Below are 72,089 nucleotides of genomic sequence, written 5' to 3' on the forward strand. Positions count from 1 at the left end.
TGCAAATTTACAATCCTATCCCCATCCGCTACACACCATTTCCAACCATCCCAACACACCATATAGGGTAATAAATACCCATCCAGCCAGTATGACATTTTTTAGAATAATTACAGCTTAGCTGCCAGTTTATTAGGTGATTTATCGTCGTTTACAGAAATATGTGTGGTTGTGCCACCAAATACGACAGAGTATCTCTGCTCACACTTCCTCCATATACACATATCTCACCCCAATGCAAATATAGAATTTATCAGATATTAGAATACACATGCTCTCATAACAGTTACAAATCATACACAACAATTTTCAGATCATACATAGTATATTACAAAATTTACTTATCACATATCATTCCAAACATGCGTACATATATCTAAATTTACGCTATCAGATAATCAAAATTCATGTTTTATAGTTTAATTCATAACATACCGACCATACGAAAGGCCTACATTCGACTCGAATAACTTATAAAACCCTAGGAAAATTTTTATATTTTTGGGCTCACACAGCCTACTTGGCCAATCCGTGTGGCCCACACAGCTTCACACATGGCCCAATTGGTCCAAATCGTGTGGCTTAACATTTTTGCATACCACACAGCCTCACACATAACCTAGCCATCGGCCTACCACATGGCCTTGTGGTGTCGATAGTACAGATTTGACCTTTATTGATTTTTGGGTTTTTCATTACACATCTAGTTCGATTACGATACAGAAGCACCCATGACACCTGTAGCACCTAAAAACAAGATTCAACCGACTAATTTAGCGACGATTCACGAATTTAAATCAAGATTGAACACAAACGTCCTTAATCGACCCCTAAAAGCATGTTTGAACACTTACAGATAACTGAACAACAACCACGCCATACTTAAATAATTGGAAAAACACCAAACATCACATGATTCTCCCTAATTGAGCATTAAAAATATCAAACACAACCAACAATCTCTTCCATTACAACGAATAATGAAAACCCCAACTTACTCATCAACTATCAAAAATAAAAACTTCACCTACCTCGAGTACGTACCGAATCAAAATAGCAAGAATGGATTTGAAAGACAGAGGAGTTACGAACATAATAGAATTGGTGAAGAGAAGGAATAAAAAATCAAGATTTAACTTAAGTTTGATTGGGGGAAATTAGCAGAAAGGAACCGCAAGAAACAAAACAAAAAGAAATAAAAAAAGTGGGGAAAAAACAAAAGAATGTGTATAATGGGAGCAGATTTTTGGGGAAACAAAATTAGAAAAAAATAATAATAATATTTTAATAATATAGCACAATTTTATTTTAAAACAAAATCAAAATCCTAACCAACCTCCCACCTGATAAGTTATCATCTTTTCAAGAGTTTTAATTCAAATCAAACACCACTATTTGGGCGGCACCCAAAGGTTAACAAAAATAAATTCAATTTTGCTCACGAAGGGACTCAAACACAGAACCAAAAGTACGCTAACACCTTACACAAGCTCATTTTGTCCTAAGTTGACCGAAAATAATACTTAAGTCAAATGAAAAAAGATAGGCTTAAGAATAAAAATAACAAAATTTTTTTTAAAAGTGATATTTGAACCAAAGACCCGCGACACACAACCAAAGCACTTAACCATTGAAGCAAATACTAACTAAGGACAGAATTTAGCACATGATAAATTCAAATTTTTGGGGTGTTACAACTCTCCCCCTAAAAGAAATTTTGGCCTCAAAATTTATCTAGTTCAAATAGATGCAGATATTATTGTAGAATCGAGTCTTCAAGTTCACTAGTGGCTTCCTCAGTGTCATGATTCTGCCGCAAAACCTTAACTAGGGGTATGCTTTTCCTCCTTAAGATCTTAATGTCTCGATCCAAAATCTGAATCGACTTCTCCTTGAAGGTTAAATTTGATCTAACATCAATCTCTTTAACATATATAATATGATATGGGTCGGATCAATACCGCCTCAACATGGAGATGTAGAACACATCATTAATACGTCCAATTCTGAAGGTAGTTAGAACTACTAAGTGATCGGTCCCACACGTTTCAAGATTCAATATGACCCAATGAACCTAGGCTCAACTTGCCATTACATTTAAACCGAATGACCTCTTTCATGAAAATACCTTAAAAAAAAGACTCGGTCACCCACAGAATACTCGATATCTCTCCTTTCAGATCCAAATAAGACTTCTGTCTATCAGAAACTGCCTTTAGACAAGCTCGAATCAGTCTAACCTTATCCTCAGTCTCAGAAACCAACTCAGGACCTAAAACCTGTCGCTCACCCAACTTAGTCTAACACAACGGGGTACGACACTTATAACCATACAGAGCCTCATAAGGTGCCATCTGAATAGTGGACTAAAAGTTGTTATTATACGCAAACTCAGCCAGTGGCAGAAACTTCTCCCAACTACCTCAAAAATTAATCACACAACTCCGTAGCATATCCTCCAATATCTGAATCACCCTATTAAATTGTTCATCTATTTAAGGATAGAACACAGTACTGAAGTTTAATCTAGTACCCAAAGCCATATGAAGTTTTTTTCAGAATTGAGAAGTGAATCAAGGATCCCTATCAGAAATAATCGAGAACAGAACCCCTATGAAGTCTAACAATCTCGAAAATATACAACTTAGCCAGTTTTTGCAAAGAATAATCAGTCTTGACCGAAAGGAATTGAGCAAACTTGGTCAAATGATCTACAATGACCCAAACAAAATCCTTCTTAGTGGGTGTTAAGGGCAACCCACTAACAAAGTCCATAGTTACTCGTTCCCATTTCCAAAAGGGAATATTAACGGGTTGGAGCAAACTTGAAGGCAGTTGGTGTTTAGCTTTAACTTGTTGGCACGTTAGAAAATGAAAGTCGAAGTCAATTACCTCTCGTTTCAAACTCGACCACCAGTATAACTCTCGAAGGTCTCAATACATCTTATTTTTGTCAGGATGTATAACATAAGGGCTACTAAGCGCTTCCTGCAAAATAGATTATCTCAAATCAGAGTCATTAGACACATAAACCCGGCCTCGGAAACACAAAACTCCATCACAGTTCAACCCAAAATCAGAAGTACCACATTTCTCAACCTGATAAAACCACAGAATCAAAGAGTCATCCCCAATCGGCTTAACCTAAATTTGATCAATCCAAGTCAGCTTAACTTGTAACTCTTCTAATTGAGTCCCATCATCAAACAAACTTAGGCGAGTAAACATCGCCCTCAAATCAAACATTGCTCTACGACTAAGAGCATCGGCTACAATATTGGCCTTATCAGGATGATACTCAATAGTGTAGTCATAGTCCTTAAGCAACTCAATCCATCTACGTTGCCTAAAGTTCAACTCCTTCTGAGTAAGGAGATACTTGAGGCTTTTGTGATCAGTGTAAATGATATATATCTCACCATACAGATAATTCCTCCTTATTTTTAAGGTGAAGACAATCGCAACCAATTCAAAATCATGCATAGGATTTTTGTTTTCATGTGACTTAAGCTGTCGGGACGCATAAGCCACTACCTTACCTTCTTGCATCAAAATACAGTCCAATCCAACATATGGTGTAGCATTGTAAACCACGAACTCTTTACGATATTCAGGCGTATCAGAATGACAGTTTGAGTAAAAACAGATTTAAACTTTTTGAAGTTCGATTCTTGCTTATCAGTCTAGACAAATGGTGCATTCTTACGCAATAACTTAGTTAGAAGAGCTGTTATAAGTGAAAATCCCTAAACAAATCTTCGGTAATGGCTTGCTAAACCAAGGAAGTTGCAAATCTAAGATACATTCCTAGGCTGTTTCCACTCTAGCACAGCCTCAATTTTCTTATGATAAACTCAGATCCCCTCAGCAAAAACCACATGACCTAGAAAAGTTCCTCTCTTAACTAGAACTCCCGTTTGCTGAACTTAGCATAAAACTTTTTCAGACGGTGTATCTGAAGAACTACTCTAAGATGCTTATTATGATCATCCTCAGTCTTAGAGTATACCAGAATGTTGTCGATGAAAACCACGATGAACTAATCCTAATATGACTAGAAAACTCGATTGTAAGGTCCATGAATGCAACCAAAATATTTGTCAAACCAAATGGCATGACTAGGAACTCGTAGTGCTCATAATAAGTTCTAAAAGCAGTCTTATGAATGTCAGCTTCCTTAACCTTAAGGTAATGGTACCCAGAACAGAGATCTATCTTAGAGAATAAAGAGGCCCTATGAAACTAATCGAAAAAATCATCGATCCTCGGAAGTGGGTACTTATTCTTTACTGTCAATTTATTCAGTTGACGGTAATCCACACACATCCTTATTGTACCATCTTTTTTCTCTACAAATAGAACTAGTGCTCCCCATGAAAACACACTAAGCCAGATGAACCTTCAATCGAGAATTCCTAAAGTTGAACTTTTAGTTCCATAAGCTCTTTCGGTGCTATGCGATAAGGAGCAATAGACACTGAAGCTGTACCCAGTAGTACCTCGATACGAAACTCGATCTCTCTATCCGGAGGTAACCCCGATAATTCTTTGGGAAAGACATCCAGAAAATCTCTAACTGTCCAAATATCCCAACAGACAAATCTATAAAACTCGAATTATGTACAAAGGCTAGAAATGCATCACATCCTTTTCACACTAACTTTTCAGCCACTAGAGCGGAGATCACATTGGAAAGGTAATATTGATGCTTGTCGATCCTAACAACCTCTAAATCATCCATAGATCTCAGAGTTACCTCTTAGTCGCACAGTCCAAGCTGACTCAATGCTCCACGAGCTAATTCATTCTTAGTATCAGATCAAATTCTCCAAACCGTAACTCCATCAAATTAGTCGAAAACACAACACCTTGTATCTCAAGTGGTATTCTCTTATAAACCCTCTCAATTCAAATTGACTAACCTAGGGGACTAATCACAGAAACCTCACTAGAAGTGCTCTCAATAGGAATACCCAAGCTCACAGAAACAGAGCTAGCTATATAAGAGTGTGTTGAACATATATCTATCAGTGCAAAGTACAATACAAAATTAATAAAAAATGTACTAACGATAAAGTCTTCGGTGTCTCTGTCGTTACGATGCCTAACCGCATATACCAAAGCAGATTGCCTAGCCTTAGTCAGATTAGCACCTCTGCCTAGTGTACTTTGACCCTTACCCAGTCCATTACCACCTCTGGCCTGACTACGGCCCCTAGGTGGCTGTTGTACTTTCTTTTGGGGATGAACTTGTACCTGATCAGAATGAAATGGACAATCATTGATGCAGTGTTTCATTAACCCACATCGCAAACAACCTCTCAACATCCTCTAACATTCGCCCGTATGACACCTACCACAATCTTCACATACTCATGTCTTAGTAATTGCAACTTGCCCTTCAACCCTCAGAGGCCCATCAAACTTGGCCTATTTCTTAGGCTGTTGAACAGAACTAGAGGGCTCTAAATCCCTCTTAGTTTTACCTCTCTCTCGATCTCTCTTTTTGCGCTTAGTGCACTTAACCTCTTCATCGATGTCCACCTTATCTACCAGACGAAAAAAAACCCACTCCCTCTATGGGGCTATCAAACCTTGAGGTCATACCTCAGCCCTTCCTCAAACTGAATGCTCTTATCGTAGTCAATCGATATAAGCCTACTAGCATATCTGCTCAATCTCATAAACTCAGCCTCATACTTAGCCACAGTCATATCCCCCTGAGTAAGGCCCATAAACTCACGTCTACGAGACTCCACATACTTGCACTAGAAGTTGTTCTTAAAATACTCTCAAGAAATCTAATTTGGCTAAGCACCCTCCTCAATGGTTAGCCACCACTAGCGAAACAAAGACACTGCACCCTTCAATTTTTGCTCAAGGGTGTAGTCTATACCATTCATGATCCTCTCAGTGGCCTCCAACCAATGTTCGGCTATTTTTGGGGCAACTCTAGTGACGCCACTAAACAACTCAACACCATTGGACCGGAGTCATTTAGTTACTGATCAACGGCTCCCAGATCCAGTATAGGTCCCAGCGACCATCTCTAAAACTCTTAACATGGCTTGGGACAATGCCTTTAAAGGTTAAGGTCTTTAGCGACGTTTGTGGAAAAAGCTAAAAAACATTGTGTATAAATAAATAAAAAAGAACAGGTAGCAAACAAGCTATTTGTTACTTTTTGTTTTGCTTCTAAGGCTTCCTCAACTGCCTTCATCTTGGCAACAAAATCATCTTCATCATCCCTGCTTAAGAAAAAAAAAATTTATGTTAATTTGACTAACCCATATTAAAAATCTTAATGCAAATGATAACTGTTAAATTTATTAACTAATCTTTTTTTGTGAGTAATATATAAAAATAACAAACAAACATAACATTAATTTAATACTTATCATTTAGTTAGGATTAAAAATTTTCAAATTCTAAAAATACAGGACTGAAAATGACCAAATTAAAATAGAGGTACTAAAGTAGAAGTCTAATAGCAGATCACTTATGTCAAATACAAGAGTTATCTGTTTGAGGTGATTGAATGTTATGATTTTCAAATTTCCTATTAAATAAAGAAAAGTAATGCATGTTTGGGTATTAACCCACAAATCAACATCATCTCCCTAAAACATCAACTTCAAGGATGAAATGGATGATGAGTTAAGAAAGGTATATCAAGTTGCCGTCCTTTAACTAAAATATGGACATATTAAAATATGTTTATCCTTCTTATAAAGAATGGATTAGAAAGAGATTAAGGAAAATCTAGGCAGGAAATAAAAATTTTGAATATCAAACTTAAAAATTCAATTGAATGATAATTTCATGCAGTATCTCAAACAATATACGGGTATAGGTGTAATCAATTATGCAACATGTAATGATATTAAATTTTTTTAATTTGGTATTTAAATTTTTATCTAATTTATTATTAAAATTTAATATTTTTTGATTTGGTATTTAAGTTTTTTTTTTAATTTGGTATCCAAACTTATCAAATATTTACAAATACTCCAATATACTAACATGAAATTTATTTTGTATTTTAAATGTTTCATTACTTTTAGTTTAATTTATTTTAATTTAACATAATGAATTTATTAAAATTATTATTTTCTTCAATTTTCTTTTCATTAAGCAAATTTTGAACATAAGAAAACTTCAAATAAATGTAACCATTATTGTCATTAAATTTCATGTCTTCTACCGCATGTTCATACACTAGATATTTTTGTCACCTTATAAAAAACCTAACGCCGTTAGTGTTCTAGGATAATTTGTATAGCATCTAACAAATATAAGTATTAAATTGGACAAAAAATGCTTAGGTACCAAATTAAGAATATGTACTAAAATGAACCCAAAAACTTAAGTACTAAATTAAAAAATTTTAATAACAAATTAGAAAAATAAAATAATTAAGAGTACGAAAATGAAAGAAACATATTATATATGTAATAGAAGCATAAAATAATTATTTTCTAGTACAAATAATAATTTTTATCAGAAATAAACATAAAATCTATCTATTAGTTTTATATTTAAGATTGTAATAGAAGCACTATTAATAAGATAATTATTTTTATATTATATTATATTATATTATATTGATTGGTTTTATAGATTTAAAAATATATAATTAACACAAAATACTAATTCTTAATTGATATTTTTAAAAAAATATATAATTATTTTATGCTTCTATTACATATATAATATGTTTCTTTCATTTTTGTACTCTTAATCATCTTCATCATGATTAAATGCATCTGATTTAACTGCATTATTATACATCATTAGAAACAAGGCAAAGCTATAAAGGGAAGACCTATTAATTTCATTTAAGTAAAAAGGTTTCATGTTTCACTGATAAAGCCCAAAACCGTACCTGTAATACGTGGACTACCTCTTTTACACTGAACATGGAGTTTGAAAACAATGGTGTTCTTTTCATTTGCCTGATCATTTTCTACAATTGAAAGAGACAAAAGTAAAGAATTACCAAGTGCCCCAAGGGTAAACTCCATAAATTCAGATAAACCATCAACCAAAAAGAATGAATTGAACCTGAAAGATAATCAAAAAGCCTTGGGTCAACACGGATTGGAACGAGGCCCAACCTATGAGCAAGAACTTCATCTTGGATTATTGATGTTTTGTTTGCAATGAGAACTTTTTCAATTGCCATTGTAGGAAGCTGCAAGCATAATCAGTTCTATCAGTACCAGCACAGACATTATGCTGCAAGCTAACATAGCTAGCATATGATAGCATGCAATAATGTCATTAACATAGCATATGTTAGCACTGAAAAGAGGTAGACCAAAAAGTCACAGACCTCAGCTATAAGGATCCTCCTGAATGAATTGGCAATAGCTGCATCAATAACGATCATATCAAACTCCATGTCATCTTCATTGAGTCGAACCACTTCAACTCTAAAGTTGTTAGAGAATCGATCAAGTCGTGAACTATTATCAATTCCCATCGATGCATAAGCGCCAGAATATTGAATACTCTCAGTCTACAAGCAACAAAAGCCCCCAAAACATACGACGTTTAATTATAATACAAAAAAAGAGACCCACAAATTTCAGAACCTTAAGAACAGAACAAGACAGATGATACAAAGAAACTAACCCAAACCCCAAATAAGGAAAAAGGCTCCATTTTTTTTAATTACCCAATTAAACAACCCCAAGAAACCACTGTTTCTTAACACTCCATATACGAATAAAAAGGGTGTTCATGAAAAATTTCAACTGAAGATGTGTGCTTTGGGGGATAAAAAAAAAGGGGGTAAGAGAGAAATACATGGATAGGGGCGTCCTTATTGCATGAAACACGACTTCGTTGGAGTTCAAGATGCGGTGGAAGTTGACCCATTGGCACATCTGGCAAATCCCAGATTGAAAATTTCTTCTTTTCTTCTCCTGCCCCCTCTGCCATTGCTTTGTTGCTTAGATTTTGCTGTTAGGAATTTAGGGTTTAAATGGGAACAGAAAATAAAGGGGTTTTAGCTATCTAGACGGCTGAGGAGAAACGCTTATGTTTAGGGATTTTGTTCTTTTCTCCTTGGGGTTGAGTGAGCAAAGAACAAATGAAACAGAACCAATTAACAACTAAATGAGCAGCGCAAAATTCCCCAGGAATACTTCCAGTAAATCCCGATCCCACTCACACAAATTCATCATGAAATTAAATCCTTAACCCATAACTTACTTGTTAAGAGTACTGCTAAACTTACCAAACACATTATCTTTTTTTTCCCTGCAAATACCGAACAGAACAGAAGTTTTTTTTGACAAAGGGAAAGCACAAAAGGAATTTTAAAAACTTTATCTGCTTTAGTAGCGGAACTCCTTTAATTTGGAGATTTTAGGCGGAGAAATTTAGAAATAAAACGCGCCTTTTTTTAAATGATTTTTGAACAAAATGACACAAAAAATTATGTTATTTTGAACAAAATGACACTGTTTTGTTCTATTAATAAAATTTTATTTTGTATATTAAATAATAACTATTTTAATATTTTAAGTAATCAAATTTGAAATTTTTTGAGGAAAGTAAAATTCAAATTAAACTACTTTTTTATAAATTATATAAAAATGAGATAAATTGAAATATAAATATGTAAATATTTGGATAAAATTTAAATTTAAATTTACATTTAAAAACAAAATAATAATAATAATAATAATAAAAGAAAAAACAAAATCAAGGAGACCAATAATATTGTATGTTGTTAAACAAATACACCCATCAAACTTTCTTTTTATAGTATAAGCTAAAGCTTAGATAATTAAATTATCAAATATGCACATGAAGCATTCTTTTTCTTGTTTACATTCCTTAATTAATTTTCTTGTTTACATTCCCTTAATTAATTTCAACATGTAAGCTTTAATTTGTTGACTTAAAAGCATCTTAAATCTTAATTAATACTTTGGATTGACCCAAATTGAGTCGAGATCAATTTTTATGTCTAAACTCGACTCTTGAAAAGGATTACTAAAATTTTCATATTTGAATTTAAATGGAAAATTCTTATTAAATAAAAGATAATTATAATTTCATAGTTCAAATTTAAAACTCAATATATTTATTTATCAATTTTTTAAATCTAATATTTAAATATATCAAATGGTTTAAACCATTTAATCTAAATTTAGAATAAATATTTTAAAATAAAAATATTAATTAATTGTATAAATTTTCATCATTTAATAAATCTAAAGTAAACCTTAAATCCTAAACCATTTAATATATATAAAATTGATCTATTATCTCTTAAATAATTTAAACTATCTCCTAAACCCTATCTCCTAAATCATAAATCATAAAATATAAACCCTAAACCCTAACCCCTCTTTTATAATTATATAAAACTTAACTAATATATAAATTAAAAAATACTAATTAATCTAAACCTTAAACCCTAATCTGACCTTAAATCTCTAAACCTTAAATCACTAACTCTTAACCTCTAACCCCTAACCCCTAACCCCAAACCTCTAACCCCAAACCCCTAACCCGTAACTACTAACCCCTAAACCTTATTTAATATATAAATTTAAAAACACTAATTAATCTAAACCCTAAACCCTAAACCCTAACCCAAATCCCTAACCCCTAACCCTTAACCCCTAAATCACAACCCTTAAACTAGAATCCCTAATTCCATAATCTATAAACCTTAAAATTGTAAATCCTAAACCGACCTTAAATCCTAAATTAACCATATACCCTAAACCATATATATTAAACCCTAAACTATAATGATAATTAATTAAATATTTTAAAATTAATACTATCGTATCTTTAACAATTATATATGAAATTATTTAATATATAAATTAAAAATCAATTAGTCATGTACCCTAAAAATATTTAAATTATTTTAAATAATAGTATTTTAATTTTTCATTTTAACAAATATTTTTCTATGTTTTTTATTTGAAATTATTTCTACGTGTCATTATTTCAAATTTAACCATTTTAAAAATATTCATTAAAATAAATTGAATTTTAATTAATATAAATAAACAAAATAAATAGTAAATAGACAGATAAAATGTTTTTGCGGCGCTTTTTCAAAAACGCCGCTAAAAGCCTGAGCATTAAAGGCGCTTTTTCAAAAACGCCGCTAAAAGCCTGAGCATTAGCGGCGCTTTCTCTAAAACGCCGCTAAAGCTCCAAGCATTAGCAGCGCTTTTTAAAAAATGCCGCTAAAAGCCCCGAAAGGTCGAAAACGATGTCGTTGGGCTTAGGTTTTTAGCGGCATTTTTCGAAAAAACGCCGCTAATTATTATTTTTGGCAGCGTTTTCCTGAAAGCGCCGCTAATGCTCGGTCTTTAGCGGCGTTTTATTTAAAGCACCGCTAATGCTTGATTTTTAGCGGCGTTTTTTGTCCAAACGCCGCTAAAAGTCTGTTTTGGTGTAGTGATAGTATATTACAGAATTTACTTATCTCATATCATTCCTAACATGCATACATATATCTAATTTTATGCTATCAGATAATCAAAATTCATGTTTTATAGCTTAATTCATAACATACCGACTCTATGGAAAGCCTACGTTTGACCCGAACGACTTATAAAGCCCTAGGGAAATTTTTAGATTTTTTGCCCCACATGCCCGTGTGGCCCATACGACCCAATTGGTCCAGACTGTGTGGCTTAACAGTTTCGCACAGAGCCTATTACACAACCATGTGTCACACATGGCCTACCACACATCCGTGTAGCATCGATAGTACAGATTTTTGGTTTTCGTTACACGCCTAATTCGATTACGTTACAGAAGCACCCATGACACTCGTAGAACCTAAAAGCAAGATTAAATCGACTAATTTAACGATGATTCACGAATTTAAATTAAGAATTGAACATAAACATCCTTAATCGACCCCCAAAAGCAAGTTCAAACATTTATCGATAACTGAACATCAACCACGCGATACTTAAATCATTGGAGAAATACCAAACGTCTCACGATTCTCCCCTAGTTGAGCATAAAAAAGATCAAACACAATCAATAATCTCATCCATTACAATGAATAATGAAAACCCTAACTTACTCATCAACTATCAAAAACAAAAAAACTTCACCTACCCTGAGTTCATACTGAATCGAAACAACAAGAATGGATTTGAAAGATAGCAGAGTTACAAACATAATAGAATTAGTGAATGGAAGAAAGAAAAAATTAATATTTAACTTTAGTTTGATTGGGGGAAAATAACATAAAGGAATTGCAAGAAAAAACCAAAAAGAAATAAAAAATAATGGGGAAAAAAAAAGAACGTGTATAATAGGAATAGATTTTTTGGGAAAAATTAAAATAAAATTAAAATAAAATAATATTATTTTAATAATATAACACTATTTTACTTTAAAACAAAATCAAAATCCTAACCAACCTCCAACCTGATAAGTTATCATCTTTTCAAGGATTTTAATTAAAATCAAACACCACCATTTGGGTGGCACCCAAAGGTTGACAAAATTAAAATAAAATAATATTATTTTAATAATATAACACTATTTTACTTTAAAACAAAATCAAAATCCTAACCAACCTCCAACCTGATAAGTTATCATCTTTTCAAGGATTTTAATTAAAATCAAACACCACCATTTGGGTGGCACCCAAAGGTTGACAATAATAAATTCAATTTTGCTCACGAAAAGACTCGAACACAAAACTAAATATATGCTAACACCTTACCACTGAACCAACAAACTCATTTTGTCCTAAGTTGATCAAAAATAATACTTAAGTCAAATGAAAGAGGATAGGCTTAATAACAAAAATAACAGAATTTTCCAAAAAGTGAGATTTGAACCCAAGACCCCTAACATACAATCAAAACACTTAACCATTGAAGCAGATACTGACTCATGATAAAATTTAGCAAATCATAAATTTAAATTTTTGGGGTGTTACATTTATATTGTTCGATATTTTCATTTGAGCCTTGTTTGTTTTAAAATCCATTTACATACAACTTGTTTTGGTCCTTTTGAAAATTCAACAATGTCCCAAACTTGTTTTTGTTCTATAGATTTGATCTTATCGTCTATGGAATTTAGCTATTTATCAGAGTCATCATTATTTATGGCTTGTGAAAACAAAACTGAATCTTTATTGATTCCAATATCAAAATTTGACTCTTGCAAATAAGCCACATAAATGTTAACAATTACCAATTAACAATTGTCTCTTTCTTTGAGATCTTTATAATGGCATTACTTGTAGTTCTTTTTCATCAGACCTTTGTGAGTTAGTGATGTGATTCCTGTCACATCATGTGACTCAACAAAAAACACTCGGGATTGGCCCAAGCGTAAGGGGCCCAGAACTAAAATGAAATCCTTCAAATGAGTGTTTAGTTTAATATTTTCATGTTTTGTTGTTTTAACGTGTTAGGTGTCAAGTTATTTGTTGTTTAAATTATTCCACAGGTTTGAATGTGTTCATTTGTTTTATTATTTCTAAGTTGTTAAGTTAGTTTTCATGCAAGTGTTATTTTACCATGTTTGAATCATTTGTTCTTAAATATTGCTTATGTGCGTGATTGTGTGAGTGTCATGGTATGAATATGTGTATATGGGTGTGAGTCAAAGTATAGTTTCTAAATTCTTGGCTGAATTTTGAGTGAAGAAATTGTGTTTAAGTGTTCCCTATTTATACCTAATGTAAGTGACCATTCATTGTCGTAATGCATGCACAAAGGAACCTTCCAGAATATTCATGAATGAAGCTTTCAATAAAGTTCATGTGGTTGTTCATATGGTGTGCAAGCTACATGTCAACATGCATTCCTTAAAGGTAAAAGATTCATGACAATAATGCAAGTGCATGGACGATAGCAATATGGGAGATGAATTCATCAAACTCAAGTTGTCCATTCAAGTATTCAAGACGCATTAAATCCTAAAATTAAAGTGTGCATGAGCCATGCAATGTACTTTCGTCCCAGGGGGATTTTTGGAAATTAAAGGGCTGCACCTACATTGAATTGGAAAAATACTTCCTAGCTAAGCATGCATGAATGCCCAAGTGAAGAGACATCGCATTTATTTGGCCAAGCATGCACCAAACATCAAGCATGAACTGAATTTACTTCATGGAGTGTGGACACATTGATGTTTTAATGTGAACAACTTAACTGTTAGGTGTGAATGTGTTTGTGTTAGTGTGAATTCATTTTATGCCAAATTTGAATGGCCATTTTAGGTGCTATATAAACCGTGTAAAAGGACATTTCATAGGTAGGCCATTTTAATACAAAGACTTTTATTTGTGAGAATTTCTCTCCAAGGTTCTAAACCAAACATATTTGAAATCAAACTTTCTTAGAGTTTGTGGCATTCAACTCTTTGACTTATCACTTCGTTTACTACCTCAAAGTGTGGCGTCTTCGTTATACCAAGGTTCTAGCGTTTGCCAAATTTACCTGGGTCGATTTTGATTATAACTCCGGTTCTGTAAAATATTCAAATGCTACGGGTCGCGGTTTCGACCAACCTTTGAACCTATTCAAGACGATCTTTCAAAACAAGCAATTTTCTGAACTATCCTAAGTCTTGAGAAATTGCATCAGTTAGCTTCTTTTAGGAGTGTTCCATCATTTAAATGTTGTTCAACATTATTAAGACATTCATTTTTTGTTGGAACAACATTTGTGGTAGTTGTGGATAAATGAACATTTATAAGTGTAGGAAAACCTACTCCAATTTATTTTATATCCACAACTTATTTTGAAGCACTCCTGCTAACTTTGCTATGCTCAAGGAATCTAGCATATAGACCCAAATTTTTGTCCCAATTTAGTGTATTTCTCATAATATTCACACCTCTATTTGATCATACTATTTTTCACCTTTTTATCTGTTTGCCATTTAACCACATTAATGTATACCTCAATGGCATTTATTGACTAAAACTTCATCAAGAAAATAGATAAAAAAATATCATGAAAAATAATCAATAAATATGATAAAATACTTTCTCAATTAAAAGATAAAACATGAAAGGTCAAACATATATTGGTGTGCATTATTTTAAGAAGTTGGGTACTTTTTGTGGCACCTTTCTTAGCATGTTTTGGTTTGTTTTGTCTTAATGCAATCCGCTCGTACACCAAGATCAATAAAAATCTAGATTCGGTAGAATCTCATTCTTTACTAATATTTCTAACCCTTCTTTGGATACATGACCCAAACGTTTAGGACACAAATAAGCAAAATTTTCATTTAGCATACTACGTTTCATTTCAACATTGATAAGATCAACAAGTAAGGATTCTTCCAAAACATTATCAAGTTTCAATTTATATAAACCATCAATAAGGTTTCCTAAACCTAAAATAATAATATTATTAAATAAATTGAAACAACCATGTCCAAACTTAACATTAAACCCAGAAACATCAAGTTTTGAAATAGATATAAGGTTCCAAGAAATTGAAAATACATGAAGAGTCTGAAATAGGTCTAAGTGATAACCAGTATCTAAGACCAAACAATAAGTTCCTATGCCTTCAATCGAAGCCTTTATAGGTTCCCCATATATAGGAAATCTTTAGTTGGACTTGTGATGTGGATTGAAAGGAATATCTACGTTAGGTTTACATGAGTAGTAGTACTGGAATCAAACCACCAAGTATTATTAGGAACTTTAGTTAAGTTTGATTCAAAACATACAAAAACATAAACTTTGCATTTGTTTTCAAACCAAGCTTTGCTTTTTAGGCAATCTTTCTGATAGTGTCCTACTTTCTTACAAAGTGAAACTTATCTACCATTCATTACTTTTTCTCGCTGTTAGAGAAATTGATAGGCAAGTTTTTCTTCTTCTTAAACTTGTAGGTTTTGCCTTAAGTCCTTTGCTAGCTCCTTGACTCACAAGGTTGATGGAATTACTTTTTTGACTCTTTAATCTTGTTTCCTCCTGAATGAACTTACTAGACAATTTATTAACATCCCACTTATCTTTAATAATGTTATAGTTAATTTGGAATGGCCCATAATTTAGAGGTTGTGAGTTCAATATGAATTGTACTAAAAAGGATTCATCCACCATCATCCTCAGGGTTTTTAGCCTTGCTGTAATATTAGTCATCTCAATGATATGTTCTTGCATTCCCCTCGACCCACCATACTTCATAGTCGTGAGTTGTTTCATTAAAGTACCAACGAGTGACTTATCCGCAGAATAGAAACGTTCTTTAACAAAAATAAGATATTCTTTTGCACTTTCAATTTGTGGAATTATGATCTTAATGTTGTTGTCAATAGTCATTCACAAAAACATAAGGCTCAATCTATTTGATCGTTCTCATTGGTTATGGTATAACATCTCTTCGTCACTGCTTGAATTAGTAATAGCAACATGTTTATCTTCTAATAACGTCAAGTCAAGATCCAAAACACCTAAATGGAACTAGACTTATTCACTTCATTCAAAAAAGTTTAACCCATTAAATAAAGTAATAGATAAAGCTTGCGAGTGAAGAGATATAACTGCAAAATAATACGTAAAAGCAAAACAATAACTAAATACTCAAATATTGAACTCAAATATGCAAACAATCCAAGTATATCCTAATTCTCCTTTGGGTAGATACTACAATATCTTGTCAAAAATAAATGTTAATAACCTTAATGGACAAATAAATATTTTTTATAAAATATACACATTGTCTTTAGGCGTTCAAATATATATCTAACAAAATATTAATTTGTCACCATAATTTTCACTATTCATAGAATAAATAATTTACCTTTGGGCAAATTTAGAAATTCTAATGGGTAGTAAAATTCAGGTAAATATTAATTTACCTTTGGGCTAATTCATAGAATAAATATTAACAAAATGTTAATAACCTTTTACATGTAAACAAAAAGACTATAAACTATAAACTATAAAATAGCTAGAGTTTTTAATTAACTTGTTGGCTTAGACATTGATTTTCCCTTTAGCACCATTCACAACAATTGTATTTATAACCCAAAACCATTATCCACATTTACATTCATCATTCATCATAAAACATGAATCTAACGTAATATTTCAATGTAGTTTGAAAAATTCATGTGTTACCGATAAAATTAAAATAACAAATTTTAATGAAAAATCATATATTTTATAATCTAAGCTCATAATACCACGTGTAAAATCTTAATTTTTAATTATTATGTAAATTAAATACTTAATATTGTATAAATAATGAGTTGACCCCGTTTTATCAAGCTGTTGACACCATTTTTTTTATAAAAGGGGTGTCGACTTGGATTTTGAAAACGAAAATGAAAACGGGAATCGCCACCAATCTTTTTTTGATGAAGTGTGATCGGGTCACCTCAAAAAAGTGGTTGTTTTTAATAAATGATTTGATTTTTATTAAAACCATAATTTTGGTCCACGAAATTTAGAAAAAAACAGGTTCGGGGGTCGGTTACGTACGAAGAAGGATTAGCACCCTCGTAACGCCCAAAATTGGTACCTAATTGATTAATTAGTGTCTTAGTGTCGAAAATTAAAAAACTTTAAAAGGATTTAAAATACGATTCTTTATTAAAACGATAAAAATTTTCGAGGAAAAAGGACATTTCACATTAATCGAGATGAAGAATTACGTCCCGTAAGTTAGGACACAATGCCTTAAATTCTCGATACGCAAATAAATGCCAAAATTTTACTTACTCAAAAAGATGTTTGACTATCTCGGGCTTAGAAAAGAGATCATGTTCCGTAAGTTAGAACACAATCTTTTATCAATTCCCGAGATCACTTAAAATCTTACGTTTTAAAAAAAGTTCATGTATTTGGATTAATCGAAAAAGAAATCGAAACCCTGTAAGTTAGGGCACAACCTTTTCGAATCTCAAAATACATGGTTGTGCTTATTTTAAAAAACAAATTTTGACATCTCGAATAAAATGAAACACGATGTTGTAGTAAAAATGAGAAAATAAATTTCATTTCTAGTATGCATAACAGAATAAATACTAAGGCATTACTATAAACAAAGATATGAAGAGCAAGAATGAAGTAAAATAAACAAGTTGAAATTAACAATACAGATAATAAATAAAACACATTAACGATTTAAAACTAAAGGTCTAATATTAAGATAATATGGTATAAAACAATCTAAGAATCATAAAAATTATAATAATAACAATAACAATAATAATAAATAAAATCTAAAATTTAAAGACTTTATGAAGAAATATTTAATAAATAAAATGACATGCTAAAAATAAATATATTTAAATAGATAAACAAATAAATACAAAAATAACTAATATAATAATAATCATAAGTAAATAAACAATATATATAATATACTGATAAACCTACTAAATATGTAAATAAAGAAAATAACATAATAGTAGGGCTATTAAAATAATTAATTTAAAAAAAGCTAAAATAACAAAAAAAAAGGACTAAATTGAACCTTTAAATAAAATTCGGGGGCAAAATCTGAAAATAAATAAAAGAGGACTTTTTTGAATGCGCGGATAACATGGAGGGGCTGGAAGGGAATTTTCCCTTCTCCTCCAAAACGACATCGTTCCAGCAAGGACCAATTTGAAAATATAAATAAATGATAGAGAAAAATTAGAAAAAAGAAAGACTTGATTGTAAATAATAAAAAAGGCGGAAGGACCAGTGTTGTAAATAACTCATTAATTGAAAACACGCGGATCCCCCAGGAGTGGGTCGGGTCACGCGCGGGTCGCGTCTAAACGACGCCGTTTAGGGTCAGGGGGCAAGCGTGCAAAACGGCAGCGTTTTGCTGAGGCTATTTAAGTTAAAAAAAATTTTAGAAAAATCATTTCAGCCCATTTTTTAAAAAAAAATTTCAAAAACTTCTCAAACTCTCTCCCTCTCCCCTGAATCCGACCATGGGCGCCGCCGTCCGTCCATCGCACTGGCGCCATGACCGGTAGCCGGCGACGAACCAAATGGGTTTTTAAGCCCTGTTTTCAACGATTTGAAGGCCAAGCCTTCTCAACCAAGAAGAAAACCGAAAGAAAAGACCCTCACCCCCCTTTTAAGGCTGATTTCGGCAACGGAGAGAGGACCTCCGACGACGTGGCCGTGGGACATCTCAGGTGAGCCTTTCTTTTTCCCTTTTATCTTTGTAGGTAGAAATAAAAATAAATAAACAAAACAAAACAAAACAAAAAAACTCAAGAACAAAATAAATAGAAATAACAACCGAAAATCACCTTTGAAGTTTTTTTTTTTAATATGTCTGTAAAAAAAAATACATTGATTTGGTGATGGCTTTTTATAGCCGAAATTGATACAACATTTTTTTCTTTGTTTGCTGCTTGCGTTTTTGTTCTGTTCTTGCAGGTGATTGACGGGCGCAAGTGGCAGAGGCAGTGAAGTGACCGTAGCAGTGGCGGCAGGTCAAGGGTCAGAAGACCCTAGGTGCGGTGCACCTAGGGTTAGGGTTTCCAGACCCTTTTTCTTGCTTTGGGCCATTTGGGCAGTGGGAAATTGGGTTGGGTTGTATTTGGGTCCGTTTGGGTTAGGGGTAGATTTGGGCTTATTGGGCTGTTTTTGCTTTCTGATTTGGGTTGTATTGGGTTACTCGGGTTTGGGCAGGTTTTAGGCCCCGGGCAAATTTGGGCTTGTACATAATGATTTTAGGATCTTTAGAATAATATGGTTTTGTAAACATAAAAAATAATTGATGCAGATTTGGAGTTAGTCATTAAACTTGACGAAGAACACCTGATAAATTGATTTTTCCCTCTTGAATTTTTTCCTTAATTGCACAAACCTTAAGTGATGGAGACTATAATCTTTATTTGTATCACGTAACTGGATGAATTGATAGAATTTTATTTCCATTCAAAATAAAACTCTTATCCCCTTTAAATTGGGCCACATTATTTAAGATTTAAAGTGGGTTTGGATGGGCTGGGCGGTGCGGTGCGGTGTGGTTGGTTTACTTTTTGTCTCACACTACAACATCTAATCTCGCCGCCATCATTGTTTTTACTCTAACCGCAGCTAAACGCACTGCCCATCTAAACCCACCCTTAGTTGAGTCCACATAATTGGTCTAAAATCTTACATTAATATGGGATTCACATGAAGGATCTATGTATTGTAAAAAAAAAGAGTTTTGGACCAATCAGAATTCATTATGTGTCATTATTATTTATCTCGAATTAAATTAATAATAGATAAAGCATGAAATTAATCATTTAAGAACTCTTTTATGAATATAATATATTCTTTAAGGATTATTTTATCTCTATTCAATTTAAATTAATATGTGATATATAAAAAAAAAGAGTTTAATCCTTGTAGATAATCAAATGAAGAAGTTATATAATATAATAAATTTCTTTTAATTAAGTGAGTAACATTATAAAATGGGGTCACCTCTAAGTCATTCAATACAAACTCAGTAGTCTAGAAGTTTAGAAATTGATGCTGGAAGTGAAGATTAGTAACTCTCTCTCGAATTTTTTTTTAAAAAGGCCACATCAATTTTGAAGAAAGTTGCTCTTTGCTATTTGTTCAACCGACATAAAAAAGGTTAAACTTGTTTGCAAGATCAAGCTTAGAAACCACTTGAAGTGGAATCAGCCATACAATATCAAGTCTCAAAGATCCTTAAATCAAAGTTCTTCCCAATTCGGTTGCATTAAAATAAAAAAGATTAAACTCGTCTTTCAAAATCAAGTATTAACGACCTTTACAGTGAACCACATTGATCTAAGGCCAAGTCTAGAAGATTCTTGAATCAAATCTTCGTTATTAGTTTTTAAGATCAAATCTTGAAGGCCCTTAAAGCTAACTACACTGATTTAAGATCAGGTTTTGAAGGCTCTTGAGTCCAAATCAAATTTTCAAGGGACCAGCTCTTCAAACCTATTTTCAAAATCAAGTCTCAAAGATCCTTGAAGCAAACCCCATCAATCCAAAATCAAATCTAAATGTCATTTGGATTGAAACTCCATTAAAGAGAAAAATTAGAGGTATCTAAAGATTGTAACTCAAATTTTATAAATAAAATTATTTTATTTGTTGCTATTTTCAGTTAATTATTTGACTTGATATTTGTGAGTATATATTTACACCCTTCATTATCTCCTTTATAAACATAGCGTTACTCTACCCTTACCTTTTTTTCACGTATTCTCCCATAGAATCTCTTCGTGTGGAAGACTATCTTCTACCACTACAACAATATTTAAGCATAAACAGAATTTAAAATAAATAAATTACATCATTTAAAAATAAAATAATCATATTATCATATTTAGCTTTTATCAAAAACCATCTAAAATACAAGATTCTCTAGGGGGAATAATGTGAATCAAAGTAGAGAGTAGATATGGACTCCTCTGCCTATGGGCTCCTTTAGACTAAATACAGATGGTGTCTGTAATCCGAATTTGGAGTTTTCTTGCTCGGCAATAGTAGCAAGGAATGAGTAAGGCAGATGGATGTGGAGATTAAGAAGAAATAATTGGAAGCTGTAGTGTTCTTTAAGCTGAACTTTGAGCCATTTATGATGGTCTCCAATTAGCTTGGGAGGCTAAATGGATGAATATTATTATTTAAACAGATTGTGTCTTGGCTATCAAAGGTACCCATGGAGATCATAAAGGACATTCAAATAGGGATTTGATTTTGCGGATCCAAGAATTGTGTAGGCGTGAGTGGAGAGTGCTCATAAAACAAGTACATAGAGAGGTAAATTTTGCTATTGATATCGTAGATAATTTGATGAAGGATTACCCCTTCGGTGAGCAACTCTTTCATGTGGCTCCTCCTTCGATTGATGACCAAATTCGGTTTGATAGATGTGCTTGGTTTTCCAATCGGGATTCTACTTATAGTTTGTAATTGGTATTGTTCTCTTGTTACCAAAAAAAAAAAAAAAACTATCTAAAATAATTTAAAGTATTATATTTATAAAAGTAAAATTATTAAATAAATAATTTTTAAAATGAAATTTTAGTATTATCAAACAACATAATTATTTTAATTTTTAATAATATATTAAATAATTGTATAATATAATTATATAATATAATTTCAATACTTATGAAATTTAGTACAAAAATATAATACTTAGTTTTCAGCATTTAATTTCTTCATTTTATCAACCAACATATGAAAAGTATTGAACGATATAATGTGTTAATTCGTTGAATTTATCTTTTAGATTTTCGTTCACTTGCAATTAGACGAATCAATTAATATTTATAAAATAAGAGATGAACACAAATTTTAGTTACGAAATTTTTCTACGTTAATGGGACCTTACCTACAAACTAATCTACTATAAATCAATAAATATAGAATGCGGTTTAAGTTCAACTCAACACTTCTATGCTTCAATTTAGATCATTAACCCAATAAAGCTTTCTTTCTAAAAGTTTATGATGCGGAAACCCGGATCTAGACACAAGAGAAACACAAATTAGAAATAAAACGAGAATAAATAAAATTAGTTAAATAATAATAATGAAAAGGAAAAAAAAGGATAGGTTTGCCCTATGGAACCCTTGGTTAACTTGCAACCAAAAACGCCAATGATTGGGCGGCTCCCTACGAAACCCCTAGAAGAAGAACCTCTAGAAACACCGATGAACGAGAAAGAAATTTGAATATTTGTAACTCCAAAATACCCTCGAAAGTAACAAACTCCAAACTAAATAGTAAGAGAAGAATCACTCTACTCTCAAAAATTTGCCTCACACAAATTTGGAAGAAAACAAATACTCTCTTTTTATTCGATGCCCCCCAATGTGTAGAAAGCAAGCCTATTTATAGGCAAAATACAAGAGTAATTGAACCCTAATAAAACTCTTTAAAATTATTTAAGAAAATAAATAAATAATAACCTAACCAATAGAATTACTTAAAACTCATAAGTGATGTGTCCCAACCAATGAGAATTAAGTAAATAATAATAATAAGATACATAAAAGATTAATCCACCAATTTATGGGCTTTCACTATTCCAAGATTGGTCCAGTGAATTGCATTCCCGTATTTGTCAACGTCGCAAACATGATGAATTAAATTTGTAGCAACAAAGTCTTGGACAAAAGCATTCATCTTTGATTTTAATTGCAGTGCCTTGCTTCGAGTGATTGGACCACTAGGAAAAACAACCCCTTGAGTGTCACCTCCTTGGCTCGTATCAGTTTAGTTGCAAATTGAACAACTTGCTTACAATAATTTTACACTAAAATAAGTTCCTCACTAATCAAGATAAGTGCTCTCTGAAACTCATATATAAAACACAGCAAACCTTCTCTTTGACAACCTATAATAGCTTGCAAAAATACAATTAATGTGAATCTCTAACTCCTTGACTCTAGTTCGACAAAGTCTTCAATATGGAATGAAATTTTAAAAATCTTTACATTGTTGTCTTTTTTTGAAAAATAAATCTCTTTAAATGAAAAGAAAAGAAAACTCGATCACATTAGAAGTCTTCAAAAAAATCGTTACTTGACTTGATTTTTTCACGTTTTGACTTCAACAACAGGTTGCTAAGAATCTCCAAAGATATGCAATAAATAACTTCAATAGTTTTAATCAAAATATGTCAACTAAATATGGTAAACTGCAGTAACTTGCCAAATGCACATTGAATTACAACTACATATAAACCCTAAAACTGGTACTAACATATTCAACTTCCAAAAAGGAGGAAGAAGAAAAAATGAAGATAGTTACCATAATTTAGACTGTCTATGTTGCTGTCAAAGTGTTTGAGCGAAAGGAAAATTTGAAGAACGAAAAACATTGAAAACAAGTTCTGAAAGTAGAGTTTGTCTCTCTTTCAAAATAAAGTTGTCGGAATTTCGAAACTGCCAACATGACGGGCCTGGTCTTTTTGAATCCTTCTAACCAAGCCCATTAAATTTGGGACCAATGGAAGGTTTTAGTTTCAACATGTCAACACTGTATACTATTACTTTATGTTAATTAAGTTTAATTTGTGTTGTGTTTTTTTGGGTAGATAAATCAAAATCAAAGATTATATTAATTTCTCAAAGCATTAACATAGTCTATCTCCACTAAATCTCGAACTGACTGTGGAATCCCCGTGAATTTTGTCACCATAAATTTAGTCATGTTAATTAAGTTTAAATTGTGTTGTGTTTTAATATTCAAAATTGGGTGGCAAAGAATAAAAACTATTCATATGTGCGTTACGTGGGATATTTTGCTTGAACAGGTAAATTTTTTTTTTTTATGAATTTCATTATAAGTTTTGATTATATCTATTTTTTTGGACACAATGTCTAGAATTATTCATAGTCCCTCCCTAATCCATAAATAGGAGAATAATACGCTTCAGTGCACTCGAATCCACGTCCTTCTGCGTTGGCAACAATGTTTATATAAATCGAGTTAAATTAGTTCAAAAGTTAAATTACAAATTTTTCGTAATATATGTTGATCTAATTTCCCCAAGTAACACGCATGGGCCAATCCAAAGCAGGCAAGTGGGTTTATTGCAATTTTAAACTTTTTGTAATATAATTGAATGCTTTCAACATGAAAATTCTAAGTTCCCCGACAATTTGTATGGGTATTGATTTATTTAAAGTTTAATTTTAGTACTAATTGTTATGGTGTAATTGTTTGTAACCTCTATTAATTTATGCACACATGTAATTACGTCCTTAATTATTTTTCATTTTGATCCCTCTAATATGTTATCTAATTTAGTTTGGCATTGTTAAATCCCTTAAATTTCGATGGGCTAATGACAATTTAATGAAGGAAATAATACAATTCGATTAAAAACAATTATAGTCAACTTTGTCTGTAATAATTCTATTTGTTTACAAAATTTTGGATGTTATAAAGAGGTTATTATTGTACACCTATAACAGTATTTGAGACACATACAACAATATTTAAGATTTAGGTCATATTTAAATTTTTCCAATTTTATGTTAAAAATATAATATTTAATAATAATAGGCTTAAAGGTAAAAAACCCTTAATAAAAAATTTAAAAACCAATTAAGCCCTTAAAAAATCACTCTATTAAGCCCTCAATGAAAAAAAGTTTAATTAGACCATTCCATTAACGATTTAATTGACTGGTTTGATCATTAACGATATTGATATGATAAGTGGAGTTAACGTGGCATGTTGATATGGCATGTCACCTGTCAGCAAAAAATTAAAATTTTAAATTTTTTAAAAATAAATTAAAAACTATAAAATTATTATAAAAACCATTCGTACATGTTTATTTTAGATGAGTGTAAAACTATAAAAAATTAATAATTATAAAAATTAATAAACATCATTAAAAATATTATAAAGATTCATAAATATATTAATAATTTATAAAATAAAAAATAAAAAGCAAAGCAATTATTGGAGCAGTCTTATGCATTTCCAAGGGAGTAGTGCGAAAGCAATGAAAGATTGCCGGGGTTTCTTCAGTCGTGAGGGAAAGGTCAAAAATGGTTAATGGTGGTGATAGTAGTGCGGAGCTTATGGACGTTGGAAGCCTAACTGTGTTCCAAAATTATTAATATTATTTTAAAATCCATTTAATATGTAAAAAATTCAAAATTCAAAAATTAATAATTAGACCTGTAAAACATTTTCTTTTCATATTACATGAATTTTAAAATATTTATCATATATATATATATTATATTATAAGGTCTAAGACCCTAGTTGATACGACCCTATTTTTGACACGTAGTATACATGTGGCAATTTTTATAAATCAATTTATAATTTCATATCGATTATAGAATACTCTCATAATTTACACTTACCCTATAAACAAGTATAAATTTCATCTCTATTTTATAAGCTCTATGAAGTTTCTTCCTTCAAAAAATCTATGAGAATGAACTTATAGTTTAAAAATATTTATATATTATTTATAATCATATATATATATATGAAAGAGAGAAATAATCACATTTCTATTGTTTCGGAAATAACTTAAAATTACCATTTATTTTTATTTTATTTTATTTCAATTTATAAAGTTTTAGTAAACATTAGAATTTTTACATACTTTTAGATATAATTTAAGAAATTTAAAAGTCTCGTCTCACATTTACTTTATAAATAAGTGACGACTTTTTCACTATTTTCATTAAAAGTTAACTTTAATCCCATATTTTCTAGGAAATACTCTTATATCGACATTTATCTTATAATTAAGTGATAATTTCTTCACTATTTTCATTAAAAGTTAATTTTATCCCACATTGAGTAGAAAATTCTATCCCACATTGAGTAGAAAATTCTCTTATAACTTACTTCTTCACTATTTTTATTAAAAATTAATTTTAATCCTTTAAAAAGTTAATTTTCATCCCACGGTGAGAGAACACTCTCATACTTACGCTTACCTTATAAATCAGTGTAAATTTCTTCATTATTTTCATTAAATAGTTAATTTTAATTACACGTTGACTAGAGAGCACTCTCATATATCACATTTACTTTATAAATAAGTGATAATTTCTTCATTATTTTTATTAAAAGTTCATTTTAATCTCACATTGATTAAACAATACTCTCATAGCTCACTTCTTCACTATTTATAAATATGAATGGTGGTGATTACAATACAATACTAACACCAAGATTTTTGTAGTAGTACTTTGATTTTGCAAATATATGGTGGTGATTCAAATACATGCACTTAAAGTCAACAAACAGCTATATGTAAATATTTTATATATAAAAAATGGGTTACTTTAATCTTCTTTATATATGCACTAAATATTATATATATAATATGACGTAATTAAATGCTTCTTTTAATTTAAATATAATTAACCTGTACATCTGGATTAGCTTTTAGGGTTTTTTTTCTCTTCTTTGAGAGTTTTTCCTCTGCTACCATAGCTCGTTTTCCTCTGCTTATATAGCACGCTTTTTAGGTTTTTTTATTCTTGTTTTTTTTATTGGTGGTTTGGGTGTTGTGAAGGTTTTGGGTTCTGATATGGCTGATGTGGAAGGGGATTTTAAAGGGCTGTCGCTGGAAGATGCTGAAGAAGAGGAAGCTGTCAGATTAAAAGAACCCGTCTCTGGTACTGGAGAATTGCTAGATAATTGCCTCGTCGGATCATTTCTAACATCAAGCGTGGTTAATTTTGTCTATGAAAGCCACTTTGGCGAATGTTTGGCATCCTATACGATTTCTGATCTATCTGATAGGAGATTTCTGTATAGACTGTTTCATAAGGTAGATGCTAATCGTATAGAAGCGGGAGGACCATGGAATTTCAATTCACATCTTCTGATTCTGTGAAGGTTACATGATGGAGATGATCCAAAGACTATCCCATTAAAGACCGTTAATTTCTGGGTTTTAGTGCAATAACCTCCTCATAGATTTACTTCAGAAGTGGTGGCTAGACAAATAGGGAATTTCATTGGGCAGTTTATCGAATATGATTGTAAAGTTATCACTCTCGACTATACCGGGGCTTTGAGGGTAAGGGTAAGGGTGGATATGGAGAAATCGCTAAAACGAAAAAAAAAATAGTTCTGCCAAATGGAACGATAAGATATGTGAAATTTGCTTACGAAAAGTTAACTCTGTTTTGTTTTCTTTGTGGAAAGTTAGGCCACAAAGAGAGCTTTTATCTGTTACATGTTTTACAGGATGATCAGGAGCTTTCTTTTGGCCGAGACAATTCTTTGAAGGCTCCGTTTAGGCGTGCGGTGGCCCCGTCCAACAGGTGGTTGAGGGAGAAAGGTGCTGGTGCACCGGGAATGGAAGGGAGGAATTTTAGGGGGAACACCCCTATCATGGGAAATATAGGGGTGAGATTGGTGCGGTCTAGTAATAGGCAATTAAGGGCGAATCTTAGGCGAGTGAATGGGGAAAATTTGAATCCAAATGTTTTGCTTGTGGGATATGGTCAGAGTCAGGGGTTAATTCGGAGAAATAACATGGATTTGGTTATAACGGAAGATAAGCCATCAAATGGGCTTTCGAGTGGTGGTTTCGGTGATGTTATGGGGGAGGATAATCCAATGGTTAATGGAGAAGGCTTGAAGCAGCCTCGCCTTCATTTGGCTAATAGTGAAAGAAATGATAATAGAAATGGTGATGAATACCAAAATGAAATATCGGCAGACCTCACTCAGCGGGCCAACCGAGAGTAATGAGGCTTGTTAGCTGGAACGTGGGGCTTAGGTAACCCTAAGACGGTTCTTGTCTTTGACACACGCTAAATGACATTAACCCCTCTGTAATTTTTCTGGTGGAAACGAAATTACAGAGTAGGTAGATGAAGGGTGTTCGGAGATCATGTGGTTATTTGAATGGTATTGATGTGTCTTCGATAGGGAGTAGTGGGGGGCTCTCCCTAGGATGGAAATCGGGTATTTCTATTACTTTGAGGTCATTTTTTAATAGTCATATTGATGTTTTGATTAATGAAGATACTAATGAAAAGTGTTGGTGATACACTGGTTTTTGTGGAGGGCCGCAAGAAACTCACAGGGAAGATTCATGGCAACTGTTACAGCAATTAAATGATTGTCCTAGTATTCCATGGCTTGTATTCGGGGATTTCAATGAAATATTATTATTTTTTTGAAAAGAAAAGTGGCTTGCTTCGCAGTGATAGACAGATGTAAGCTTTTAGTGCTGCCCTTGAGTATTGTGAGCTTGAGGATTTGGGGTATAAGGGTGTATGGTACACTTGGAAACGTGGGCGGTTTGCTAGCAGTAACATCAGAGAGAGGTTGGACAGGGCTGTTGCTAATGGTGTGTGGAGTACAACTTTTCGGCTTTACAAGGTATCTCACTTCACACATTCCTTTTCAAATCATTGTCCAATTGTTGTAGATATGGAGGATGATGGCCATAGAAATCAGCTGTGGCATTTTAAATTTGAGGCAGCTTGGCTTCTTGAGGAAATATACAAAACTGAGGTGGCACGCCTTTGGAATGATTCAGATGGTACTATACTTGAAAGATTGAGCTATGTTTGTTGTGGTCTTGGTAAGTGGTTTAAGCGAGTTCATAAAAAAAAGAATTAAGGTGTCCTCTTTGCGTTCTCGTATTGCTCATTTAGGTTCACTAACCCTGACAGATGTTGTGTTGGAGGAGATGGTGAATGCTAAATTGCAGATGAATATGGAGGTTGATAGAGAGGAGATCTATTGGGAACAACGGGCACGAGAAAACTAGTTAAAAAATAGGGATAGGAACACGGCCTTTTTTCACAAGTTTGCATCTCAATAGAAGTGGCTGAATAGAATTAGTTGTATTGAAGACAGTGATGGTCGGATTGTGGAAGGGGATGTGAGAGTGGGAAGGATTACTCATGATTATTTTGTTAATTTGTTTGCCACACAGGGTGTTATTGATGATGAAGATATTCTCTTGGGCGTTGATAGGTGTATCATAGACTCGATGAATGCCGATTTAGATAGACCATTCACTAAATAGGAGATTTTCAGTGCTTTGTTGTCGATGTTGCCTCTAAAAGTTTCGGGTTTGGATGGTCTAAGAGCGGTTTTCTATTAGCGTTTTTGGCATATCTTGGAAGATGAAGTGGCTGGTTATTGCATTGGTTTTTTAAATGTTGAGTTCCCTATAAACCTTATTAATCATACACATATTGTCTTAATTCCAAAAGTTAAAGAGTCCTCGCAGCATGATGAATTTCCGTCCCATAAGTCTTTGTAACGTATTGTATAAGATTGCTTATAAGTGTAAAAGCCTGGTTTAGACCTTAGTTGAAACAGTGGTTTTAGGACCACAAATCCGAGTCAGAATAATATTTTAATATTATTTTTGTTGTCTACAGCATGTTAATTTATATGTGCGAAAATTTCGTGTGAAAATTTTATTGTTTGTGTGCTCGATTTAATAAAAAGACTTAATCGCGTAAAATGCAAAAGTCACTAACTTTTTAAATTAATAAATTTAAAAATTTATTATTTTTTCCCTAAATTATATTATCTCATTCATGAAATAAATTAATAAATTTCTATTTAAAAATTCCAGATGAATTTATTTTTTTTTAAATATTATTACCATTATAATTTTAAATGAATAAATCTAGTATAAATTATCTAGAAAACTAGTTTTGGGTGGTGCTAGTTTCACAAGAAATCTCCAAAGCCAGAATGGTTTCAAAATCACACGATGTGGAGTCCTCTTGGGATGATGAATTCAAAAAATTGGTGCAAAGCTTCCCCAAAGAGAAAGGCTGGGCAGGATCCAATCTTTACTTCTATCAAGGTTTTTGGTGCCCCTCTCTTGTTCTAAAAGCTTTTATTTCTTTCCAGAAACATTTTCAAGCATTTAATTCTGATATCATCGTTGCTACTTTTCCAAAATGTGGTACTACCTGGCTCAAGGCCTTGACTTTCTCCACTTTGTACCGCAATCAGTTCCCATGGGATGAAAATCCATTGCTCACCTTTGGCCCTCACCAACTTGTTCGTTTCTTCGAGTATGATCTTTACTTGAACAACCCTTTTCCTGATCTTCGAAATGTTTGTGCTTATCAGCCAAGGCTTTTTTCCACCCACGCCCCTTATGCTACTTTGCCAACTTCCATTAAGGATTCTGGCTGTAAGATTGTTTACATATGTAGAAACCCCATGGATATGTTCATTTCTCTTTGGCTTTTCTCTGCCAAGCTCCGAGACAAAAACCGAGAGTCACTATCACTAGATGAAGCTTTTGACAAGTTCTACCATGGAATCTCTGCGCATGGACCATTTTTTGATCATGTATTGGGATATTGGAAGGCAAGCCAAGAAAACCCCAACAAAATATTGTTTTTGAACTTTGAAGATCTTAAGGAAGATATGGATTCCCATTTGAAAATTTTGGCCATGTTCTTAGGAGTTCCTTTCACAGATGATGAAGAGAAACAAGGAGTTGTTGAAAAAATAGCGAAAATTTGTAGCTTTGAGAACTTGAAAGAATTGGAAGTGAACATGAAGGGCGTACATACTTCTGGAGTTCCACACACACATTTTTTTAGGAAAGGAGAAGTGGGAGATTGGAGCAATTATCTCACACCCTTCATGATTGAATGTTTGGAGAAGCTTATTCAAGAGAAATTGAATGGCTCGGGTTTAACATTTAAACTGCTCTCCAAAACTGCAAACAATGTTGCTTCTCCAAGATCGTGACTGGGGATGTCTTCTAGCTTTTTTGGGAATGAAATCTCTTTTATTCCCATTTTCTTTATAAATAATCTGTACTAGAGTTCTCTTGTAATCATGATCAGAATAAATTGCTTTGAGGTATGTTTTGTGGATTTTATGTGAAAATAAATGAAGTTGCATTAAACATAAGTTTATCTTTATATTTTGTTGGGTTCATAAAAGAATTTGGAAAGATTCATTGTATTTATTATGTAAGTGTTGGGTATATATGTAAAGAGAATTTATAATTAAACTCTAGGGACAATATTATTAAGTGAAACACTCATAAATCTTAGAAGATGATTATAAAATTTAAACTCTTAGTCAAATATGATTATCCAAAAGAATGATAAAATAAGTGTTTAAACTTTGCACGAGATTTTCAAAGGAAAAAACTCTCCACCGTTATCTTTGCAAATATAAAGGTTTAATATAAAAATTTGCCTTTAAATTATACCCGTTTTCTTTCTCTTGTTTTCTCTAATATCATCTTCTTCTTTATTTCTTAAACAACATGGAATCTGATTCATCGGCAGTCCAAGAAAGGAAGAAGGGAAAAGCCCTCTCCTTGTACAGCTCTGTCCTCTCTCTAACTTGCCTTAACAAGTTAATCCTTTTCAAATCTTCTCCAATTTATCTGCGCTTCTAGTATGGATGAAAGTTTGAGAATGGCAAGAGTGGGGGTTGGTGTCAACAGCGATGGTGACAATGGGGCTTCTGAGTGAAGAAGAAAGATAATAAAAAGAGAGAGACGGGAAAGAGAATAGAGGGAGGGATCCGTGTTCAATCATTAATCATTAACCACAAAAACTTCAAGACATTACCCATTTAAGTAATGGTTTATTGGATTGCTAAGTCCTTTGATAATTATGCTCTTTATAATTTTAGTTTTCTTTCCCATTTTTATCACCTATTGATTTAGTCCCCTTTAATTAAAAAAAATTATTTAATTAACACTCAATTCACTTTTAAAGTAACTGATCTCCAAAAATATAATAATAATATTTTTGAACCCAATTCGCACAGGTGGGGTCCCGAAAGTATATTTCTCGACACCCCTGACTTACGGAATATTACATTCGACAACTAGATCGGGAGTGGTGTTAGTCAAATCATTTTTCCTTCAAAATTGAGTTTTTAAGTTTTTAAAATTATTATATAATTTAACTTATTTTATGTAATATTTTTTAAACATTTCATGTCTACCTACACCACTATCCATATCTTTAATTAATTAATTTCTCATGAGTTATTAAATTTAAGTAACTAATTTTTTGTTTATGATGCTCCAAATTTATAGTAAAATATTTAATTAGAAAACTTAATAGTTTATTAAATTGACATCTTTAATTTCACTCATTGAAGATTATTTTCATTTAATAAAATATAATTAATTAATTTTTCATGTGAAAACTAAACATTTTATTGAAATAATATTTTAATTAAGATCATATTCATTTAATAAATTATAATTAATAGGCTTGCTTATATGAAATTTTGAGAGTTGTTTCACCTGAATACTTGTTAAAATATAAATACAGTGGCAAAATAAAGGGATATGTTAGGAGTTAAGGCCAAAAGACCCGGGCTAAAAGACATGTAAAAGTCTTGGGTTAAAACTAGGTACTGAAATTGGTTCAAGTGTTGGTAATGGTAGGATGATGCAAGCACAAAACTTGAGCTCCATGAGGCCAAAAGGCCAAAGTAAGTAATGAAGATGGATATGTGAGGCACTTCTGTCCCATATGAAAGTTGAAACCCCACAGACCTGAAAAAGTGGCGATATGTGACAAATAATTTGGGCACGGTCGGTGCACGCCAGCTGGTCCTGAATCTTCACGTGCCCCTTGCAGGCGTTATTATCCTCATCATTGAGAGGCAAAGAATCTCTATGGACTTCACTTGTACTCAGCCACTCCACCACCATTTCTTTTACTCTCTTACCTCAATCATTTTGGTATAGGTTTAAGGGACTTGATCAATCTCATCGTGTAGGGCAGGGTGAATTCTAAAATATTTTTTAAGGTATCATTTGTATATTTTTAGGATAATAAAATGTACTTTTTATTTTTATTTTTAATAGTTTATATTTTATAATTTATAAAATATTTAATAATTTTATTATCTTTAAGGATGAAAGTATAATTTTATAACTGTTAATTTAAAATTTTATAAATTATAAAAATATTAAAAGAAAAATTTTCTACTTTAAAGAGAGTTGAGTCCCTGCCGGCACCCTAACTCTGTCCTTGTGCAAGAATTAAGAATTTAACTTTTATTTTTGCTAGAATAATTATTATTAATGTTTATACCAACTTTTAATTTAATACATTATTTTTATTTTATATAATTATATCCATATAAAAATTTAATTTCAACTCAAATTTCAAAAAGTAGTAATGTTGTTACTCATGTAAAATCATTTTAAGTTTGCTTATTATATGCATAAACAACTATACTTATACAACATAAAAATGATTGGATTTGTTTTTTTATATATGTATTTATATGATTGCATTTTCACATTAAAAGTTTGACCTTCTACCTTTAAAAGGGTTGAATTTGGCCATTAACCTTTCAAGAAGCATTGAAACGATTTTTAAAGAAAATCTTGATTAAAACATTAAATTTTAAAACATAGTAACCCACGTGACAATCCATTTTTTTAATTTTTATGAACTTTTAATAATTTATTTAAACTTTTGAATATTTTATAAAATTTAAAATATTTGTTAACGTGACATATAAATCAAATAGTATCATGTTAACATAAAGTACACATGGAATTGTCATACCAACATTGTTAAAATTAACATTTGAATAAATATTTGATTTTTATTAAAAGATTAATGGTCAAATTTATGATTATGTGTATAGAGTTACTAAATTTATTTAAAATCAATAAAGAGTTAGGGTTAGAATTAGATATATTATTATGTCTTTTTTCGGGTTTTTTTACAAAATAATACAAAAAAATTTAAAATAATACCAAGATAGTATCACATTTTTATTATGTACCAAAATGGTACAAACAGTAAAAAAAATTAAAAAAATAGTTTTAAAAAAAAGGGACGAAGTGACAGGACCCTGGTGGAGGGTTTGCCACAGGCGACACCACCTTGACCATTATGGTATTTAGCGGCGCTTTTACCACAAACGCCGCTAAAGATTATGACCTTTAGCTGCGCTTCTATTACAAACACCGCTATAAAAATTACTTTTAGCGGCACTTATTTACAAACGCCGCTAAAAACATGACTTTTAAAAATAATTAATTAATATTTATTTCTATGGTAAATATTATATTATGTTTTATTTTTGAAATTTAAACTTTAAACTCTATACTTTTAAGGATAAAAAATATTAATTAAATTAAATTTTCTATTAAAATTTTAACTTTAAAGCTAAATATAAAATTAATGAATTTAAATTTAGAATTAAAATATTATGTTTAAATAAATGAGCAATCTACCCCACAGCTCATCTGGTCTATATTAACTCGGCCAAATATAAAAGAAGATAAAAAACACGTAATAATTAACAATCATGGTTAAAGAAGCTAGTACACAAGGTAGCTACAAAACCCTGTTTCAATAACACCAAATTCAAGTTCCAACTAAGATAAACTACCATGGAATGCAACATTAAATAACACTCCACTTGAAGAAGTGCTAAGCCTTGGCTTTTCCAGCTTGAAGAGATTGAATCCTCCACTACACCTTCAATATCTAAAGGATGCAAAACCAAATGACCAGATAAACCCCAACAACATAAAAGTTCAAGAACTCGAGCCCGAACAGCCTACCCTGCGTCCTCCAGCCTGATCCATTTTCCATGAAAGATATTAGATTCATTGACAATAGAAGAGCCATTTACTAAACTAAACATCATCCCAAATCCCAATATTAGCTTTAATGTGAAATAATCAGATCTCAAGATCAGTCAACAATGATGAGATTCAACTATAAAACATTAAGAAAAAGTACCTTCTTTCTAATTCAGCAATGTTGTCAACCCGAGTTTGATTGTATTGAACAAGCTCAGAGAACAAAAACGCAAAGGCACTCAAGCTAACCTGAAATGGAAGCATAACATTCAACAGTTCAAATTTTGACTCCAAATTGATTTAAAACAAATCCCCAATAAAAGCTACTTAATCTTCAATGTTCAATAAATTTGAACTCTAATATAGCACCTGGATATCCCTTTAAAGATATTGCAACATCTTCCATCTCTGCAAAAGCTTCTTCTTTGTCTCCAACCTCGTATAAGTCCAATGCCCTACCAACTATTGCATAGTCTAAGAATGCAAAATCTTTATAATTTTCAACCACCTGAAAGCAAGTGATGAAAATTTATTCACATACACTGCTGCATCACAACTTCACAAGCTGGTCTAAGTTCATAGGCATCAGAGGTGCATTAAAAATAATACGAATTATTGTATATATGTAATATGCTATGGTCATAATAATCCTCTTGCAACAAAATAAGGTCTGAAAAGGGCAGAGACACATTATACCTTCATATTTTACGATATATTAGACAGTAGAATTCAAAATTCACAAGCTAATTGCTATAAATCCTGTTATACCTCCACCCCTTGGAGACAAATTTATGGCTAGTATTTCCTTCAACATCTGGTCCATCATCCTTCAAAAGAAAATCATTACTCTATATGTGATAAAGGCCCTCTGTGCCAGCACAAAGGCGAATCTTAGGACCTTTTGAAAATTTAATTACATTTATCTGATTGCTAGCTGACGGAATAAAGTGGATCCAAAAGAAAACAACAAGGAGCCATTGCACTCATCCAAATTGTGGGAGAAAGAATTCGGGTCTTTTTCTTAAAAAAAAATTTTGATCACATAAAATATTTTAAAAAATTTCAATAGTATTATATTAGTTTCTAAGTAATACAAACCTCTGCTTCTTCAATAGCATCCTCTCCCATGCTCCATGAGATACCATCAGAAAGAGATGCTTCTGCTCTTGCTCGTCTAAGTGAAGCTTCCCGGTCTAACATCTCTTCTCGGATCTCAGCTTCTCTTATGACTTTCAAGTCTTTTTCCTAGAACACAAAAGCATGAAACAAATTACAGCAATCAAACACAAAAAGACAATTGTATATATGCCAATTTTAATGATTGAAACAATAATACAATGCTGCATTTCTTTCTAGTTCTTCCAATAAAAGAATACAATAGAACTAAATGTTAAAGCAGAAGTGAAGATCCTGATCCAGAACACAACCCAATAAAGTATTCTCTCACAACAATCCTTCGAAAGATGTCAAGTAATACAAGTATACTAACTGAAAAAGATACAACTAGATTCTAAATTGTTAATTTGCTGGACTACTTCTTTCAACACTTGGTTTGTATTTTATTTTATTTTATTTTCAAATTTAAAAAGAAGAATTGTTCTACACAAAAATGTGGCAAGAAATTCATCAATATACAGGAAGTTCAGAGGTTTAAGAAAATTTAGCAAGCCATCCTAGCCACTGTGCTATGGTATTTAGAGAATATGAGATAAAAAAATATTGAGCTGTTGGATGGTGCCTCATGATGTTTTAATTTCCTAACACTCAAAAATTAGATGGAAATTTTAATAAAGAAAAGATCTACAAGTAAAGAAAATAATTTAAGTGTAAAAAAAAATCAAGGAAATCAATTTAAAGAAAACCCCATGCTTGTTCTTTGCATAGAAAAAGATTAACTTTTGAACTAATAGTTAAAGTTAAGAGATTCCATTAACTTTGGAAACAGAGAATCAAAGAAATAGGTTAGCATAAATCATGAATAAAGAGATTTTAAAGTGAAAACAAGGAACAAAATGATCAAACACTGAAAAAATATAGCAGATCTAAGACTCAAAAGCAAGTAAAAAGTTAAAACCAAGTAAACACAATAAAACGAAGAGAAAACTGAAGAAAAAAAAGTTTTTTTTTATGTATACCTGTTTGAAGCAGAGATCAAAAGCTTAGAAATTTGATTTGCAAAGGAATCAAAAAATCAGATCAAGTAAGGCCAAAAGGCAACGAAGATATTTTTCTTTTCGTCTCTCGCGTTTCAAACATAAGAAGCTTTAGTTGTAAAAAAGGTGCAAGAACAGAGTGTATTATTACAAATAATCATAAGGGTACTAAATGATACTTAATTTTTGTACACGACATCTTAAGCCAAAAAGGATTTGACTTGGGGACCAAAAGTCAAAATAAATAAACCCTATTTAAATATAATATTACTTTCAACCCCCCTTCCTCAAGGTTCAGCTCTCTATCAATATCATAATTAACTAGCAACTGTCAAAACAAGTGTATATAGGAACCAGAGCTTCAAAACAGATAAACAACACTAACAAAATGAAAACTATGATTATTCAAAGCACTAAAATAATAATAAAAATCCAAAGAACTTACGGCATCCAAAGAGGGAAGAAGTTAACAAAACAGCTCCAAAAGGGTTGCAATACATATTTAGCAAGGTAAGAGTGATCCACACCACTGTATTTGTATCTTTTCAAAGCTTGTACACCATGTGATCCTATATAACCCATTTTTTGCTAAGAACTGCAATAATCCAAACTAATGGGTATTGATAAAAATGATTCAAATGAAAAAAAAATCAAGGAAATCAATTTAAAGAAACCATACTTGTTTTTTGCATAGAAAAAGATTAACTTTTGAACTAATAGTTGAAGTTAAGAGATTCCATTAACTTTGGAAACAGAGAATCAAAGAAATAGGTTAGCATAAATCATGAATAAAGGGATTTTAAAGTGAAAACAATGAACTAAATGATCAAACACTGAAAAAATATAGCAGATCTAAGACTCAAAAGCAAGCAAAAAGTTAAAACCCAGTAAACACAATAAAACAATGAGAAAACTGAAGGAAAAAAAGTTTTTTTCATGTATACATTACACCAAAACAGGCTTTTAGCGGCGCTTTTTTAGGGCTATAGCGGCGTTTTTTAGCGCCGCAAATACTTTTAGCGGCGCTTAGTGAAACGCCGCAAAGAATGCTGCTAATGACAGCGTCGGTAACTTTAGTGGCGCTTTTTATACTAAATGCCGCTAAAGATCAAGACCTTTAGCGGCGTTTTCTTTACAACGCTGCTATAGACCATGGTCTTTAGCGGCGCTTACCCATCAAACGCCGCTATAGACCATGGTCTTTAGTGGCGCTTACCCATCAAACGTCGCTATAGACCATGGTCTTTAGCGGCGCTTACCCAACAAACGCCGCTATAGACCATGGTCTTTAGCGGCGCTTACCCAATAAACGCCGCGAAAGACAATGACCTTTAGCGGCGCTTACCGTGAAAAACGCCGCTATAAACCATGGTCTTTAGCGGCGCCTTCACCACAAACGCCGCTAAAGCTCATGGTTTTTAGCGGCGCTTTTAGAAAAACGCCGCTAATTTTGGCAGATTTAAAATTTTTTTATTTTCAGCCCTCCTGTAAAAACAAATCAGAAGAAACCAAATCTAAACTAACCGAAAGTAATAAATCTATATAATATTTAAAATAAATGTTAATAAATAAAATAAAATTCGTATTATTCTTACAAAAATTGTAAAAGTTAAAATGATAATACCAAAGTCAAAATTGAAGTATATTACACGATAGTCTAAGACGACGGCGGCTATGCATTCTTTGAAACATCCTCATCATATTTCAAGTCTGCACTGGAGTTCATCAAACTTTTAAGTCATTACGCTTCCCTCTGCACCTCTACTTCCCTCGTTCTGACCTCTGTTTCTCTCATTGCCTCATCGCTTTAAGTCTGTCTTGGAGTTCTTCATACTTTCGTTGAACCTCGCTTCTCTCTCTTGCCTCTGCTTCTCTCACGCCACATCTGCTTTAAGTTGTAGTGGAGTTTTTCATATCTTTTTTTAACCTCAGCTTCTCTCGATGTTGCCTCCGCTTTAAGTTGTGTAATTTGCTCACTTGTTGTCGCTTGCATCTGAGCTATCTGGTCTCTTAACCTCTAAACTTCAGCTTGAGCCTGACTCCCCGAATGCATGTATTGTTGCGAGCTGGATCCAAAATATTGGGATAGGTTAACAAAAGATATTTGAAATCGAACCCGACCATACCTTTCAGGATCCAAAACTTCAGTGATAATCCGGTTATCAATGTCGTCAATATGAACAGAACTATCACTGGAAGCAACCGCTTCATACTCCACCTTTTTATCCTTCAGTTTTTCCTAAAAAATAAATCACATAGTTAAGAACGGAATATATATTAAAAAACAAATGCAACATAACTTAACAATATTTGCATTACAAGAAATGAAATAAACCATTAGAAAATAAACAGTATAAATAATTAAAACAAGTCAAATTGTATTAAGCAAACGTACCATAATTTCTGCAGGTTCAGGAGTCATAGGGTTTCCATCTTTCTTCCTATGTGTAATGTCAAAAAGTTAAAGGCGTCCAACTTTTTGACCCGACAACACATCCTACAATACAATAGTAAAAATATTATTTGATAGAAAGTAATAAATATCTGCTAGTATTAAAAAATTCAAAATACCTCGGCTTGAGCTATACACGCAAAACTTCTCGACCCAGCTGTGTGCGTGAATTTTTGTTTCTGCCTATTACTTGTTCCAACTCGTTCACGATCCTACGTTATGAAATTATTACTATGTTAATTAGTAAATACTATAAACCAAAATAATTACAAGATTTTTGTAGTAACACATACCTCTCCTTTCTTCGAAGTCCAAAATCTAACGACCTCTTCCCACTGGTACCTCAGCATTCCTGGCGGGACATTTTGTAATTTCTCGTCGAGTGTTGTTTTTGTCTTAAAATAGTCTTTCTTTAAAGTGCTCTTATGGTCTCTCCATCTTTTTCCCAATGCCTTCTTTACATAAGCATCGAAGACCTCTAGAGTAAATCTCGCCTACAAAAAACACAACTTAAGAAAGTAAATGTAAACGAAACTTAAACCCAAGTATTATAAATGACATACACATTTTGTTACCTTAATGTTATCGAGAGCTTGGTTCTTGTTACTCTAGGGCACTTTATGCCATGACTCGAAGTTAATTGGCAACATATTTGCATTCTGTGCTAGAATGCCCATGTATCCTGCTAAAAGGTGAGCTTCTGATCCAACAGGCTGACCAAAGCTATTACTGGATACTTGGACACGCTCGACTGGATCTAGATCGTATAAATCCCTCAGCAGCGTACGTCCGCGAACTCTCCTCGTCCCAGCAGTTTCAGCTGGAAAATAAAAGTATTGTAATATAAGAAATTTAAAAAATAAAATAAATAATAAGTCAACACACATGTAAGTTAAATATTAAATTACTTTGAGCTTCTATAGGTTCCTCAAGTGTAACCGGAACATTCGAAGATCCAATAGCAGTTTGTTGTTTAGTCTTTGTTTGTTTTGATCGAGTTTGGAGTACCTTGAACAATGCTAAGCGCTTCAGACAGGTCTTCTAGGCATTTTATCGCAATACAAATAAATTAGTTGAAAACTTAATATACAATTACAACAATAATAATATGTTTAAAATAGTTGAAATATATAATAAGACCAATATTATGATATGATATTACATATAATTAAATAATCATAAAAGCTTACTATATTATAATCCATAAATATCTTCATCCGTATCCTGGCGGACCCATGACTGTGTGTACTAGTACTAGGGATGTTTTCGTTTAAATTTTGTTCTGGAAATGGCAAAGTTTGGGTTCTGTCGTCAATGCCATCTCTACTTCCACTGCCTATGTCAAACAAGTCCCTAGGGATGTTACGGAGTACAACGTACCAACCCTCATCAATTGGATCTTTTGAGTAAAAAACTTGTTTGACTTGAGAAGAAAATACGTACGGCTCATCAATCAATTGTTGTCTTGTATGAATCAATCGAGTGAAGTTCACCATTGTGAAACCAATTTGATCTTGCTTAATTCCACGACCAGTATTAACATCGGCCCAATCACCTCGAAATAAGACAACTTTCCATTTTCCGTAGTAATCCAACTCAATTATATCAGTAAGAAGTCTGAAATATTCTGCATTCCCCTCGACAGGATTGTTGTCCCTAGCACTAGCATAACTAGTAATTAAGGAATTAACAACTATTCCACAATTTTGCATTCTCCTCAATCTCTCGCGATATTTTGTATGAAATCTGAATCCGTTTATGAGGAACACACTATATCTTTTAACCACCCGATTTGGACCTTGAGAAAGCCATTTAACTTCGTCGGTCACGTTCTTCCCACTCCAAACCTATTGTATGAAAAGTCAACTGAGTAATTAAAAATGTTATGAGACAAGATTATAATTATATGTCGATGAAAGCTACAATTGCATACCATTTCGGTTAACCATTCATGGAAAGATTCTGTGAATAACTTATTGATGTCTCGAAGTTGTGTTCTTCGGGAGCGCGAACGAGATCTCAATATTTGTTTGTACTCACTATGTAAAAAATATGTTCAGCTTGTCAGAAGATAAACAATTTTTAATTGATGAATATTTATCAAATTTCTAGAACTTACTTGCGTAAAGGTTCCATTGATTCGTGGTGAAACAGAACATACCGATGTGCTTGTACCCACGAAAAACCATCTAATTCTGCAATTTCCACTTTGCCGATTGGTTCTCCAAAACTTTGGAACAAATAAGTATCGGCCAAGTTATGATCCGTGAGTCCAGCATTTCTATTTGGTCTGCTCAACCTTGTTTCAACATCATCCAAATATCGTGAATAGAAGGTCATACATTCCTCTGCTAAGTAGGCTTCAGCAATCGATCCTTCTGGATAACGCTTGTTGCGGCAGTAAGACTTTAATTTGGATAGGAACTTAAACACGATATGCAACATTATGAAAAGTTGTACTTAAAGGCATATAAGGTTTACGGAAGAAGAGTTTTTAAAATAAATTAACACCTTTCTATGGGATACATCCATCGGTAGAAAACGGGTCTGCCAAGAATTGCTTCTCCCGGGAGATGGATTATCAAGTGAACCATAATAGTGAAGAAGGAAGGTGGAAAGATTTTCTCCATGTTGCATAAAGTCAATGCGGCTCTATCTTGTACCTTCTGAAGTTCTTGAACATCCAAAACTTTGCCACAAATGCCTTTCATTATATTGGATAGTTCAATTATACAAGACGTCACCTTCTTCGACATACAACATCGTAGAGCAACTGGCAGTAAATCTTGCATCAAGATGTGATAGTCATGTGATTTTAGCGAATACAGTCTTCGATCTTTAACACTAACACATCGAGATATATTTGATGCATACGCATCTGGAACCTTTATATCCTTCAACACCATACAGAACACTTCTTTCTCTGTCCTCGATATCGAAAAAATAGAAGGCGGCAACCGATATTTCCCATTAGGAAGTGGATTCGGATGAAAATCAGGTCGAATTTCCATTTGGACTAAATCAAGTCGACTCTGAAGATTGTCTTTTGATTTTCCATCTACATTAAAAATTGTACCCACAATGTTCTCGCAGACATTTTTCTCAATGTGCATAACATTAAGATTGTATCGTAAAAGCTGATGCTCCCAATAAGGCAACTAAAAAAAAAACTTCTTTTTTTCCACAAGTCCGTCTCATTGGGATCGTCCTCTTCATCGGAGTCATCATCAGCTTCATCATTTGATCTTCTATTTATTTGCATGTTTGCCGGGTGGTTCATCTTTCCATAACTGAAATTTATATCTTTCAACATGAACAAGATATCAGATCCACTTATCTTCGAAGGAGCTTCTCTGAACTCTTCGGTACCGTCAAATACTGAACTCTGAAATCTAAATCTATGATTTTTCGATAACCACCGATGATGCCCCATGTAAGAGAACTTTTTCCCATTGTATAACCATTGTGAACATGTTTGTGCAGTACAACAAGGACGCTCATAACGACCCTTTGTACTCCAACCGGATAAATTGGCATAAGCGGGGAAGTCATTAATGGTCCACATCAAAGCTGCACGTAAATTAAAGTTCTCCTTTCTCAGCACATCGTATGTCTAGACACCAGCCCATAATTGTTTTAACTCTTCAATAAGTGGCTATAAATAAACGTCGATATCATTCCCGGGCCCTTTCTCTCCAGGGATAATCATAGATAAGATAAGGGAAGATTGCTTCATGCAAATCCACGGAAGCAGATTGTAAGGAACAAGCACTACTGGCCAAGTACTGTACGCAGTGCTCATGATCTTGTAAGGATTAAATCCATCAGATGCTAGGCCAAGCCTCACACTCCTAGGATCACTTGCAAAGGTTGGAAATTTATTGTCAAATTATTTCCAAGCTAAAGAATCTGCCGGATGCCTTAATAATCCATCATCGGTTCGTCCATCACGGTGCCACGTCATTGACTCCACTGTCTTCGACGACATGAAAAGCCTTTGAAGCCTTGGTATCAGTGGAAAATACCGTAAAATCTTGACCGGCTTCTTTCTTGGTTGTGCATCATTTTCATCATCGTTCCCATCTTCTGTGTTTCTATTTATCCAACAGGATTCGCCGCATACATGACAGCACTGTTGGTTTCTCCGATCGCCCCAATACAACATGCAGTCATTCGGGTAACTATGGATTTTGTTGTACCCAAGACCTAAGTCTTTTATCATTTTCTTCATATCTTTGCATGACCGAGGGATTTTTGCAAACGGAAACATTTCTCTCAAAAACTCTAGCAGCATTGTCAAAGAGTTCCCGGTCAACCCTCCCAAACATTTTAACTGGAAAAGACGAACGCATAAAGCCATTTTGGAGAATTTTGATCCCTCATATAGTTCTTCGTTCATCTCATTAAGTAGCGCATAGAACTTCGCCGCTTCTCCATTCGGCTCTTCATAAGGTACGCTTGTTCCCCGTTCGGTAAAAGCATTTGCACCAACATTACAATCATCAGATGCCACAAAATCGGCTGGGAATGACTGGAAACCATGACTGCGCATATTAAATGCATCCCGCAACATACCTTCCATGTCATCCCCTCCAACGGACTGATGGTAAGCAGGACCAGGATAAGATACGTCCATCGTTGAAGAAGAAGTACTAGGCGAGCATTCTCCATGGAAAAACCATTTTTTATAACCCCAAACAAACCCATCAACAACTAGATGCTCGTATACAACTTCACAATAATGCCAGTTTATGTTGACACACTTGTTACAGGGGCAAAGAATCATGTTCTCTTGGCTTGCATATTGAAATGAAAAATTCAAAAAAGTTTGTACTCCATTTCTATATTCGTTACTTACCCTTGACAAATTCATCTAAGACCGGTCCATTTCTTAATTCTTGCAAGTCTGATTTTTAGCAGAAATTACAAGGGTAAGTTGTTAACTTCATTGGTATTATTTCACTATGTAAGTTATCATATGATATATATTTATGTTATTATGTCGTATTATGTAAGTTATGTATTAAAAATGTTATGTATTAATAAGTTATGTAAGTTATGTATCATTTTAAAATATATATATTAATAAGTTATGTTGTATTATGTAAGTTATGTATTATATAAGTTATGTATTATATAAGTTATGTATTAATAAGTTATGTAAGTTATGTATCACTTTAAAATATATATATATTAATAAGTTATGTCAGTATTATATAAGTTATGTATTAAAATGTTATGTATTAATAAGTTATGTAAGTTACGTATCATTTTAAAAATATATATATATATTAATAAGTTATGTAATGTATGTATTATAAATGTGTAATTCATTGACATTCAATCAATTAATCGATAACTTTATTGTATTTAAAAGATAATTAAACACATACATTAAAGTATGCAAGTCACATCTAACGGCGATAATTTATTAAATTAGAAGTAAAATTGATAAGTCATTGTCATAAAATCGTAAACCCATAAATAATTCACATTAAACCGAATAAACTAATCGATCAATTTGTGTAATTACTTTTGCTTGGGTACATAATACGGGAGAAAATAAAATTATGATTTAGAATTATTAAATTATGTAATAGGTTTGCAAAATTACGCGTAAATTGGGATACAAATATATAACGCAAAAATTGGTCATGTAAAACCGATACCACATGTTTAAAAACAAAAATATTAATCAAAACCCATTTGAAAACTCGAAAATCATAAGTAAACTATAAAAGCAAACATATAACCAAATACGAAATTTAAACATTTGGAGGTGTTTTTTTAATAAAACAATCTATGGAAATATATGAATAAATACCTCAAATTTTCCAAATATCAGAGCAGACGGTTGCCAAACAAAAAACACAACTAAATAAGTACCCAAAAAACACCAAACCAGAATTTTAATAAAAGGAAAAAGTAGAAATGAAAGCAGTACAAATGAAAACAAATTGGTGGTGGAAAAAGAAAAGACTAATACTAATGATTTGTGTTGTTTTAACTGATTATGTTCCATCTTAGCTTATGTATGATGATGTATTCAAAAAGTTTATTACGCCAGAAGTAATATGTGTACGCAAGCTTTTTCGATTAAATTGAAGACTAATTATAAAGCTTTTGATTGACATATCCAACATAGCTGTGTTTTCTGGGGTTATATTCATAGTCTTTACACCGCATATTAAAGATGCATACTTTATGTACAGTGGTAAGCAGTCAAAAATTCATCACTACTGGACAAACATAAAGAATTAATATAAAATAATTAGTAATTAAGATTATAGTCAATCAAATTTAAGCTAATAATTAGAGCAGAATATATATTGTATCTTTTAGAAGTTACATGTACAATCATAAGTATTACACTTACGAATAAATCATTAAAAAAACAAATAATGTTATTTTCTTAATAAAAACTTCAGATTTAATTTGGATTTGAGAAATAAATTAGATAATCAACATAAAGCTTATTGGTAATCATTAAATTTTTTATAACTTTTACAAGTATAAACATGTATCCGATAATAGATAAAAGTCAAAATGGTGGGATTGAGACAAATATTCCACATAGAAATTGTTAATAATAAAACTTGAATACGATAATGCCAGTTCAAGGTCTTTACCTTTGTCAACTGAACCAATGCATTTGTATTTGGCAATGTATGTATTATAAAATATTGTATAAAACAACATTCAGACGAACACGAAAAGCAAAGCGAATAATTGCAAATTAAAACAGTAGCAATGAAAAATACTTGTAACAGCAAAATATTATGAATTAATAAATTATACCCTAAACTACACATCAAAATAAATTCACTAAAAAGACAGTAGTAGATGATTCCACCGACAGCAGTGAAATCTACACATTTAGTCCAAACCCTTAACAGTAAACGACGCATAAAATAGAAAAGGAAGTAATGAAATAAAATCACCCGACAGTAGCAATGAAGCAATGGAATGAAATGCCAATTTATGAGTTCTGTACCTGCTGAACGATGCAGAAAACAGAAAAGGAAGCAATGATTTCCAAGGAATGAAACCCTAAACACAAACAAAATAAAATCAGTTCCTAACTAATGAAACCATCCACAAAATAAATTCACGGTCCAAGCATTACATTACCTTCAGGACGATGAACAAAAATTGAAGAGGAAGACCGAAAACCCTATAAACAGAGAATACACTTTTTTTAATTTCAGGATCAATAAACAATAACAAACCAAAAATAAAATTAACAAAGCATTTGCACAACCCAATGTATACGGAGGCAGAATGGGGAAAGTGAACCTGGAATACTTATTCCCCCGACCACCGATTCCGATGATGCTCCTCGACGTTCTCCGTCAACTGTGTGTGTTTACCGAATGTACAAACCGGATATTTTGTTGTTTTGCAAGAAATGGAAACACCCAAGCAATGAAATTTGAAAGAGATGAAGAATTGATTTTTAGAAATGGGAGATAGCAAAACATCAAACGAGTTAGGGATTTCATGATTTAGGATTTTAGAATGAAAAAAATGGAATTGAAATTTGGAAGTGGGTATACCCAAAAGCGATCATCATTAAACGACGCCGTTTCATTTAAATACATTTGTGGCGCTTACAAGAAAACGCCACTAACTTTATATCTTTTTGGCGTTTTTGAGAAAAACGCCACTGATAATTAAATTGTCAACGAAACGGCACCGTTTTGTTTTATTTTTAGTTGCATCTTTGCTGCGTTTTGCATAGAAACGCCACTAATAATTCAGTTCTTATAATATTTTATTTCTTTTTATTTATAATTTTATTTTTAATATATTTCGACTTAATACATTATTTTAAATTGATAAATTTGATAAATTTTTTAAATTTTATACAAGATCGAATAAATTAAATATTAGCAACATTAAAAATCATAAATTATTGAAATTATTAAAATAATGTATTCCAAATTTATTTTATTTGTCTTTATTTATAAGTTTAATGCTTTTTAATAGATTTTTAATTTTGATAATTGTTATGACATTATTCTAAATTGATACATTAATATGAATTTATTAAATTATTTTAATTTTATGCAGTATGTATGATTTTAATATAATCAACATTATAATTTATAAATTATTGAATTTATTCAAATAATGTATAACAATTTTAATTTATATATATATGCTCTATTTTTAAGCTAATTAACAAACAAATGTAACTAACACAATACTAATATGTTTCATAATATATAACATATATATATAGATATGTATATATATATCGTATGGAATTCTATAACCACATCCCTTATAATCCTATATATATATATATACTAATTAATGACATAATTATAAGAAGTAAAAAACACAAATAATTTTTTTTTTGCTTTTGTTTTAGATAGATAATTAATTAAACCCTAAAAACCAAAGCTATTAATCCCTATAACCCATAAATTTTAAAATTAAAGCCTAAACCCTAACTCGTATTCTTCATGCAAATCCGAAACGCAAAAACCATGCATTGTTCTAAACCCTAAACCCTAAACTCCTAGTACTGTAATTCTTATTAAATTTTATACTATTTTTTATTACATACAACACGTACAACAATTTAAGTATTTTAAATTAAATAAATTTTTGGTGTAGTGTTATATTTTATTTTACTCATAATTTAATAAATTTTTCTAATAATAAAGTATTTTAAATAAACTGGAATTGAAAAATATATAATAATATATATAGTTAATTAGGAGTTAGGACTTCTCTTTAATAAAAACAATTTGTATTAAACAATATTATTTATTATCATTTAAATGTAAATTTTACCAATATATAATAAATACAAAACTTTCAACTTATAATATAATAATATAATTCAAACATTACTTGAGAATATATCAAAGAATGAGATAATATTACTGGTTTTAGATTTTATTATTAGCGGCGCTAGCTACAAAACGCCGCTAATGCTTCGGTCTTTAGCGGCGTTTTCTAATATGCGCCGCTAATGCTGCGGTTTTTAGCGGTGCTTTTTAAGAAACGCAGCTAAAGACTTGAGCATTAGCGCACTTTGTAAAAAACGCCGCTAAAGACCATAGCATTAGCGGCGCTTTGTAAAAAACGCCGCTAAAGACCGTAGCATCAGCGGCGCTTTGTAAAAAACGCCGCTAAAGACCGTAGAATCAGCGGCGCTTTGTAAAAAACGCCGCTAAAGACCGTAGCATTAGCGGCGCATATTATAAAACGCCGCGAGAGACCGCAACATTAGCGGCGATTATGTAAAAGCGCCGTTAAGGGCCCCAAAAAATATTAAAACGGCGTCGTTCGGCTTTCGTGTTTTGCGGCGCTTATTTGTAAACACCGCTAATGATTGTTTTTAGAGGCACTTTACATATATCGCCGCTAATGCTCGTATCGTTGGCGGCGTTGTTCGTAAAACGCCGTTAATGCTTGATTTTTTGTGGCGTTTTTTGTCCAAACGCCGCTAAAAGCGCCGCTAAAAGCCTGTTTTGGTGTAGTGATACCTGTTTGAAGTAGAGATCAAAAGCCTAGAAATTTGATTTGCAAGGGAATCAAAAAATCAGATCAAGTAAGGCCAAAAGGCAACGAAGATATTTTTCTTTTCGTCTCCTGCATTTCAATCATAAGAAGCTCAGCTGTAAAAAAGGTGCAAGAACAGAGTGTATTATTACAAATAATCATAAGGGTACTAAATGATACTTAATTTTTGTACCAAATTAAATATTAGTTAATTCACGGCGGAGAAGGGAGTGAAAGGCTGTGCAGTGGCCTTTGGGGTCTCATCAGCCATGGGAGTGCAGAGTGTTTGTTGAAGAGTGGCAACTGAGAAAATATTGTCGGCCATGGGAAATTAGGGATTTCGAGGGGGAAATTTTGGGGTAAAATGGCGCCATTTTTTAAAGTTAAATGATTTTTGCGTTATTGCTTGTCTTTTGCGGCGTTTTACATAAAAACGCCACAAAAAATCTTTTCATTTTGAACAAAAATTATTTTATTTAAACTAATATTTAAATATATTTTATTTAAACTTATTTATTAATTCTATTTAAACTAATATTTAAATATATCAAATGGTTTGGATTAAATTTTTTTAAATATAAAAGCATTAATTAATTGTATAAAATTTTATCATTTAACAAATCTCAAGTAAATCTCAATACATATAAAGTCTATCTATTATATATCTCTTAAATAATTTAAACTATACTCATACTTTCAATATATATAAGAACATATTTAAAATATAAACTAAAAAAATAATTAATCTAAACCCAAAACCCTAACTCGACCCCTAAATCCCTAAACCTTAAATCCCTAACTCTTAACCCCTAACGTCTAACCCCTAACCCCTAACTCCTAAACCTTAAATCCCAACCCTTAAACCATAATTTGTAATCCATAATCCCTAAATCCATACTCTCTAAACCTTAAAATATGAACTCCTAAACTGGCCTTAAATCTTAAATTAATCATATACCCTAAACTAAAAACCCTAAACAAATTTATTATTATCTCTTTTACATAAGAACATATTTAAAATATAAATTAAAAAAATAATTAATCTAAACCCAAAACCCTAACCCGACCCTTGAATTCCTAAACCTTAAATCCCTAACTCTTAACCCCTAACGTCTAACCTCTAAACCCCTAACCCTTAAATCTTAAATCCCAACCCTTAAACCATAATCCCTAAATCCATACTCCCTAAACCTTAAAATAGTAACTCCTAAACCAGCCTTAAATCTTAAATAAATCATATACCCTAAACCAAAAACCCTAAACTATAGTGATAATTAATTCAATATTTTAAAATTAATACTATCTCTTTTACGATTATATAAGAAATTTTTTAATATATAAATTAAAAACAATCAGTAATCATGTACCCAAAAAACTTTAAATTTATTTTAAATAATAGTATTTTAATTTTTCATGTGTTTTATTTCAAATTATTTCTACGTGTCATTTTTTTCTGAAGATTTTAAATATTCAATTAGAAATAAATTTAATTTAATTTAATTAATATAAATAAACCAATTAAGATAATATGTTTTTAGCGGCGCTTTTTCAAAAATGCCGCTAAAGCCCCGAGCATTAGCGGCACTTTTTTTAAAAACGCCGCTAAAGCCCCAAAAAGTCAGAAAACAACGCCGTTGGGCTTAGGTTTTTTGCGGCGTTTTTCGAAAAACGCCGCTAATTCTCATTTTTAGCGGCGATTTTCAAAAAACGCCGCTAATGCTCAATCTTTAGTGGTGATTTCCATAAAGCGCCGCTAATGCTCTATTTTTACCGGCGTTTTTTGTCCAAACGGCGCTAAAAGTGCTGCTAAAAGCATGTTTTGGTGTAGTGAGAAGAAGAATAAGAAGGAGGAGGAGGAGGAGGAGGAGGAGAAGGAGAGGGCGGTGCTGGAAAAAGAAAAGAGAATGAGAGAAAGAGAATAGAGAAAGGAGACAGAAAGAGAAGGAAAAAAATAGAAAAAATAAGGTATTTTTAAAAAAAAATGGATTATCTTGTTATTATGTTTTCTTGTATTTTTTTTGTTTTTTGTTGTTAGTTTAGTTATTATTGCTAGTTATTAGGATTAATAAAAACCCTAATTATTATTTTAGTTAGTATTTTTGTTAGTTTTAGGGTTTAGTTATTAATAATTATTGTTACTTAGTATTATTATTAGTAAAAAGTAATATTATTATTATGGTTAGTTATTAGGATTAGTAAAACCCTAATTATTATTTTAGTTAGTACGATTGTTAGTTTTTACACTATATCATTGTTAGTTATTATTTTTAGTAAAACCCTAATTATTATTGTTAGTTAGTATTATTTTTAGTAAGAAAACTATTATTATTATTATTATTATTATTATTATTATTATTATTATTATTATTATTATTATTATTATTGTGTTAGTTATTAGGATTAGTGGTTAAATGTTGTTCATGTACAAAATGATAACTAAAATAGTATGAGCTTATGAATGAAAAAATTGCATATTGAAACATTATTATTTTTTATTTAAGTAATTTATTTCTTGTTCAAAATTTTTTTGAATTTTTTATTTTTAACAGATTGAATATTAAAGATGGATGATAAGTTTTCCGTATCCATTTATTTCAATGGAATCATCTTGACAACGACTGTTGGATGTATATTTGAATGTTGACAACAAATAGCAATGAGATTTAATAGAAATGTCTTGTTGGATGATATGAAGGGAAGGATTAATGCAAAAATTATTAGACGTTGTGGGAGAAGGATATAAAAAATTTTATACAAGTTTCCAGTTTCGACAGATTCGATCAAATTCACCGAAATGGAACTTGTAGACGACGAAGACGTGGAGACAATGATCGCTCTTTACTGTGGGAATGGGAGTGACAAAAATGCACCGATTCACTTATTTGCTGAGTTAGCTGGTATGGAGCAAAATGAAGATGTCAATGCATATGGTGAAGAACATGGAGCTCAAGAACCGTGCATAGTGGCTCCAATAGCGTACGTTGATAGTGAATCGACTATAGGTGGGATCGGTATCGATCTCAATATTACACCCGATATTGATGTGGTTGGTGATGATGCATACGATGGTAGCTGTCGAAACTATTTTTTATTTGAAAATAGGGATCGACTTTTTTTTTAAAATGGAGTCGCCACCGATCTTTATTGGAGGTGTGATTGGCTCACCTTGAAAATGATTTTGATCTGTGAAATTTTAAGAAAATAAGTTCGGGAGTCGATTACGTACGATGAAGGTTTAGCACCCTCGTAACGCCCAAAATTGGTACCGAATTGATTGTTTAATGTCTTAGTGTCGAAACTTAAAAAGATTTTTTAAATACGATCCCACGAAATAAAACCTAAACAATTGAATCGGATGATAAAACGAACCATTTCAAAGAAAATAACCGTCACACTCAGTGAGTTAGAGTGCAACCGTTCAATTTTCGAAGTTAGATTTTTTAATTTTAAAAATTCATATGTTTTGAGAAGGATATTTGGTTATTTAGGCCAATCACGAAATTAGAATCTAATAAGTTAGGTTCAATTTCTTGAGATTTCTAAACACCAAATATGACCTTTATTTTAAAATCGAGTTAACAAAATGTCATATCCAGTAAGTTAGGATCCAACATCTTGAAATCTCAAAAGTTTTATTTTGAAATTATATGGTTTTAACAAAATAAGTACTTGGCCATCTAAATTCATCGAAAAGAATTGAAACCCAGTAAGTTAGGGCATAATCCAATCGAGAACGATGAACACCAAACCTTTCTTTTGAAAATTGTGAAATAAAATGATTGTAGTGCTTTAATAAAATACAATTTTTTTTTACAAATGAAACATGATTGAGTAGCAATACATAATGTAAAAGATACAATTCGTAATCAAAATACATATTAAGGAATAATAAACAAAGGATGAATTCAAACAAAATGGCTACCACAATTTTTATCATATTATGCAAATATCAATCCTAATTGTCAAATATTAAATGAATTAAATACAACAACATTTATTAATAACAACCTTTTAAGTTGAAATATTTACATGAACTCAAAATAAACTTGAAACAAAAGAATAACAATATGGAATAATAATATGTAAAATAAATTTGAAACAAGTAATACATTTATTAATTTACCTTAAATAACACATAAAAAATAACGATGTAAAAGTCTTAATACATATATAATAAAAATAATCACCTAGATAGGTTTTGAAAGAAGTAAATTATATATAAATAAAATTGACTTAAAATACATATATAGATATAAAATACTTGAAATTTATAAACATAATAATATCAAACATCAAAACAATAATATATATTTTCTAAAGAAGAACAATTTAATAACACATATAATGGCATTTAAAAATATTATATTAAAGAATTTAAGTTATAACACAAAATAAATCATTAAAATATGTACAAAGTATGTCAAATTCTTATAAAATATCTATATATATTAATAATATAGAATTTAAAAATAAAAGTAATAAATTTTAAAACAATGTATGATAAATTGAAACATGTTAATGATAATTTGAAATAATAATATATCACATTTTAAAATTATACTAATAATAAGTTTAAAGAGCATGTCAAACTAAATATTAAAATATGTTATGAATAAAGATATTAAAATAAGTACTAAATTGATTTAAAACTATACTATTAAAAATCAAGTTAAAGTTAAGACATGATTTAAAATATAAAGAAGGAATAATAATAATAATAATAATAATAATAATAATAATAATAATAATAATAATAATAGGATTAAAAAATGATTTTGGAATTCAAATAAAAATAAAAATAAAACATTACAAATAGATATAAAAAGGAAAAATAAAGATAAACTAAATTGGTAATCGACTTGAAAAATGAGGGACTAAAATTTCAATTAACCGCAAAATCTGAACATTCAAAACCAGCCGTAGAAAACCGTGCCGTTTATCAGAGGATTAAAATGAAAACTAAATCAAATGTACAGCACAAATTAAGAAAATTGAAGAAAATCAAATTTCAATTACGCCAAACACAAAGGGACCGATTGTGCAAAAAGACCAACGAATGAAAGTGCGTGGATCCTGCCCTCGGGTCGGGTCACCGCGAGGGTCACAGGCCTTTAAACGGCGCCGTTTCTTTCGTTATATATAAACAAAACTAAACCCTAAAATTAGCAGCCAATTTGATTTTTTTAAAAAAAGAAACCTAAAAAAACTAATAATATCTACCCCCAGCGCCGCTTCAGCATCGGAGCCCCCAACTGCCTGGTTTCGATCGGAACCAACGAGGGATTCGACGGTGGACTTAACCAGGTACGAGTTCTGACTCCCTCTCTTTCTTTTTTTTATTCTATATATATGCTTCTATGTATATGGTTAATAGCAAAACAGAAAAAGAAAGAAAAGCAATCGGAAAAGAAAATAGAACTGAATCGAAAAAAAGGAAAAAAGAAAACCTTTTCTTTTGTATTGATTTCGTTTTTTGATACAGTATGAGTGGGTCTCCCCCTTTTGAAACTATTTGCAATCAGTTTATATACCGAAAGAAAAATATTAAATAAAAAAAATCTGTCCTTTGCTATTTTTTTTTCTTCCTTTTTTTGTTTCTTTGTGTGCTGCGTTGTCCTTGTTTCATTTGCAGGTACAGTCGTACGGAGGCGCGTGGCGTGGAGGCGTGGTGTGTGATAGTGGCGTGCATGCGAGGGCAGAGGCTGATTGCGGCTTGATGGCTTGCTGGAGCGGCGGCTGATATCTCAAAAACCCTAGGGTTTCTATTTGTTTCGGTTTTGGGCTAGGGGTATTCGGGTTAGGGTTGTATTTGGGTTTGATTTTGGGCTAGTAATTTGGGTTTAGGTTTGGGCCGTGTTGATTTGGTCTGTATGATTTTGGGCTTGTAACTATGGACTGATGTTATTTGTAAATGGACTTTTTATATTTTTTTGCTTTTATGTTGGTTTTATTTATTTTTAGTGGGCCCGGGTCAAAATTGGGCATTACAGTAGCGATCATTGTGATCAAGAGGTTGATAGTGACAGTGATCCCGATGTGGACGATGTACCTGATGATATTGACGATGAATATGTGAATAACGATGGAAACATTAACGCGTCTTCGGTCGGGAACCAGATGCGACGTATTGTGATACACAATAATCATAGGCCACACATGTCACTCATAGACCCTAATGCAGCGCGTGTAGCTGAGTTTTCAGAGTACCCTGAAATAGTTTCTGCTCACCGGCAGGCCGTAAATTTCGATCATGAGGATTTATTCGTAGGCCAGATATTCGAAAGTAAAGAAGAGTGCGTATTTGCTATTAAATGGTAGCATGAACATATCAGTGGATTATAAAGTCGCAGTGTCTAAACCGACAGTATATATTGGGGAGTGTCTAAACCGACAATATATATTGGGAAGTGTTGGAAGGTAGCGGAAGGCTGCAATTAGCGGGTACGAGCTGCATTCATTCAAAATTCGCAGATATGGGAGATACGAGAATTTGTTGGGCCTTATACATACACATCAACATGTATGACAGAAGATCATCGAAAACTTGATTCCAAAACTATCTGTACGTGTATCATGCCAATGGTGAATGACATGCCAACCATTAAAGTTTCGGTACTGATTGTCGAAATGCAAGCACAATTCCAGTATCAAGCATCATATCGAAAGGCGTGGATAGCTAAATAGATGGCAATGGAGCAATTGTATGGGGATTATGATTCGTTGTATAACGAGCTACAAGGATGGATAGCTACTATGTAGGAGTACGTACCAGAGACTGTGATTGAGTTACAAACAAGACCTTATCACGGCCTAGACGACCAATTACAGTTGAGGAAAAGAATTTTCCATCAGATGTTCTGGACGTTTGATCCATGTGTGCGGGTATTTCCCTACTGCAAGCTGTTTGTGCAGGTGGATGGGACTTGGCTATATAGAAAATATACACAGATCCTACTTCTTGCGATTGCTCAAGACGGCAATAGAAACGTGCTTCCGATAGCATTTGCCATCGTAGATAATGAGAACTTGGAATCTTAGGAGTTCTTCCTTACTAACCTATAGAGGTATGTTATTAGCAACGATAATATTTACATCATCTCCGATAGAGGGAAAGGTTTAATTGTAGCAATTAGGCGTTCCGGTGTGCCATGGAGATCCGTTTACTGCATCCGTCACATTACGGCTAACTTCCATCGAGATTATAAGAATGCAGACTGGAAGAGACAAGCAGTGGCAATGGGTAAATGATAACCTTATCTTTTCAATATAAGTTGTAATGTTTTATGTTATCGAGTTACTGAAACTTATCTTTTCCTAATACGTATACAGCGTACGAGTTAGAGTCACATATTTTCTGCCAAAGAATGATTCGACTTGAGAGTGACACGGATGGTCAAACGAACACATCTTTCCGACAATGGTTGAGTACAATGGAGCCGTGACAATGGGCTCAAAGTTTTGACGAGGGCTTTCGTTATGGTCAAATCACCACAAACTTAGTGGAGGGGGTCAACGTTGTGTTCTTGAAAACATGACATCTTCCTATTGCATCTATCTTCTCGGCTACATTCTACAGGTTGGCTACCTTGATGCCAAGTATAGGTCAGCAACAAGTCGACTAGATGGAGGCGGGACACGTGTTTGTCGAAGATGTCAGGGATGCAATGGTTGCAAACCGTCGGATGGCGAGATCGATGAATGTAGAAATATATTCACGACATCTAAAAATGTTTCAAGTTACTTAGACCATCGGTCGTCGACCCGGTATACCACCTAGGTCCTATGGAGTTGATCTCTGAAACAAACAGTGCCAATGTAGGAGATTCGAAACACTTCATTATCCACGTGCGCATGTCGTGACAGTGTGTGCTAAAGTGAACCTTAATGTTGAACAATTTTTCAATGATGTGTACATGCTCGAGCGCACATTGCGTGTCTGGAAAAATGAGTTCCCTGTCCTACCTGACCTGTCTACGTGGGAGGTGCCTCCGATGACTTTCGAGCTTGTCCCAGACAATCATTATCCATGTGCGCATGTCGTGACAGCGTGTGCTAAAGTGAACCTTAATGTTGAACAATTTGTCAATGATGTGTACACGCTCGAGCGCACATTGCGTGTCTGGGAAAATGAGTTTCCTGTCCTACCTGACCTGTCTACGTGGGAGGTGCCTTCGACAACTTTCGAGCTTGTCCCAGACAGAGGGCTACGCAAGAATCCAAGAGGTCGTCCGCAATCATCCACAATTATCCAGAATCCATAATGAAATGGACATTAGGGAGAAATCCGATGGTAAGCGTTATGGATTATGCACGTTAGTTGGTCATAATCAGAATAAATGCCCGCAGCGAAACTATCATGTTGGACAATCGTCACGATCGGGTCGGAATTGAGCTTATGCTGTAAAGTTGTTATGTGTAATATTGTAATGTTGTAATGTTGTTGTAACACCCCTTAACTTATAGTTGTTATGTGTAATGTTGTAATGTTGTAATGTTGTAATGTTGTAATGCAAAAAAGTATAATTATTTAAATGGTTTCCAAATTAAGTTATAAAAAGTATAATTGATTTGAAATAATTAAAATTATATCCAAAATGGAGCCATTTAACCTTAAATTCAGCTTTAATATAATGCAAAAAGGGAAGAAAAGTTTCGTACTAAGCATACCTAAAATTAGAATAATTAAATTTATACAAAAAGTACAAACTTTGTAATATACAAAAAAGTGCATGAAACCCCTAAAATTAATGGTTCGATGGTGTGGTCGTAGGGGTATACCTCTACGGAGGTCGATGTTCATGTTGTGGGTGATCGCGACGACCAACATCCTCATTAGGCGCAGGTGAGGGTGTGCTAAACATGAAAGAAAAATCATGTGGCTCGACTGGCATCAATGAACTTGAACCGGAAGGAGTGCCATGATGCTATGGATACGGGCCGGGAATGCTATACTGTGGTGGGTACGATCCAAAGATATCAAACTCGTAATGGTATTCGCCCCCTGACAAGCTTGGGAAATCGTCATTGCCCGCCAAATGTGGATGATAAAAATATGAATCCCCATGTGAATGTGATTGCTCGAGATTTAGCTCGGGCTCCGGCTCAGGCTCCGATACGGGATCAAGTTCTGGATTAGGATCTGTCGCTGGCTCCGCCTTCATATTAGCCACTGGCTCGTATGCCCCAGGTCGCTGCATGTGCAGGGGGACTATAGTCGACTGCCCTCCAAGTAGATATGGCTTTCCTAAACTAGAGTAACATTGTATGTATTCGAGCTATCCGATTATTCCATAGCGCAACAAATCTCTGGTGCTTAACCCCCCAATTCAACTGCGGTTTCCCTCTCTTGTTGATGCCGTGAACCACCCCCACCTCGCATGGCGGATCCGGGATATATTGGACGCAACCAAACTGTCGTAGCACTCGATCCCCATGGTACCACTTGACTACATTGAAATTTATAATTGGTGCGTTAGTGCACCACATACGAGAATGAATGTAGGCAGACGAGGGTATAATAGTTGTAATTTTCGGTCTACGATATGGCATCCATATAAACTACATGATTAATAACATGGTTATAATTTAACACGGTGTGAGTAAGATATAGAAAGTAGCATGTCACGAATATTAGAATAGCTTACCCCTTCCCCAGAATGCTATTCGATCATCAGACGGTATATCGGGACAATGTACGACCTCCTGATACCCGGATAAATACTCCATCTACAAAAAAATATATAGTATGGTTGGTGATATCAGTTAATATAGTATCGTGACAATTAATGACAAGTTATATTTTATCACCTGTTAACTAGTGGATTATCATATGGTTGGTGACTAACTGATGCCAAGAATGGCATCCGATAAAGTGCCCAGGACTGCAACAATGTAAGGCATCCGCCTATGTCTACGACAGCAGGCTTTGTCGTTCGACAAAGCTCCCGATACAACACTGCCAGAACTGTGGAGCCCCAGCTATACGAGCGACCATTACTCAAATTAGCTAATAGAGGTAAGTACATGATATGAACCTTGTTGTTGTTTGAATCAGGCATCAGTACTCCCCCTATAATATGCATGATGTACTCTCGAGCAACGTACATCAACTCTCCTTCAATGGCATTAGCTGATAAGTGTCCAAATTTGCCTTTCAGCCATGTAAATTTCAAGCCCGAAAAATTTGACTCATCATCGTCCGGTGAGTCTCTTAGTAGGCTATAACATAGTGCAACTGGCTCAATAAATGCACTTACTCCCGTTACGGGAATCCCGTCAATTGGGAGCCCAAGCTGTAGTGCAACATCCTCTAAAGTCACTGTGCACTCCCCACAAGAAAAATGAAAAGTGTGGGTCTCAGGGCGCCACCGCTCCACTAGTGCAGATATTAAATCGTATCGCAAGTCGAACGTCCGGATCAATGCTGCTGACCCGAATCCAGCTTGCTCCAAGTAGGGCATCAATCGTTCATCCGGAGGATACCCTATACCATTCACCCGGCCCCTTAATACGCGGTACGAGCCTTGATAGTGTTAAATTACAGAAAATAAATATTAGGATAACATGATTTATTTCTATATATTACGTATATCCTTTTTTAATATAACCCTTGATTAACAAATAATAATATATTACCATATTATTGGCCGCATTAGATATGTGAAGATCGTCGTTAATCAATCGAGTCATTGCGATGCTTGTAACTTCAAAACAAATTTAGTAAAAAACCCTTATTTTGGCCTTTTGTTCGTTTTTTTTCCGAATTTTATTACTTTCAAAAAAATACTATTTTTGTATTTTATTATTTTATATTATTTTAGTACATAAAGTTTGAAATGTATTAATTTAGTGTATTTTTTATATAAATTTAGTAAAAACCCTTATTTTGGCCCTTTGTTTGAATTTTTCTTATTTTGGATTTTATTACTTACAAAAATATGTTATTTTCGTATTTTATTATTTTATATTATTTTAGTATATAATGTTTGAAATGTATTAATTTAGTGTGTTTTTATATAAATTTAGTAAGAAGCCCTTATTTTGGCCTTTTGTTCGGATTTTTCTTATTTTCGGATTTTATTACCTTCAAAAATATACTATTTTCGTATTTTATTTTATTATATTATTTTAGTACATAATGTTTGAAATGTATTAATTTAGTGTGTTTTTTATATAAATTTAGTAAAAACCTTATTTTGGCCATTTGTTCGTATTTTTCTTTTTTGTTGAATTTTATTACTTTCAAAAATATATTATTTTCGTATTTTATTATTTTATATTATTTTAGTACATTATGTTTCAAATATATTAATTTAGTGTATTTTTATATAAATTTAGTAAAAACCCTTATTTTGTCCCTTTGTTCGTATTTTCTTTTTTCCGAATTTTATTACTTTCAAATAATATACTATTTTTCGTATTTTATTATTTTATATTATTTTAGTACATTATGTTTCAAATGTAGTAATTTAGTGTGTTTTTATATAAATTTAGTAAAAACCCTTATTTTGGCTCTTTGTTCGTATTTTTCTTTTTTTGGATTTTATTACTTTCAAAAAATACTATTTTGTATTTTATTATTTTATATTATTTTAGTACATAATGTTTAAAATGTATTAATTTAGTGTGTTTTTTATATAAATTTAGTAAAAACCCTTATTTTGGCCATTTGTTAGTATTTTTCTTTCTTTTTTGGATTTTATTACTTTCAAAAATATACTATTTTCGTATTTTATTATTTTATATTATTTTAGTACAAAATGTTTGAAATGTATTAACTTAGTGTGTTTTTTATATAAATTTAGTAAAAACCCTTCTTTTGGCCATTTGTTAGTATTTTTTTGGATTTTACTACTTTCAAAAATATACTATTTTCGTATTTTATTATTTTATATTATTTTAGTACATTATGTTTGAAATGTATTAATTTAGTGTGTTTTTATATAAATTTAGTAAAAACTCTTATTTTGGCCACTTGTTCAGTATCTTTCTTTTTTGGATTTTATTACTTTCAAAAATATACTATTTTCGTATTTTATTATTTTATAATATTTTAGTACATTATGTTTGAAATGTATTAATTTAGTATTTTTATATAATTTAGTAAAAACTCTTATTTTGGCCATTTGTTCGCATCTTTTTTTCCAAATTTTATTACTTTCAAAAATATACTATTTTCGTATTTTATTATTTTATATTATTTTAGTACATTATGTTTGAAATGAATCAATTAGTGTGTTTTTTATATAATTTAGTAAAAACTCTTATTTTGGCCATTTGTTCGCATCTTTTTTTTTCAGATTTTATTACTTTCAAAAATATACTATTTTCGTATTTTATTATTTTATATTATTTTAGTACATTATGTTTGAAATGAATTAATTAGTGTGTTTTTTATATAAATTTAGTAAAAACTCTTATTTTGGCCCTTTGTTCGTATTTTTCTTTTTTCCGGATTTTATTACTTTCAATAAATATACTATTTTTGTTTTTTATTTTTTCATAAACATAATTTTTAGTATTTTTATTTTTAATGCTATTTTGTAAAAAAATCATTACAACATGCTAAATAAATTTCACAAAAATATATCTAATCAACATAAAACATACTTAACAAATAAATAAAATAAAATAATAAAACATATAATGTACATAACATGGATTTTTTTACACAAATAATACAAAAAAATTATCTTTCTTTTTTTTATTTTTCTTTCTTTTTCCTTCCCTCCCTCTTCTTCTTCTCCTTCTCTCTCTTTTTCCTGCGCCTCCTTCTCCTTCTTCTTCTCCTTTCCTTTTCTTTCTTCTCCTTTCCTTTTCTTTCTTCTCCTTCAGCTGAAGTGTGAATTAGGGACCATTTGGTGCCGCCTCTGCCATAGGCACCTTTGATGCCGCCTGTGGCAGACCCTCCACTAGGGTCCTGTCCCATCGTCCATTTTTTTAACTATTGTGTTTTTTTTTACTATTTGTACCATTTTGATACATAATAAAAATGTGATACTATTTTGATATTATTTTATTTTTTTGTATTATTTCTGTAAAAAAAACTCCTTTTTTTTCATTATTTTAAATATTCTGTCTAAATGAAACATGCCACCTGTACAATCTTACTTAAGAAAAGGTAAAAGTGAATAGGAAATGCACATGATAGAAACAAGGAAGAGGTAAGGAGAAAAGTCACATTTACAGCCCTGATGCTGGTTTTGAATAATATAAGAAAAAAGACTTACAGTGAGTCACTCATATACCATTTTTTCAGGGCATGCAATTGTAAACAACATCTGCCATGCATGATGATCATGAGAGAGGATGGGGAATGAAAAAAAAGTAAACAAGATCGACGGGCCACAAATTAAACACAAAAAACAAGGAAAGAGATAGGAAACTCAAATGAGATCGGAGAAAATCCGGTTTCAAAGTGACAGACAAATCAATTAAACCCTGATTAGGCTTAATAATCGGTGGTTGGGAGCTGCTCGTGGGTGTTGCTGATGAAGATGAACTCGTAGATGAGACCAGCGAGCCCACCACCGATAAGGGGTCCGACCCAGTAGATCCAGTGGTTGTCCCATGTCCAGCTAACCAAGGCTGGTCCGAATGAAACAGCTGGGTTCATTGAGGCTCCATCGAAGGCACCTCCTGCCAAAATGTTGGCCCCCACGATGAAACCAATTGCCAATGGTGCGATTGTTCCCAAGCTTCCCTTTTTGGGATCAACGGCTGTGGCGTACACTGTGTACACCAATCCGAAGGTCATCACGATTTCGAAAACCAATGCGTTAGACACGCCCACACCTGATGACAACCCAAAAGCGGGTACAGCCTGCGAAGCACCGTAACAAAACCCGCCAAATTAATAAATAAAATAAGACACTGTGCAATAACGGAAATAACTGATTTTGTAACGGAGTAGTTTGGAGGGAAATGGTGATGTTACCAGGTCGCCGGTAGCGAACTTAAGCAACAGGCAAGCGACGGTTGAGCCTAGGAGTTGGGCGATCCAGTAAAGAATGCCGCGCAAGAGAGTGATGTTCCCTCCAACGAAAGCACCAAAGGTGACGGCAGGGTTGACGTGGCCACCTGAGATGTTGGCGCCAACGGAGACAGCGACGAAAAGACCGAAGCCATGAGCTAGAGCGGCGGCTACGAGACCAGCCGGGGTGGTTGCTCCGTTGTCAGTCAACTTGTTAAAGGCCATTCCTGAGCCCGATCCAGCGAAAACGAAGATCAAGGTTGAGATGAACTCAGCCAAAGCTGCCTTGAGAGCATCGGGGTGAGTAGCCTCTTCGGGCCGGCCAACCGCTATGTTTCTGATCGGCATATTTACCTTGGGAGCTGGAGATTGGAAATGGGAATGTTGAGTGAGTACTGGTCTAGTCTGGTCTCCACATCTCGGCTCTACCTCTTACTTATATTTGAAAGCTTTGATCCATGGTGACCGGGATTTATCCGTTACCGGTGGAAGAATCTGGGGACGGGTGTACTATCTTGGCTGGATATTGGTGGACAGGCTGTGATATCATTGTTTATGTAATTTTGGGAAACGGGATGAACCGGTCATCCCCGTTAAGACAGCGAAGAGGGAGTGATGTGAGGTGGATGAATGATTGCCACGTGTTCATGTAGGATAAGATCGATCCATGTAATGTGCGGCGTTTAGCCGATATTTTGTTTGCTTTCTCGGCTCCCTCTCGAAAGATGGAAACATTTTTAAAAAAGAAGGATAATTCATGAACTCACCGGATAGACTGCCATGAAACAATATGATTTGGACACGTAGACTAAGGAACCACTGAGTGTCCGATCCGACGGCTGAGAGATGTTGGGTGTGCTGAAGAGTAAAAATATATAGGAGGAAAAGAATGGGAAGCAGTCACGTTTTGTAGTCTGGATGGGAATCATTTTGGATGTATATTTTAAAGTTATGATGAAGATTTAACAAGATGGTTTTACATCAAAACTATAGAGCTAATTACAAATGAATTGCTCTCAAGAGAAGTTTTCCTCGAAATTTAATCAACATTTAATGGCAATAATTAAGTAGAGGCAAACTTAGCTGATTTAAACCAAGTGGTATTCATCATTTACTCCCATACTACTAACAAACTTCAGTATTGTCAACCTGTACATTTACTGTCGCCTCATCATCAGTAAGTATGATTCTAGCAGTTGTGAACCTTTAACATAGTCCATTATTTATTTGAAATAATTTGTCTTCAATCCTTTCAATTGCAAATGATAGCTAGACATGGTTCCCATCCAAAAAGACACCCCCTTTATTCATAATTAATGCAAAATCACTTTATTACATTCTTCCTTTACTCCTTATACTTTGCAGATATTATAAATTTAATCTTTGTACTTTTATTTGTTCATTTTAGTCTTTCTACTTCTTAAATTTTAGTCTCACCAAGCAGTAATTTTGTTAATTTCATTAAGTACAATTCTACTATTTCTAAATTTTGGTGCACCAAATATATTATAATATGTATAATGCCATGTCGATGTATTATTTTCATATATTACTCACTTAGAATGATCCAATTGGAGAAAGTTAACTAAATCTATAACTGTATGCATAGTGTACATAGCTAGTAATTGAATTCAACCAAACAAATTTAATTTCTATTGTTTGGGCCAGGACTAAAATTTCAAATTTTGAAAAGTATATAGACTAAAATTGATCAAATAAATGTATAGAAACTAAATCTACAACTTTAAGTAAAGTGTAGGGACTAATACCATAATTTATCCTTAAATTTACTATTAAGAATTGCTTTTTTTAAATAATAAAAAACCCTAATTCAAATCAAATTTTCTCAGAAAAAGGATCTTGAATTTGGTTATGCTCAGCATATTCCACATGACATTAGCTAATGATAATATTTTGGTTGGTAAAACTTAAAAACTTGAATGGCAATTTTAGTGATTTAAGTAATGGAGAGGTCCCCTCAAGTAAGCCAACCCTAAAATGTTTAGTGAATGAGACAGCTAACCCACGGATTATTTTTTCCTTTTCTTGAGAGATTCTTGAATTGAATTTTTCATTAATTTCATAAAAAAGAAGTCTATACCCTAATTGTCTCTTTCGTAGGTGGGCAACAAGAGCAGAATGGAATTGTTTATGATGAGTGGGATTAGAGTAGAAATTTTGGAATACCCATATTTCTAATTCAAATCAACATTATAAAACACGATCAAATTAATAACTAGAATATATCTAAACTTATATAATAAAACTTAAGTAAAAACATATCCAAATTAAAAACCCACACATTATTTATATAAAATAAAGCAAATTTAGTTGTTGGGTAGATGAAATTTATTTAGTGGAGTATATGATTTTCTAATTTAGTGCAAGAAAAGATGGATGGATAAGATAAATGGTAAAAATCCAAATTCAGAATGTATAAATAATAAAAAAGGATAGTTGATAAGGTAGGGGTAGTGAGCTTCCTTACCCTAAAGAGAAAAAGCACGTGAAATGTTTGAATAACTCCTCATCATATTATTAGGATTAAATTAAGCTTCTTTTTGGTACTTATTATGATTGTCAATTATGGAAGTTCAACGAACTCTCTTTCCTCATGTGTTCTTCTTATCCACCACCCATTTTTATTTATTTTATTTTATTTAAATAGAAACAAGATTTTACAGCTTTTTGTCGGTAAATTTGAAATATTATATTTTACAATTGTAGAAAGCTAGAAACCTCTACGACTCTCTTATGGAATGGGCATTTATTTGGGTCATCATTACTTCTCATTCAATTCCAAAAGTAGATAGTTTTTTTTTTTTTAAAAAAAGGACCTGTTCTCAATATGAAAAAATTGATCCAACTGAGACATACCATATTAGTTTATTTTCTAGTAATTCTTTTTAAAAATGATATTGTTCACAAATATGAAAAATAGAAAGGACAGAGGAGATTAGAGCATGTTAGAAACCAGGCTGGCAATGGTGATTGGTTGGGCATCAAGCCCACAATAAGTTACAAAACCGCCCCCCCCCTTTGACTCCACCGCCAGCTGTACCCACTCACCCTCATGGCATGGCATGGCCCCCACCCACCTTTCCACCGGGATATTCGCCCATCACCGTTTCAAGCCCCTCTTCTAACATATACGACTCGTTTAAACCAAAGGAATAACACATGATAATGAACAAAAGGAATACTAGTCAACAACAATTTTTTTATATTTTTAAAAAAGATTAAATATGATATTACGTGGACAAAATATATATATATGAAACACAATCCAGAAAAGTTATGCTAATAAAAACAAGAGGTTTGAATGGTTGAAGATGATTTAGAAAAAAAGATGAAAACTTGTTTAGTCTGTTCAAAATGAACAATGTCTCTGGTATTCCCATAAGTAAGAGATCTTTGAGTGTATGGGAGTTTCTATGAAGAGTTCATTTGAAGTATGAGGCTTAGCTTGACTAGGCAAGATCTATCGATAATCATGTAAAGCAAAAAATAGTTTTTTTTTGGCGATATCTGTTTTAATCAAAATAGTTAAACTCAAGGAGATGCTAAACAAGGGTGGCATAGATGAATAGCAATTTAAAAATCTGAATCATAAGGAAAGAAGAGGATATAAACAAAAGATTTCTCACCATACAAACAACCTTTATTGTATTGATAGTTTCAGAATTGGAATGGGGGACCCAGGGCCGTGAATTAATTACGGGGCATGACAATTGGCCTGAAATGGACGTCTTCATCAGGGGACCTTTCGGTCGTATAAACTGAGTCAAGTTTGTATTGTATTCTAGCACAATTAATTGGCTAGCTTTTCATTCTAAAGATCACCATATGCCTCCATCAATCTTTTAATTTGCTTATGCTGTCTCCTTTCATCCACAATGAAAGAGACCTTGATTTGATTACTAAATTATCAGTTACAACTTAATTTCAAGTTTTATTTTTAAACCCCCCCTTACTCTTACTTCTACTTCTACCACCGAAATACCCCTCAAAACTTAATTGAATAAAGTCGAGGTAACCCAAACTTTATAGCATACCTTCTTTTTTTGTTACTTAAGGCAATCTCCAAAATGGCTTAACCAAATCATCAAATATGCTTTGTATAGAGTGTCCAGTCAAATATGCTTTAATGAACACCAGTCCAAATCTGTCTATATACTGTATCAGAAATTATGTCCATCGCTTATTATCAATAAAGAAACTTGACAATATTACAATAATCATCCTTCTTTTAAGTCACTTCCAAAGCATGTTAAAAAATCATTTTGCCCTTACCCTACCAAACCATAATTCAGGGCTGAGATTGAAAATAAAAAAAAGGTAGGTATATAAAAATCATAAACTTATGGCTCAGATTGAAGACATGGTTGAAAAAGACAAATTTGTGGAGATAGTGAGACAATGAGATTTTTTGGTCATAGAATTCGGCTCCTAATTGGTTGTGAGCCGACGTCAAAATCCCTGTCCTGAGACTTGCTTAAGAGGTTGGAAATGTTCCCACAATCCACCGTCCAAGATTCTGGGGCAGGCACTGTTTGTGTAAGTAGATAACCATGAGTTCAACATTTCATGCACTAATGACAATTTTTCTTTTCCAAACGTCACGTAAATGAATCCACCGCCCAAGATTGTGTTAGGTAATGTTTGCCGCCTCATATTGTAACTTTCACTACTCCAAATACCTCTTCATCAACTTGAGCTTTAATTTGAGTCGTGTAGATTTCAACAAAGAACATCAACAATAAGAACAATCCTTAGAGTAACAACTCGTCGAGATAGGAAAGTTGCAAAAAAGAGAAATTTATTAATTTGCACGGTTGGACAAAATATATTAACGAACAAAAATAATTAATTATAAATAAACACATATAAAATAAAATATGAACAGAGTTATTTATAGTTAATTTATCAAATATGAAAATTAAATAAAATCATAATAAACAATTGAAACAAAGGAGAATTGAGATTTTACGAAACGTTGAGGCCCGTGAAACACGGTTTTCTTAAGATAGATTCGGCCGCTCCTACAGTACTTGGAGTAACGTTGGTTGAAAGTCTCCCAGGATACAACAACAACAGTAATCGAAGTAGTAGCAACTCTACCACAATCAATCGAATGAACAATGCCTTTTTCTATCACCGAAATACTTGAAGGATGGAAAAAGAGATTTTTGAGAGCAACAAAATTTTGGCAGGAGAAATTCTAAGAGAGTATGAAAGTGTACAAAAACTCTTCAGAATCAAGACCTTTTATAGGTATGGAGAGTATTGGAATTTTAGAAAAAAAAATCCCCAAAATCTGCCATTAAATAAAAAATTTAAAAAGATTTATTGGAATCAAATCAATAAGATAAGTTTCCATATATAAGCAGATTTTGTCTGCTGAGAAAAATAAATTCGTGTTGGGCTAAAATATCCGCATGTCGATTTGGGCTCGACCGATCCAGGCATTTCGCGTTGCCCACGTCGTGCGGCCTGTTGGGTTGGACCCCGACTGGTCTAGACATTTCACGTTACTCACGTCGTGCGAGTGCGCCCCAACCCGTTGGGTTGGACTTGCACCCCCTGCGCGCGAGGCAAGGTTATAAGCTTAGTCATTCAATTACCTTTCAAGAGAATTCACATATATAAACACATCCCACACTTGGTATTTAACCAATGTGGGATCTAAGCCTTTTATTTTTCCTCAACAATATTTCCAAGTAGCTTACTTTGAGCATCAATTTCTCATTTATCACTTAACCATTTTGAGCACATGATATACCGTTGTAAAGGTCTAATGGAGTAGAATATGAAACCATAAAAATATGATTCAACTCTCCACCTTTACCTATTGAGAATATGCCTCAAAGTTACCAAAAAATGTATTTTTTCCAACAATCCCCCACATGAATGAAAATTGATAGTTTTATTGAAAAACATTGACTCGATGTGATGATAAAATCTACGGTCGATAGTTGTATAGGATAGGTAGGTATCTACCCTTAAACCTTCCTTTGCGAAAGTATATTTACTTTACTAGCTGACCAATGATGTCTTTAAACTGTTCTGCCTTTTGTGTAAACGATGATATACCTCACACAACTACCTCTCTGACAAGGTTTTAGTTCTCATGGGTATATTCATATAAGCCGTGAACATCTCTTGGTTCTACAAGAGTTTGAGAGAACTATGCCCCAACAATCTCCTTGAAGCGGCCCCACTTCACTCTCATATAGGTGACTTATGTTGTTCGGCTCACTGAAATACACAATGGTCATTAAAAGCATTGCTTAACCTATGCTATTTTTTAGTCACTGTTTACATCGTAGGAACAGACTTGGGATAAGTACCCCCACAGTGACCTCACAAGGTCTATACAATTAGGTTGTCCCTTTGAACCTAGATCTTGGGATCTCCAGTCAACTAGGTAGGGTTTTCTTTCACATAGCGCATTTTATTTTCATGGGCTTAAGTCACATTCCTTTCAATGTTTTAACAACATGATCTCGATTTAAGCCTTTAGTTATTGAATCCACAATATTATCTTTTAATTTTTCAAAATCAATATAGATAACTCCGTTTGAGATCATTTGTTTAACAGTATTATGTCGACGTCACATATGCCTCGACTTACCATTATATGTTACACTAGCAAGACACCCCCTACACTTTCAAGTGGTTGTAGAATGGTTTTCTATTTTTCCATAACTCATGTGGTGTCTTGTCCCTTTTCTTGGGGGTACCTTATTTAAAAGGTAATTTACATTTCATGTGATAACCTAGAGCTTTTGAGTTGTGCGTTCATATTTTCCTTTAGAATCTGATTTTCTTTTCGGTTACTCTATTTTAGGAAAGTATGGTGGGGTTATTGAAATGATTCAATATATCCACCACTATGATTATTTAATCTTTTATTAAGTTGATTTTCAACTTCTTGCTTATAGAGAATAAATTCTCTTCGTCTTAGCTCTTAGTAATGTAGGTAAATAACATTTTTATTCCTTCCTCTCGTTTAACCAAGCTTTACAAGCATTGCTATGTATTAGATCAAGTGATTTTTAACCTTTATTAATTTGCCTCAACTCATGTTTCACATTTATAATTATAATTATTGCGAAACGAATGAATGCGCTTTAAGTTAATTTATGTAGCCTACTATGCCATTAATTAAATGACTTAAGCATATGAAAGGAAAGAACAACATTCTTATTCATAGTTTTGCTTTTACAGAGATAACATTTAGTTTAATACATATCCCTTTCCAGCAAACATTCCCCTTTACTAAGAACATTTTTATTCATAGTTAGGCACATAATTCCATATCAGACACTTCCTTGGAAATTTCTTCCACAACATTAGCCTCGTTAGCTCTAACTTTCTTTGGGATCCTACAGTCGGATGCCTTGTGTCCCATCTTGTTGCAATTGAAGCATTTTCTTTAAAATTTTTGCTTTTTGGAAACACTACCTTTTGGTTCCAATTTAGGTCCATTTTGTGGTTGTTTTCCCTTCTTGAAGTCTTTCTTGACTTTTATGCCGTTTGCCCTAGTAACCTTGTCATTTGCTGCTTTGTTGAGCCTCTTTTCTGTACCTCTATTGTATTCTTGAATATGAAGTCTGACAATTAGGTATTCCACTGAGATTTCCTTTCTTTTGTACTTTAGGTTATTCTTGAAGTCATTCCAAGCAGGAGGCAACTTATCAATAATGGTTGCCACTTGGAAGGATTCACTTATTATCATCCCTTCAGCAAGAATTTCGTGAATGATCAGTTGAAGTTCCTACACTTGATTCAAGAATTTAGCAACTAAGAACTTTTTAGTTCTAACATCCTCGACTTTGTATTTATGGTCCAACGATGTCCATAATTCCTTAGTTGTTTTCTTAACACTATTCACTTTGTACAGTGCATCTGGTAATCCATTCAGGATGTAGTTTCGACATAGGAAATCTGAATGTTTCCAAGCTTCAACGGCAAGGAAAGCGGTAACTTCATCTACCTCGCCCTCTTTAACAGTAGGACCTTTCAAAAATTTGGCCAAGTTCAACATGGTCAAATAAAATAACATTTTCTTTTGCCAAGTCATAAAATTTTGTCCCGAGAATTTTACAGGTTTTTCGTTGTGGCTTTCAACAGCTGCCATCGACAATACTGAGTTTTGAATCGAAGATTGCATTTGAACCAAAGCTTCAGATTGTGAATTGATTGAATTGGTGGGAGTATTCATTTTTTTTGTTAACAAACAAAACTAGAATTAATAAAATTATCAACTTTTGTTAGACGACAGGAATCTAATAAAACCCAAAACAAAAGTTTATACGGTCTAATTAAAAAATATAATAAAATAATGCACTAGGTAGATAACCCTAAAAGAGAGGTGGTGCACTCGACATCCTTAAATACCAAGTCTTTTAATGAACCAATCCTAGACATGCATTCTCATATTGTCTTTTTAATTCACCGTCAATAAATTTCTTTTAATTCAATTTAAAGCCACAATTAACACTACCATAAATAGAAAAAATTCCCTTTGATTTGTTAAACGGCAGGATAAAATTCGAAACAAAATCAAAATTAATTTTGTTAAGCGGCAGGATTAAATCACGAAACAAAATTATATCATTAAATCAAAATAAAACCTATTCAATGGCAGAAATAAATCCCAAAATATAATTATTTGATTACGTCTTTATTTGAAAACAAAACAATATCAAATAAAATCTTGTTAAGCGACGGAATAAATCCGAAACATTTTTATTTAATTTAGTTTGAATTTAGAAACAAAATAAAATCAAATAAAATATTGTTAAGCGGCGGAGGTTAAATCCCAAAAAGATTTTATTTAATTATATTCTAATTTGGAAACAAAATAAAATCAAATAAAATCACATTAAACAACGGAATAAATCTAAAAGATTTTATTTAATTTAATTTCTCGTTTTTGGAAATAAACCAAATTTGGAATGAAATCATTA

At 32.6% G+C, this 72,089-nt stretch overlaps 3 protein-coding genes and 2 long non-coding RNA genes across 5 annotated transcripts; 2 read left to right on the forward strand and 3 right to left on the reverse strand.

Moving 5' to 3' along the window:
- Positions 1 to 242: 242 nt before the first annotated feature.
- LOC128031969 (uncharacterized) lies at positions 243 to 9,360 on the reverse strand. Its single transcript, XM_052629417.1, has 7 exons — positions 9,245 to 9,360; positions 8,812 to 8,967; positions 8,336 to 8,521; positions 8,065 to 8,194; positions 7,886 to 7,966; positions 6,182 to 6,248; positions 243 to 747 (listed from the first exon to the last, which is right to left on the reverse strand). Exons 1-6 carry the CDS (start codon positions 9,251 to 9,253, stop codon positions 6,217 to 6,219), a joined length of 594 nt encoding a protein of 197 aa, XP_052485377.1. The 5' UTR covers positions 9,254 to 9,360; the 3' UTR covers positions 243 to 747; positions 6,182 to 6,216.
- A 9,116-nt stretch (positions 9,361 to 18,476) lies between these two features.
- Positions 18,477 to 19,747, forward strand: LOC105767834 (uncharacterized). Its single transcript, XR_001125631.2, has 2 exons — positions 18,477 to 19,131; positions 19,379 to 19,747. It is a non-coding gene; the product is annotated as an uncharacterized LOC105767834 (long non-coding RNA).
- Positions 19,748 to 30,105: 10,358 nt separating this feature from the next.
- LOC105767942 (cytosolic sulfotransferase 15) lies at positions 30,106 to 31,353 on the forward strand. The gene has a single exon (XM_012587548.2). It carries the CDS (start codon positions 30,158 to 30,160, stop codon positions 31,175 to 31,177), a length of 1,020 nt encoding a protein of 339 aa, XP_012443002.1. The 5' UTR covers positions 30,106 to 30,157; the 3' UTR covers positions 31,178 to 31,353.
- Positions 31,354 to 46,617: 15,264 nt separating this feature from the next.
- On the reverse strand, positions 46,618 to 47,054 carry LOC128040537 (uncharacterized). Its single transcript, XR_008195135.1, has 3 exons — positions 46,920 to 47,054; positions 46,755 to 46,797; positions 46,618 to 46,673 (listed from the first exon to the last, which is right to left on the reverse strand). It is a non-coding gene; the product is annotated as an uncharacterized LOC128040537 (long non-coding RNA).
- Positions 47,055 to 62,306: 15,252 nt separating this feature from the next.
- LOC105767941 (aquaporin TIP1-1) lies at positions 62,307 to 63,534 on the reverse strand. Its single transcript, XM_012587547.2, has 2 exons — positions 63,079 to 63,534; positions 62,307 to 62,964 (listed from the first exon to the last, which is right to left on the reverse strand). The coding sequence occupies exons 1-2, from the start codon at positions 63,460 to 63,462 to the stop codon at positions 62,593 to 62,595; spliced, it is 756 nt and encodes a 251-aa protein (XP_012443001.1). The 5' UTR covers positions 63,463 to 63,534; the 3' UTR covers positions 62,307 to 62,592.
- Between the last annotated feature and the right edge of the window lie 8,555 nt (positions 63,535 to 72,089).

Source organism: Gossypium raimondii, chromosome 4 (genome assembly GCF_025698545.1).
Source record: "Gossypium raimondii isolate GPD5lz chromosome 4, ASM2569854v1, whole genome shotgun sequence".
In the NCBI taxonomy this organism is placed as follows: Eukaryota; Viridiplantae; Streptophyta; class Magnoliopsida; order Malvales; family Malvaceae; genus Gossypium; species Gossypium raimondii.

What these genes read in the sequence shown, in the direction of transcription:
- LOC128031969 (XM_052629417.1), bottom strand. An exon ending in ATAAGGACGCCCCTATCCAT is followed by an intron (nt 8,522 to 8,811) that starts GTATTTCTCTCT and finishes TGTTGCTTGTAG; the next exon opens with ACTGAGAGTATTCAATATTC. An exon ending in AGGTAGTCCACGTATTACAG is followed by an intron (nt 6,249 to 7,885) that starts GTACGGTTTTGG and finishes TTTCTTAAGCAG; the next exon opens with GGATGATGAAGATGATTTTG.
- LOC105767942 (XM_012587548.2), top strand. Translation starts at nt 30,158, where the DNA reads ATGGTTTCAAAATCACACGATGTGGAGTCCTCTTGGGATGATGAATTC.
- LOC105767941 (XM_012587547.2), bottom strand. Translation starts at nt 63,462, where the DNA reads ATGCCGATCAGAAACATAGCGGTTGGCCGGCCCGAAGAGGCTACTCAC. An exon ending in AGTTCGCTACCGGCGACCTG is followed by an intron (nt 62,965 to 63,078) that starts GTAACATCACCA and finishes GGTGCTTCGCAG; the next exon opens with GCTGTACCCGCTTTTGGGTT.